Source organism: Lonchura striata, chromosome 7 (assembly GCF_046129695.1).
Source record: "Lonchura striata isolate bLonStr1 chromosome 7, bLonStr1.mat, whole genome shotgun sequence".
NCBI lineage: Eukaryota > Metazoa > Chordata > Aves > Passeriformes > Estrildidae > Lonchura > Lonchura striata.
The window spans coordinates 26,725,537-26,797,625 of NC_134609.1; the positions used below are offsets into that span (position 1 = coordinate 26,725,537).

General features: G+C 38.2%; 1 protein-coding gene across 3 annotated transcripts; it reads right to left on the minus strand.

Annotated features, from left to right (window-relative positions):
* Positions 1 to 18,677: 18,677 nt before the first annotated feature.
* Positions 18,678 to 37,246, minus strand: FAM204A (family with sequence similarity 204 member A). Of its 3 annotated transcripts, none has more exons than XM_021529260.3 (8): positions 37,209 to 37,246; positions 36,248 to 36,558; positions 35,195 to 35,285; positions 34,606 to 34,639; positions 33,925 to 34,027; positions 32,160 to 32,249; positions 21,509 to 21,615; positions 18,678 to 21,165 (listed from the first exon to the last, which is right to left on the minus strand). In XM_021529260.3, the coding sequence occupies exons 2-8, from the start codon at positions 36,479 to 36,481 to the stop codon at positions 21,114 to 21,116; spliced, it is 711 nt and encodes a 236-aa protein (XP_021384935.2). In that variant the 5' UTR covers positions 36,482 to 36,558; positions 37,209 to 37,246; the 3' UTR covers positions 18,678 to 21,113. The 3 variants fall into 3 exon arrangements, with proteins under 3 accessions (XP_021384935.2, XP_021384936.2, XP_021384934.2); XM_021529261.2 differs by lacking the exon at positions 37,209 to 37,246 and adding an exon at positions 36,674 to 37,038 and having other exon boundaries at positions 33,925 to 34,024; XM_021529259.2 differs by lacking the exon at positions 37,209 to 37,246 and adding an exon at positions 36,674 to 37,036.
* Between the last annotated feature and the right edge of the window lie 34,843 nt (positions 37,247 to 72,089).

A 72,089-nucleotide genomic window follows, 5' to 3' on the forward strand; every position in this document is an offset into this window, starting at 1 on the left:
ATGCTGCTCCAGACTCACCTTTATCCAGATAAAAGTCTAGCAAAAAAAGTTTTGTAAATTTTCAGTTGTCACTGGCATTGGCTCAGCAGCACAAAAAGGCAATTTAAGCAATTTGTGATGAGTTAGACAAATTTAGGACCTGTGAAAAACATTCTGCAGATCTCTCTGCAGAAAATAATTTCTGCTTTTGGATTAGTGGAAATTCCCTCAGAAAATGACAAAACCAGCATGGGAACAATGTCTAACCAAATCCTCAGCTTTTCTTCTAAAAGTCTAATTTTAAAGATAATGTATCTTGTTTACTGGGAGTACACCCAGGACATGACACATCCCTTGAGCTGGCTAAACATTCAGCAAATTGTGGCCTCTGGGACTTAGGGAATTTTAGGTAGCAAACTAGAAACCAATACCCTGTTTCCCCCTATAATTATTGTCCATAGTTTAATCCCCACTTCCCTTCCTCTCTGCCCATGCTTTTTTCTTTTAATATTAGCAATGGCTTAAATTCTTTTTAGAAACATCTTCAAAAACAAGATTTGAGATCAACAAAATGGAAAATTCTCCTTACTTCTCAAGAAAAACAAGGAGCTTCTCCCAGAACTCAGGTTTATGCACCCACTGCAAGCAGTGGCCCATCAGTTTTCAATGGTTTTGTACTCTAAGTAAAGATTTCATTGCAGGGCCATATGAAACATTTCAGAAGAGAAGAGACACTGATGGCAATCTAACCTAGATTTCAGTCAGTCAAATGGCTGTTAGATCAGGTACCTAAGAATATGTTCCATCTTATCAGACAGAACAAATCTTTTATAAAAGCAGTCAGTAGGGAAAAAATCCCAACCCGGTTAGCAATCTTACCTGTATTCATTTAATTTTCAGCCACGGTAGCATATTTCATTAAAAGAGTACATTCGCCTCAGACTATATCAACAGGTTTGCCAATAGTATCAAGCCAGATATTGAGTATTTTGTAAATTCATCAGGCTATTGCCATGATGCCACTCAGACACATAGCATTACATATGCAAGGCTTGTGGCACCAGGCAGCTCTTTTTCCAATTAATACATGTCAGAGCAAATTGTTTGGAGGAGGGAAATAAACCAGAAATGAAGGAAAAGGAGATTTCTGCACAATTGCCCGCTGCAACATGAAAACTCACCTCATCTGCATAATATTAATGATATGAAATATGCAAACAGATGTTTCTCTCATTAAATGCTGTATGCAAATAACACTAGGAGGAGTGCTAATGTTGTTTCAGGGTTGAGAGATCATGGGGGGTAATTAAAGGTTAATCCAGTTTTCAGTTCACAGACTGTAAGACATGAGTGGTTATAAAGAAAAATTGTCACTTAACCTTCATTATCCAGAGCATATGGATTTTTCCTCTAGAATAAAAAAAACATATATGTATTTATCTGTACTCTAGTGCCAAGTATGGTGCATATCATTAGAGAAGAAGAGAAATTATTTGTTGAAATGAATATCATTAAGGAGGTGCTGGAATGGATTAATTAGGGAAAGCAGAATTCGGTCAGAAGTTCTCAGATAGCAATCTAAACCCTGCAATCTCACTAACTATATTTCAATTTCTGAGATCTTGTCAAATGTTAATAGAAAAGCATCTGAAGTACTTGTGGAACAAGTCCCCTAAAATAATTAAAAGCCCAATGTTTGAGACCCCACACAGTTTCCCCATAAGCCCTGTGAGGTGGATGGTTCCTTCAGCAGCAGGCTCACAACTCTTTCTCTCAGAGCATCTTGCTGGGCAGATTGGAAGCAGTAAACATTTTAGCACTTAGATCTGAGTTCAGCACGCCAGATGAGACATTCCCACTCGGTGCTCATAGGAGAAAATAAAGTGATAAGTGCCTGTGCTGCAGTCGAGCCCAGTTCCTCAGCAGCGAGGGAAAAGGCAGGGCCAGTGTGAACCACAGCAGCCACAGGTGGGAGGAGGTAGGAGGAAGGAAAGACATATCTTGATTTGTGCAACCCTCTCTATATAATATCTGGGTGAAAATCAATGTGGGCTTGGGATGGTGAGAGTGAGAAATCAAAGAGGAGGTGAGAGTTGGTTCTGTTCAGTCTTGGGTCCAGGGACCGTAGCATTCTCTGCTTCCAAGACTGTATGGCATGTTTGGAAATTTTGGTGTTTTACTTAAAAACTAGTCTTGCAGTCTCTAAGTCTTGCAAATAATTTCCCATAAGTATGGGACTAGAGCAAGTGTTTCTGTGTGTCTCTGCAATGTGTCTATCACTATCTGGCTGTCCCCACTGTCTCTGACACTCCTCCTCCAGTAACACCACCAGACCTTCCATCCGTGCCTCATCAGTTCTTTGGGTTCTAATTTTCCCTCCCTTCTGACCTTGTAATTTCCTTTTTGTGACCCACACGACATCAAAGAACCACAACCACACCAACCTGGCCTCAACATTTACCTTGGCTTCCTATGCTGAATAGCTCAGATTTGGCCCAAAAATTTCAAACAGCACTGAGTAGAATAAAGCCTCAACTTGAGCTAGCGTGACTCTTCTAGTTCTAGAATTTCACAACAGAATTCCATTTTAGAACACTTCATTAACTGAGGGTACCAAAAAAACCAACTATCAAATTGTATTATATGAGATAAAAATCTGCAAATTTATATATCCATGTCTGCATTCATGTGACATCCTGAGTCATACACTGTGCTCTGTAGAAATTCCCCTTCTCAATGATTTTTCACAGCTATTTACAGCCTGCTCCCATTTGAAAAAGGTATACTACCCAAGAAGGAAAGGCCTGTGAAAATACCATTTTTTCTGAAGTTGAGCACTGCAGAAAGATTTTACTTTACGCTATTTTGCCATAAATGGCTGCAGTGAAACATAAATGTTATTTTTCTCCCCTTGAGCGCGGAAGGGCCATACTTTCCCTTGGGTAGTAAATTTCGTAAGGACATTACATTTAGCCAATTTAAGGGCAGCCCAGAGCTCATCTACAGCCCCACAGAAAAGACTTTCAAACAGCAAAAGGAAACCAGGCACGGGGGGAAAAGCCACCATCCATCCAGCCTCGCTCAGCGTGAGCTGTGGCTTCCTCCAGCTGCTGCCCCTTCCTCTGCCTGAGTGAACAGGCAGGGCTGGAGGATCACCCTGTGCTGGGCACCTCTGGCACCGTGGCTCTGTCACCCTGGGGTGTCGGGCAGGATGTGGCACAGAGAAGAGGGACCAGCAGGTGCAGGAGCCCCGCAGGGTCTGCTGCAGGCTGATAGCATTGAGTGAGCCCCTGCTCCGAGCCCTTCCTCACAAAGGTGCTCCCACACCTTCCCCACCACCCTGGAGAAACCATTCCAGCTGGAAATGTCCCAGTCCCTTATCTCCAGCCCCCATCAACGTAAGGAGCTGTCAGTCTCATCTCTGGCTTGTCACCCCCAAGGGCTGTCCCAGCTCTCTGACTCTGGGAAGATTTAAAGTTGAACCCATGAAGTCTGAGCGAGTGCTGGTAAACCTGATCCTTATTAAAGCAGATTACAAGTATCCCCTTGAAATGTCACTGTGCATTTACAGAGATGGCTGTAAAAAAAACACCCAGACATCAAATTTTTCTCTGCAAAATGTGTGTTCAGGGAAAGTGGACACAGGTAACCGTGTGAGCAAGCAGGACCTGGAAAACATGGAGGAGCAAATTTAGGATTTGGTCCAATGCTCACAAGAGCCTGAGGGAAGTCTAACAAAATTTGCATTTAAATGGCTCTATGCAACCCCTGACAACACTGTCTTACACACGTGTGTGCACGCAGGTCCTGACAAAAGGAAACACACTCCAACATCTCTGGTTACCTGCAAGGACCTGTGGCTGAAGGATGCAAGGCTCAGGATTTGGGCCTACGATAAGAGAATACATAGTTATTAAAATCTATTTATTATTAGCAGAGTTATGGACATCTAATTGCTGCAATTTGTTAAAGGAACAAAAATATCTTCCCTGGCTTCAGCCATATCCAAGGGGATTAATTTGTCACTCTTCAAAAACAACTCATTGGAGGAATGCCCTCTTTGATTCTTTACTCTCACATTAATTAGGAGCAATAAGTACACTAGATACACTCAGTGCTTAAAACATTAGTAGAAATAAATCTGTCACACATCTCAAGAGGGCAACAAAGATCTGGCTGCTTGGGGTGGGAGCGAATCCCGTTAGTGGGACAACCCATTCAGCTCCATCCCCTCCAGCACGGGCAGTGCTGCCCCATCCCACCTGCCATGGCCACCAGCTGGTGATGAGTGTCCAGAAGGGACAGGTGGGGGCTGCAGGAGGAGCAGGGCCATGAGTGGGGCCCAGCTGGTCTCTTCACCATTTTTAAGGAGCATGATATTTTCTGCACTGAACCCACAAAGCAGCATGTGCTCCCTGTCAAACCTCCCAGCCCACCTGGTGTCTTGTGCCCAGGTCCTTTGTGGTGGCTTTGCTTCTATCAGCAAATTCCGGTGTCTAGGAAGACAGGGAAATAACAAAAGGAGAATATTTTGTGCTGAAATATAAAATTGAAGTCAATTTGATCCTTATTCAACAAAGAAAAAAAAAAAAACCACACCAAAAAGGAGGTGACTGAAAATATCTACAAATTATTCTGAGAGGATTGAACCAAACCCTATCTTCTCCACAACTGATTTCCAAGATGCCTTGTCCTTTCTCACTCAAGGACCATCAGTGGGATGCTCACCTGAACAAAGCCATGCAGTGGTTCTGGGGGCTGATGTCCTGCAGTATCCCAGGCAGACTCAGCCCAGAGAGGAGGCTGGAGAAGCACAGGGATGCCAAATTCCCAGCCAGCTGTGGTGGGCTGGGCGTGCTGACACCTCAACCTTTCCTCGCAGCGCCCGGCTCGAGAGGCGGCTGCCTTCATGTCCTGCTTGTTTAAGGTAATTACTGCTTCTGTTTCCTCCCTGCTGGTTCTGCTGGAGCGGAAAAGGCTTTGGCCTTCACTTCACCATACAAAATAAAGAAAAAAAAAAAAAAATCTGGTCTATAAACAGCACTTTTTCTATACTTTCAAAGGCAGGTTGTAGGGTGAGAGTCAGGAGAATGGTCCCTATTTGGAAAGCAGGCTAATAATAATGATGAAGTTGCTGCAGGGAAATCTCTTGTCGAGCCTCCCTGAGCATTCTTTGTTCCCTTGGTAGTAAACAATTATCTTTTAAAGATGCTCTGCTGTCTCCACGACTCACCCAACTATAAGATATTAAACAACCCCAAAAAGCAGCCCAATTGTGTGCAAGGAGTGGATTTCCTTTCAGAAAGGGTGGGAATTTGCAACTCTTTAAAGACACTTAGTGTTAATTAAAACCTATGCAGCCCAAAGAGAAATATAGCACCGTTTTTCAAGGAGGGATGAAGTCAGTCTGATTAGCAAGTGTTTTGTTACCATGCTAAAATATGCTTTTTTGCATAAAATTCAGTGCTTACTACTGATGGAAAACAATTGTTTGTGCTCCATGGCAATGAAAGTTCAAGTGACTTTAAAATACCCCACAATATGCTAAAAAAAAAAAATGCACCTTGGTGTTTTCCAAGGGAATCTTAATAATAAAACTTCTTTTAAAAGTACACATTGGAGGAAAATATATAAGCAATAAGGAATATGGAAATTCTTCATTTAATATCTACCTCACAGTCAGCACTGTGTTGATTTGAAATGCTTTGCCTTTCTAACTGTTCCCCTCCTCCTAATAAGCACTGCATCCAATTTGTATGTTGTTCTGATGAAATGGTTTAAGCGAGAGAAAATGAGTAGTTTGAAAAATAAAGGAAAGTTCTACAGAAGAAATGAAGTGCTATCATTGAAATCTTTATTTATGTGAAAAGAAAGGGCTAAAACATTACCTCAGAATTCAAGATTACAACATCAGTAGGATATAAAGTAAATCCATTCTCGTAGTGAAACATCAGAAACCATAATCCTTTTTCAAAGACCTTTTGTTATTTTAATGTCTGACAAATTATGCTTTTTTAAAAGAAGAAAAACACTTAGATTTAAGAGGTTTCTTTTACTTCAGTAAAAGTAGTTTCACTATTTAAAAGTTTTAATTTTCTGTAACCAATAGCATTTACTATGCTCGCTAAGTATTAACACAAGAGTAAGGTTATTTTAGCCACAGTAGGACCAAGTACAAAGTTGCCACCAAAGATTTTTGCATCAAGTTGTTATGGCAACTTAGTGTTCTAAAAAGTATTAAGTTTGAGCAAAAAGGTTTTGTTTTTTTTAATTTGGTTGCTTTTCCTTCAGGTTTTGAATTTGTTAAGTGTTATAAAACTGTTACATCATTATCATTCAAATGACAGGAGCTCTCAGAACATATTTAAATCTTGTTTATGTCGCAGGACATTCCAGGATGATGTCCAAGCACCCCCAGCCCTGCCTTTGGGGGGAAACCCTTGACCTCAGTATGAGCACAGGAGTCATTCCACAGCGATCCTAGCACCAAGAACCAAGGATAAGAAGAAAAAAAAACTGCATTATTTGTCTCCAATGCACTACAGGAGAGACAGTGTGGAAGAAGGTGCCCTTCCCTCGTGCATCCAGCACCTCTCTTTCATGTGTTCATGTTTAAAGGCATAAACAATAAGTTCCTCGTGGTATTCTGCACTCTTGACATCACATGAAGAACTGGAAGAGTGAAATAAGCTCCTGAGGGCTCTGCAAGCAAAGAACAGGTTTTGACTGGTGCAGACATGGCAGGAAATTGCAGTAAGGAGCCTGTTTCAGGCCCTGTGCCACAGGTAGGGAAGAGACAGAATTATGGGCTTAAAACCCCGTAATGACCAAGGGCTCAGGATCACAGGTTTTCTCTCGCAGACATTCCTCTTGGAATGACCCCAGGGCTGCAAGTCCCAGCTCAGACCCTCAGTTCCCAAATCTCAGCCTGCCAGTTTGGGCAGAAGAGCACTGGGGTTCTCCCAGATCAGTAGGAACAGTCATGGCAATGTGCAGAGTGGGCAGGGCTGCTTGGCCTGGGCAGCCTCATGGGTGTATGGGCAAAAGCTTCTGCTGGCTTCCTCTCAGACTGGGTTTAATTCTGTCCCTCATTAAATTAATGATTTTTTTCACATTGACAAATTTTCTGAATTTTTAAAATGAAGCTGGAAACTATGGTGAGGTTGTGTCATTTTAATTAGAACTTTGATTTATTGTTTTTCCTCACAAGGCCTCTCAATTCTTTCCTCTCCTAGCTTCCCTACTCATATCTTTTTAAAGAGAAAGATGGGTAAGACTAAAGTGGAGAAATTGAAAAGAAAACCAAAATTTTCAAAAATAAAAACCTGATATTCATGTGATCATAACAGATTTAGAGGACATCAAAATGAATTTATTTCTTAAATCTGAAATTACTTTGACACTTAAAACAATGTTTTCCTTCTTTTCCCAGGAGGACATTAATCTAGTAAATACCTACATGGCAAAAAAGCCAAGAAGCTTTCCTTGCCAAATTCTGCCAAATCTCACATGAACTTGGGCAAATTATTTAATTTTCCAGTTTCTCAGTGCACTGCTTGTGCAGTGAGAACAATACCAATTCCTTTTTCTCATCCCTTTGTCTTGCTTATTGAGATAGTCACTACTCCAGGGAGTACACAATCTCTAATTATGAGCAAACAGCACAATAGTACCCTGATCTCTAGGACCTACCGCAATACAAAGGACTAATAATCATCACAAGTCTTCTGTTCTGATGCATGGTCTGCAAGAGTTATGAATACTAACATATGCTGGAAAGTTTTGTCAAATTTTATGTCTTTGAAAGAAAATAAAAGCCTATTATTCCCATTGGTGCCATTTATACAGGCTTCTACTTTCCAGGAAGATTCTGCCTCTCCATGTCTTCCTTCTCCCTTTCAATACAGAAATAAAAATCTCACTAAATAAAATAAAGATTATGAATGGCCAGTCTTTTCCTTCCTACCAGTTATTGTCACCCAGGAACATGCAGCAAAGGATGTCTACATTATCATTCAGTTTCACAGGGATCTGCCAGCTGCTGCCCATATGCTGAATCCTAAAAGGAATTATCCATGTTCTGTGCTGTCTGTACATGGCTGATTCCCTGTTTATGTATTTTTACTTGATTATGGCATATTATAAATCCGGCTAACTTAACTTTTATGGTTATAATCCAAATGCTCTGGTTGTTGAGGGTGGTTTTTTTTTTATTCAAATGAAATTCCACCACCACTGTGGAAAGTTTATGTGGCAATAAATGGGATGAAAACAGTCAGATTTCATATAAATGCATCAAACACAAACCAAAAAGTCTGTGGGGTTTCATTTACAATGGCAGCCCTTCTTTAGAGCTTGCCTTTTAATGATGTGATATTGTTTAATAGCAGAGAGAATTTCCCATCAGCTTCTGTGGCCCTGTCCAGAAGCTCTGTCCCCAGAGTGACTCTTTTTGCCATCCCAGCCACTGCAGGGCCAGGAGTATATTCCTGCACCCCCATCACCACCCTTGATGAGAGGGGACTGTGGGGCAGGGAAGGATGAAGGGAATTATTCAGTCAGAGGAAATATTTGACCTGGGAACTGAGCTCCAGTTGCTCAGCCCTGGAGCAGGAGCCAAACCACAGGCTATTGTTTGCTATTGAAGCCTGTGGACATCTCCAGATATTTGAGGTCAGATTTTGTGAGTGATCTCTCACACTCAAAATGATACAACACTGTCCAACACCGAGGCAGGCTTTTATACGCCCAGGCCATGGTAAATCTTTACCACAAAAGCATTCTAAAAGGCTTTTTTGCTTAGGAGACTGATTTGTCAGAGTGCAAGAACATATCCCTTGGGGATGCAAATTGTTTCCTCAGGACTCAAACATTCCCACGTGGTAGAATGAAGTAGCAGGATCCAGTGAAAGGAGCTCTCACTCCTCATTTAATTTACTACCTAATACTCAGCAGCCCCAGATTTATAAGACACTACAGAACTGTCTACATGTTTCCCCTTGTGGCAGATAGCAGATAACTGTTAATAGACTCGCTCAGAAAGTTTATTTAAAGGAAGAACTTAACTGTATTATTTTTCATGGAGGTGTGAACATTGCTTAAGGAGCTTAAGTCTCCATGTATAAGTATTATCAGATAGGTTCATGAGGATGCTAATGTGCATTAACATGAAACTCCAAAACCAGCTTTCACTGGTGTACATAGATAGGGCCATTTTGTAAATAATGCCCTTTCTGATACTGCAGAGTTCTGGGATTGCTGGATGAATTATTATTTCCAAATATAATAATATTAATCCATACTGCACACCTTCTCTAGCCTCTTTCTGCAGCTCCTGTTAAATCAACAACAAAACCATTCATGCAGAATCCAGTCTCCTCCACAGCTGCTCCTGGCATCTGCCTGGATAAGATTTTGTCTGCCCTTGTACACAGGACCATGCAGATGTTGTAGGGAAGCCAAGGTGCTGGAGGGGCTCCACACCACTTCTCATTTTCACTTGTCAGATGTACCCACATATCTTCCAATCCTGCCTGCTCCTAATTTAAATCCTTCACCACAGCAGTCAGTAGCTCGCCGAGTGGGGCTGGGCTCTGGTTCCCAAACAGTGACAGAGATGCCTGACCCCTCTCCATGCAATCGAGCACCTTTAGAACCTTTGGCCTTCAGTGAGAGGGGAAGGCACACACAGCACATTGCTCAGCACTTTCCAGGATTTAACCTGCTCTGCACATGCTGTGTGGTGATGAAAACATGATTAAGGGAGAGTATATTACATTATGTCCAGCTTTAGAGAAATATTTTAATGGAATAAAGAAAGAGCCATACATTTTCTTTTTTTTTTTTTTTTTTTTTTTTAGTTTAGATGTAAGGTTCACCTCGTGGTATTTACAATCTAAAGCTCTCCAATATTGGGTTAGCTAATAGGATCCAGACAATGAAGCTGACTACAGGGAAAAGCAAGAGACTGTTTTAGTTTCACCAGCCAAAGAGAAGAAAAGACCCAGCTTGATAAATGGTGAGAAGCATATTAGATGTTAAAAAATATTTCATTTTTAATAATCCTAGGTGTTACTGACAACCTAGGTAAAAAGCAAAGTTCATTTCTTCAAAATATATTTAATCTGACAGTATCCCTTTAATTAAGTAGCAATTTAGATTTTCTTCTCCTCCACATACAAAGCTTTAATGAAACATGAAAGCCACAAAAGAAATTTGTGTGTGTTTCATGGTGAGGCATGAGAAACGATTTTGTGTTTAAATTCACAGGCAGTAGCTATACAAATAACATTTAATATTTGTCGGAAGTATTATCTGCCTTTTCCCCTCACAGCATTACATTACTAAGGTAATAAGTACATGAGAATACACGATTTCCTGGCTACTGTATTGAATATGCACCTTTAAACAAAGTTAGACTTGGGAATTTACCCATATCTTGAAATGCTAATCTAACACTAATTAAAAGGCCAGTGACGAGGCTTTGATGGATTCCAGTTCCTGGGATATGACAGATGAATTCCGATGGCAGGCACGACTGCAGCAGAATGACAATGACAAAGGAGGGGACAGCACATTCCTGCACTGGCACAGGAGGAGGCACTGCTGGAGCTTGCCATGGCTCGTGTGGGTGCTGCCATCCTCTCAAGGTGTGCCCAGCCACAGCCTTTGTTTCTCATTTCACAGCTGCTTCCAGGCTATGCTGAAGCAAAAATTTGGCTGCTTCTGCACCCCACCCAGCCTCCCTCTAATACATGCAGCTCCCTGCTGCTCCCTGTGCAGGGCTGGGCTCTGCAGGGAGGACAACAGCCTCCCTGGGGAGGAAAAACCAAATGGGAGCATTGCCTTTCTCCCACGAAAATAGCTCCTTTCATAGACTTCTTCAACCACAAACTCCACTGTTAAAGAAGCATAAGGAGATCAGACAAATATTTCTAAATGAAGTCTATGTCCAATGTCTCCTGCAAATAACTGTCTTGTTGATCTTCCTGTCTTAGAATTAGAAGAAAATTAAAACCCTGGTTGTAATACAATTTGGCAGTATGGCCTATGAGCTCCCAAGTGCATGCCTCTTTTGAACTGAGTGCAGCCCTCTTCAGAGGTACTTACTGCATGATGATATCCAAAAATTGCCTTTACATTCTTTCTTCCCACACAAGCAAAGCCAAAATTTGATTCATGCTAATTAAGAAGTTTGGTTAAAAAAAAATAAAAGGCCATATTTTTTGATGCAGTCTTCTTAGATGTCATTTTAGAATGATTTGGAAGTGGGATTTCCATTAACTTTTATTTGCGTCCCTGTGTAAAGCAGACTCAATCCTTTCTTCTTGCACAGATTTTTGTCTAAATCATGGCAGAATTCACCATGTGTCCCCCTTACAGAGGACCTGAAGGGCTCAACCATGGGGAAAGCAGTTTGAGATTATACAAATAAGCTGAAAACAGGCACTTTGCTCAGACCAGGCAGGAGGTCCTTCCTCACCTGGGCTCTCTCTATAGGTACCATTGAATTTTGAGCTTCCCATCCATACTGGAATCTGGAGGATGCCCTTCCCACAGCTAAGGAAATATCCCAGCCCCTGAGGCACCAGGTACCCCAGGGTTGACTGGTTGTCCCCAAAAGTGTGGAGTTGGTTTGTGTAAATAATTAAATTTCCAGTGGATCTGGAATGCCTGTACTCAGGGCTTAATGCAGGAGTTCATTCACAGCCTCCCTGAGAGGCAGTGTCAGAGCTGGGCTTTTGCACTCACCCTCTGGCAAAACCATGGACTGCAGCTGAGCCTGGAAAAGATCAGCAGCATTTTACCAGTGGGCTCTGGGATGGCTCTGTGTGCCTCAAAACCTGGCTCAGAGCACTTTCTCCAGGGTCTCACAGTGAAATGGTGCCAGTGCTGGATGCTGAACTGGGCTCTTCTGAGGAATGTCTACCCAGATTTTTTCAAATACGGCTTAAGGACTCTCAGGAGGTTTAATGGAGTGGACACAGCAGCACACAAATAGAGCTGCACAGACTTGGGAGTGGAGCTGGCTTCTTGCTTGCCAGCTTGGGCAGGATGGTCTTGGTCTGGTCTGCAAAAGACTGGAAAAATATCCAGAGTCCCAATCCATACCTTACAAACAAGATCAGACTGCCATTTCAAAGGGGTAGGGAAGATAGTTTTTTTTCCAAATTGTTCTTTTTTTTCCTTGTGAGGGAGGATCTTATTATGAGCACAACTGAATTTCTATGAGGTAAATTCTCCCTGTTACAAGTTCTGCTTGATCTCACTATCACAAACTGTATACACACCTCTAACATGTTCCTTGACTGCCACTTCTATGTTCCCCTGCTCTTCAATCAGAGATAAATAAATGAAAGGCAGCATGATGCCTCTTATCTAAAAAGATTCAGGTAGAGCAAGTATCATAGCACAATCAGGGCGCTTGAAAATTGTATTTTCCTGGAAAGGACTTTTACTTGCCTTCTTGGATCATACACAGAGGAAGTCCAAGGTCTAGAGGGAGAAAATAACTCTTAGTAACCAAATGTTTGAACATTCATACAGGATTAATTACTTGTTTTTTTTTTTTTTTCTTTAATTTTAAATGACTGTACTGCTAGAAAAAGTGAGAAGTAAAGACTCTGATCTATGCCAAGCACTTAGTGCATGCAAATACTCTGCAAGTTTTTCCTATCTTGAAGAATTTCAGCATAAACTACAAAGGCAAAGTGGACTGAACTGATCCCTAGAGAAAACATGTGCAACTCCACTTACATAAAAAGACTGCTTTGCTTCAATAGATCTGTGCCCATTTATCCTCAGGACCAATTCACACATTTTTTTCTATTATTAGATGGACATACTATTTTTAATGGAGTCTATGTGATCTAAGCACTTCTACTTAATTTTTTCTAGAAGTAAGATTCTGTGCTTAGAGGATGAATTGCATTGCTGAGCAGTGCTGGAAGGATCAATTGAGGTGCATTAACATTTGCAGTGCCATTATGCTCCATCTGAAATACTGGGCTCTGTAAGAAATTTCAAACAAAGCATCTGCTCAGTCTTGGTAAAGCAAATCTTTTGTCTGTGGCATATCCCACCAGCAAATTAGTGCAACATGGATTAAACAGCTCTTGAAATGTCATCAGAATGGATGAATTTCACAACAAATAACAAAAGAATTGTGCATGTCTATTAATTATTCCCCAAAACATATTACAATAAAAATTTGCATCCTTGCTGTCATGATGACTCATAAGGTTCTAGTTAACATTTACTTAGACAATAATTAAGCCAATTGAAAGACTCAATACAAGACCTAGGCAGAACGTGTTAAGAGGGTTATGAGCAGTGGAAAAGAGGTGCTCATTGCAGGGTAGATGTGAATCACAAGAGCTGCAGCCAGGTTTTCACTGTGTAAAAGTCAAATGTCAGGGTACCTGTGTTTAGTTACAATTATGTGAGATCAACTCTCTCTATCCTGTGAGTCATACTCTCCACAGCCTTGGCCAACTTTCCTATCCTGTCTGTGCTATTGTTTGGGAAGGAAAAAAAAAGGGTTTTCACCCCAATACTTGGGCCCTTGTGAGTGAATGGTCCTGACTGAGCTGTGGGCATGGCCAGGGTGACAGGGATGCACAGCACTGACTCAGGGCAATCCAACTCCAGGATTTAGTTCACATCTGTGCAAGCAGCACATGTTCTGTCTACACCAGAGGGAGCTCAGGCACGAGGTTATGCTACAGCTTTATTTTCCATATTGTATGACCACAGGGAGACATTTACAGAAATGTTCTCACTAGATTACACTGATGACCTGAAAATTTGGTATAATCCATGAACTTCCTCCTTCTAAATTAAGGGGCTCTGCTGATGAAGGTGCATGCTCTCCAGTTGACACCAAAAATGTGTCCTACAAGATCTGTCTGGGAGTTTTTCCAGCTCTTACCAGTCTCTCTACAGTGGCGACAGTGGTGAATGGTAAGGTTCAGGTAGCAGTCATCTGGTTATCAAATGTGACAGTAACAAAAGGGATGTGTCAGCTGTGATAAGCTCTCATTGAACAACAAAAAAACATTTCTAGGAAGCTCTTTTTTTTTTGTTATGGAAGCAGCAGTTGTGTTGAATTTGACAGAGATCACACACTGAAGTGTGATCCTTGGGCAAGGTGTTTAATACTGCCCTGTACCTAAATAATACAAGTTATGCACCCTCAACTTGTAGAAACCAAGCTTTTTTTCTTTTTTATTTTTTCTTTTTTTTTTTTTAAACAAACTCTCACTATTGACATCAGTGGAGATGGAAGAGTTTCCACAAGACATTTGCCTTTATCTCTGGTCCTCCAGCCTTTTCTGATCTCAGTTACTCCCACTCCTTCCCTTGCTTCCATATACCTTTTCCTTGCATCAAAGAAATAGCCTGGACATCCCACAAGGGTCCTTTCTCCAGGAGCCATTCCCCTTCAGCTTCCTCAAGACTGTGAGAAAGCAAATATTCAAGAAACTTCAGAGCTAAGGAACTGAGATTTTTTGATGGAGCCCCTTAAATCCACTGGGAATCTCATTTTGAGGCTTTGTAAACACCTGCTAGAACTCTAACAACATGCAGCGCTGGGACCACTGAAAATTAATGCAGGAGAAGAGCTCAGGCACCTGCAGGCAGTTAAAACACAAGAGAGCTCTTTCTATACAGGCTGTGTCAGCATTTGAGTGCCAGATTGTTCAGCAGCACCAAGTACAACACTGCCTGCTTAATTTTCTCCACCTAACAGTTGCATTCAGATTTTAAAGATTTACACACCCTCCTTACAGTCAGCACTGAAATAGATAATATCCACTCCCCATAGCAAATGCAGGCCCATGTCTCCAGTTCTTTGTTTTCATACAAATTTTGTCACCCTTATTTGTTCCAGTTTGACAAGTTTTGGAGTAAAGGCTCTCCTTGATTGAGGGCAGCAGAATATGATCCCCAGAGATTATTCTGTGGCTAAATTATGCCACTTCCATCATAAAAGAATCTGGAAGTATATTCCTAGAGCTAAGGCTTTTTGATTGAATCAGAAAATTAATTACATCAGATAATTCTACGCTTCAAATCCATAATTATATTTAACAACAACAATGTCCAGCATTATCATCAGCTGTCCAAAACAATGAAGGTGACTTCAGGGGGAATGCTGTGAGATTAAAACTGAGCACAGGGCCCTCAGAGTACAGTATGACCTGAGATAATACCAGTATAAGACATTTTTCCCTCCCTGTTCCACAGGAATCTCATCCTTTTGCTCTCACTCCTCAATCCATTCTCTACCACTCCCCCAGTAAGCTCTGTGCAATTATTTGTGGATGCACATTCTAAACGAGATCACTGAAAAAGGACTGCTTTAAAAAAAGACACTTTAGGAAGAAGAGGTTGGAAAGGAAGCAACAACTGCTCAAACACACCTGACAGCTAACCTTGAGGCCTGACCCCGGGGCAGGCAGAGCACACCAACCTGTGAGAGGTGACACTGATCTTTAAAAAGCTGCTAAAAGTATGGCATGAAACAGCAGCCCCACAGAGCTGGGAAAAACATGCTGTTGCTTAACAAAGTGCACTCAAATCCCTTCCCTGAGCTGATCTTTAAAAATTAAAGTGACCTAAAGCTAAGCATATTTTAAAGTGTTGTTTGTTAAACAAAAAAAACCCAAACAAACACAGCAAGAGAAGCAAAGGCAGTAATTCTTAAGTAAGAGCATTCTGTGATGTATTTCTGCAAGAAAGGCCCCTGGCATTGCTGTGCTGAGAGTAGAGGACATTTTATAAACGTATTTCTAAAAAGAGAAAGTATTCAAATTGGAAATGCCCGTTTGGCTGACTCTCCCCCTTTGCAGCTTGTGTACTCCTCCAGCAGATAACAGAGAGGACAGCTCTTGCTAGCAGGCTGCTTTCACATTCTCTTCGTTAACTTGCAAAAACTAAAAGCTCCATCCTCCATTGTTTGATGGTAATTAGAGGCTGAATCATGCGATACGTCAACTTTCTGATGTTCTTTGCATGTTTACACTTTATAGCAGCACATTACACCTAGTTTTACTCAGGGCTTTCTTACAATCCTGTGCTATTACAGTGCAGTTTGAGGAGCTGGTCACATACTTCAAATATAATTGTGGAAAATACATTTTTGTAAGTTCCACAGAAGAGGAATCAATGCTAAAACAATCTCAGTGATCCTTGGGTATGCTGCGAATCTTCTCAATTCACAAAAGAATGCAATGATTTTTCATCACAGTTGCAGATGATTAGACAGAATCAGAGTAATAAGTGAAGATGCAGATTCTTTTTCTTTTTGAGCAGTACTGGTAAATTCAGGCACTACTAGTTTGGAATTAATACTGGTCTGTACCAGTAGAGGCCAACTGGTATTTTAGCATTAAAGATCTGACAAGGTTAGCAACCACCTGTCCACAGAGAAATCCTTAAAATACCATAAACACTACCCAGCTAAGAGAGTCCACAGGCAGCATTACACTTTGCTTGACATCTGAACTTGCTGTTTGGGTTACATGAATGTATTGTTCACTTCAGAGAGGCTGTGAAAAACAGGATGAACAAAACTCCCTCTATGGCTACCAGAAAGCAGTCAGTTCTCATTTGGGTAAAAACCCTTATTTCTGTATCTAGCTTTTCTCTTGTATCTTTTTTCCTCAGTTACAGCAAAAGCTGCCAAAGGCTGACTCATTAGGACACGTAACATGGAAATACAAATGCTCATTTCAATCTGTGGTCACTTCATGCCAGCCTGAAGTAATTTCCATCTGTGAGTCAGGCAGCCAGCACACCTGGGAAACTCCAAGAGAAATGAACATATTATTTAAGTCAGGATGATGATTCAATATCAGAGAACAAGCATGGCAAGCACAATCACATGTAAAATAGGTAGAACTCCTTTTATAAAGCTGGCTGTTTTTATGTCTTCGGTGTCTGTTTAGCTCCTATGACTTTTTCAGGACAAAATGTTTTATTCCAGGTCCAATTACAAGTAAAGAAATAGAAGCCTCTCAACTCTGTGACAATCCCACAGAAACTGGGAAGACAAGATTTGATGGTGAAATAAACACAGCTGGAGACAGATCAAAGCAATGCAGGCATTTTTCAACACGAAAGATGACAACTTTTCTCAAATGAAATTTGGGCTTTTACTTACTCTTGCGACGCTCAGAACATCTGCATTCAGTATTGCAGCTCTTTTACTCTCTCGGTAGGAGAGATGGTAATGAGGTGCCCAATTCCCAATGACTTTCAAAGAGGATTAGGCACCTGCCACAAAATTGTTCAAGACTGGTTTTTCTGTGTTATTCTCAGCTTTGACAAAACAGCAAACCAGGAGATTCCTTCCACTTGCCACTTTGCTGCCAGCCAGGAGTTTGCCCTCACATGAATTGCTCAACCTTTGTACCTCTCTTTTTAGCCACCCCATTTGTGAAGTAAAAATCCCACCCTATTATTAATAAATTTAATACTTTTTAAGATGCTTTGAGCTTGCACTAAAGGTACACTACAGGCACATCTGTACCTAAATTACCAACGCTCAAAAATAACAGGAAAAATACTTGTTGGTGGATTAGCTACATATGATCAATGCCAAATAAAAATCTATTCTGGTTTTGCTAAGGTCATTTAGTGCTGTGCAATTCTCATGAGGTAAATATTTTTGAAAGTGGGGAATGCTTTGAGATTAAGCAATACATTACAGTTTTTGATCAAATGCCAGAAGCCATAGGTGAATAGGAAACAGACATCAGTAATTACAGTTCGTACTTCAGCTATTTCAAAACCCCTTGCTTCAATGAGCAAGTATTAACTGGACAGACACTCCTTCACAAATTAGAGGCTGCAAAGACTTATTACACACCACATTTATCTTTGAAACTTGTCCAACAGAATTAAACTAAAAAAAATAATGATACAGATTATGGTTGCAGGCAAAAAACTATTAAAACTCTAACAACTATATATATGTTTTTATCTGTCAAACTGTCCCTGCAGCCACTCTTTGGTTAAGGAGCTCAGGAATGCAGCATTAAGAAACACAAGTAATTGTATTAGTATGCTGTTGTCAAACTTCAAACTGACTGTATTTTATCACAGGAGCTGATAAAAGAATTTCTTGTGTAGGCCTTAAAACACAACAGTACTGCAAGCATATGAGATGGGAGCAGAAAGGAAGACATGGCACCCTGAGAAGTGGTCAAGGAGCACCAACAGTGCTCAGTGACATGGTGCAGAGCCACCCAACCCGACACGGTCAGGGCTGCTGAAAACCCCAAAGCAAAGGCCTCAGCCTGGCACAGCAGCTGGGTGACAAGCCCAGCTCAGAGGCCAGACTGACAAAGCCTGGCCCACAACACAGCGAGGCTGGAGCAGGCCAGGATGCTCCAGAGACAGCCCTGCTCAAACAACGATTTCTCACACAGAAATTGTGAGAGCACAGTCTACTTTCCAGGTACTTGGTTTACTCCAAACAGCCACACTTGGGAAGCTACACAATTTTTCCCCTCAAAATACTTAAGGCTATTCAGGATATCCAAGAGAGTACCATGACTGATGTTGGGTAAAACTGTGGTAGAGGAAAAAAACTGGGGTAAAAGCAGTGCATGCATTTATGTTTTTCAGGACTTCTCAGAGGGAGGAAGCATTTTGGGAGGGCTGCTTTTGAACTGTTGCCCAACTCAAGATAGCATCAAATGAACTTTTAATAAATATCTGGCATCACAACAGATTGGTACTGATACTTATAATTTAAGTACATTTCTCTAGATCAGTAATTTCAGTTAAACAAGGAGATAGTGCAAACTTTTCATCTGCTAAAAGAATTATTATTACATCTCAAATTTAGATCAGTGTAAGAAGTTGTATATTTAAGCTGATTAAAAAACTTTCAGTTAACTAAAACAAGCATTTGGATTGGTTTAACACTGTTAAACAGGAAACATTAAGTCTCAGAATACACTTCTACTTGCTTGGACAAAATTTACATCACAGATCAAAACAACTCAAAAAAAAAAGAGGTGCCAGCACAATGCAAGACATTTAAAAACAGACCAGCAATTTAGGAAGATTATTAAAGATACAGTTCTCTATTAATCTATTTCTTATGTATTTATATTAACTCTATAAAGCTGTATTAAGCCTTTGTATTTTCCCTGTTAAGAGATTTTGGAATGTGGAAATCAACTAATATTTTAAGCAAACATTTTAGGTGGATAAAAAGGTTTGAAATGTGGTCATTTTTAAATTAATCACACAAGTGACCCGATGCAAATATTCTGCATACTACCTAAACAGTTCCATTTTGAATGGCCTAACATAAAACTAATTGATTTAATCTAAAATATTACAGGTAGCTGGGCAATAGCTGTTTTTTGAGGGCTTGGGTTTCTGTTAAAGCGCATTTTCAAAAAAAAGAACACTGATCCTTGAAATTAGATCACGATCTTGATTTGACAAATACTGTTAATCTTAAGAGCAATTACTGCAAAAGAGAAAATAGCTTATTTAATAAATGATACTTTAAAAAGTTTAATGGAATGCTGCTGGTGTGTTTGGCATTAATTATCATTCTATTTTTCAGTACATAACAAAGGTCAACTGTATCTAACCCATCTTTCAGATCCTTAAGAAAACCCCCAGCAATTATGGACCGATTGCCTGTAACTTCTGGACAGGAACATTTGGAATGGAAAGATCCTGATGTAGGGTCATGGTGTAACCTGTGTGTATACACGTGCAAACATGCAATTCACCTTTACAATCACTTCACTAGAGATAGCACTTGCTTCCTTCCACACAAAAGTTTGCAAAGCAAAGTAGTTTGTAAACCATAGTGTGAGATTTATGATGTTATATTGCAGAAACCAAATCAGCCCCTAATTTACAATCCTGGCAATTGTATTCAACTCTGTCATCATAACTAATTACAGCTAACTGCAGATTACCATATTGCAAACTCTCATCTGTGCGAAAGAAATACGATTTAAAAAAAAAGAATCAAATATCCTAAGGGCTAATGAACAAAAATGCACTATTCCATCTTGGACTGCAAACCTGAACTCTTCGAATTGCTGCCGTAAAACTTCAAATTGCTATTTGTTGGCAAGTTGTTTTAGCCCCAAGTACTTACACAGTAAATCACCATTACACTAATACCATACCTTTGGCCTGAAACATATTAATCTTGGTTAACAATAACTGACATTTACATTACCAATTCAATTCAGGCATTGTGGTAACTAAACATATATGCAAGAGCTTCAGGGAAGAAAGTTATTAGTTTTGAATGTGTACTTACTTTTCACTGAGAATAATTTTGAAGAAATATTATCATCAATTCTTGTTATAATCTTATAACATAAACATTCAAATCATAATTGATCTGTAAAACATTTGACTTGGAGTAAAATCTACATTTGTATCTTGGGTGCAGTTAACTTTACAACGTAACAGTTCAGATATTTTTCCAAGATATGTATTTATATATTTTTTATCTGGGACTTTTAAAACCTGTGTTATTAGGAAGGAAAGAAAACTGGCAATCTGAAATATTATGAAGAACCAGGATATGACCAATAGTACTAGATCCTTCCATGACTTTTAGGCTTTTTTTTTGTGTGTGTGTTTATATTTATTAAGGCTATAAATATCCTTGGTTTCAAAAAGATAAGTTGGGTTTGCTCTTTATTTAGTGTCTTCCCCCAATTTACAAGCAGAAAACACTGCATTAAGTCTATGTAGCATCAGAAGCAACACACCCCTCTCTCCTTATGCCCACACATTATAATTGCAGTACAGCACAAAACACATTTGGACCAAAGATTTTATTTCGACTTCAGAGAATTCTCTACCAGACTCCAAATTCAACCTGAAATGCATTATCTTTAGGTTTCATATCCAGGAGGAAAATTTAACACAGTACTGACGTTCAGATTGTATTTTTTCTGTATTATTTATAAGACAGTGACAAAGCAAGGTAGTGCAGTTTAAAAGCATTAGGATAAATACCAGGCATTTGATGTGTTTTGTTTTGGGGGGGTTTATGTTTAGATTTAATAAATTGTCCACCAAAATTCTTCAAGTAACAACAGGTATTTGACTCCTGAGGAAAATAGGATGGGCTACATGTATCCCATGTTGCTTTTTGTTTCCCATCTTTTCTTGGCTTCAAATCTGAAATGGAACACAAAACTCACATTAGGAATGATGCGGCTATGTGTTTCAGGTATTTAATCATATTATTCTTAACAACTATAAAAATAACTTATTTTTAATACTGTTATAAAGACATGAAGACAAATATAGCCATACAACCACCACTTTCTTTCTGATAAAGCCTCTGTACTTAAGTCTGATACACTCCTAAAAAGCCCACCAAAACCCAGCAAGGTTAAACTAAACAAATAAGATTAGCACAAGCCTATTTCAACTAAAAAAACATTTAACTGAGATTGTATTGTACCCACTTAGTGCCAATGAAACCACAAATGTTTAATTCCATACTCAAATGACTTACCCCCAAGCAAGCTTCTTTTTCTTTTGAGCTTCTTGGGCAGCCTCTGCTTCTTGCTTGGCTTTTACAAAGTTGCGGCAAGCGGCAGCTTTGGCAATTTTCACACCAAGCTAAGACATGAAAAGGAACAAAGGAAAACTGATTAGATGCAAATGGCTCATATGAAATTTAAGCCTCACAAATTACTTGGTCTGATATTGTTTCTCAAAAGTCAATAGATACTAAAATATCTTTCAAATATTAGGCTGATGATGGACTATTAGACTGGACAAACGTCTCTTGAGGGAAACAAAAAAGTGTAGGACCCTGGGGCAAGCAATCCTTTTCACTAAATCCTTCATTTTTAAAACCAAAAGCAAGAGTAACAGCTCACTGGATCCTTTTGTTTGTTTTATATAGACAAACATATCCAAATACACAGTCTCCATTTTTCGTACCAGTCTGTGACTTCAGCTATGCTAACACAATAGAATCAGGTCCAAAATCCACCCAAAAGTACATTTTTCTACAGGAAGAGCTGCTACCATTACACATTTTTCAGTTTAATCAGTCTGTCCAACAATAAAAGATGCAGTATCCTTCGTGTTTATCTCCACATTGTAAGATTTTAGATAGCAAGGGTGCAATATGCCAGCTTTCCATGTAGGTGAGTACCACTTCCATAAACTGATGCAAACTGTGAGAATTAAATTCACTTTAGCGAATGTCAAGTGCAGGAGTGAAAGGCAGGGAAGAGTAAAGCAAAAAAGATGGAAGAAGATACAGTGAACTATGAGCAGTTTATTTCCCTTATCAGCATTTGTAACTTGTAGCTGCATTTCATGGTTGCTGCCTTAACTTGACATGATGAGTTGTTAAAGAATTTGTTCTCCGAAGTTCTGCTGTTCTCCAAGACAAACATGCAACTCATTTACCTCAAATTGCTACAAACTGATGTGGGCAAACGGGTTTTCTTACAATTCACACCAAAACCTCTTGAAATTAGCAAACAGTTTCTGAGTGCATATTCTAAGTGCCCCCCAAAATGGCATGGGAGCATCAAAGAACAGGAGACACAAGGGAAAGAATACTCTTTAACACCTTGGCTGAAGTTCCACTATTAATGCTAATATAAATGAATAATGTACACCATCTATACAGACAAATATTTATTCTGGGAAATGCTTTATGCAGGTAAGATGAGAAAGAACTCAAGAACACATCTGCACGTGTAGATGCACTGACACATTTTCCACAATTATCCCATCAAACACACAATAGGTAGGTGATCATTTTGTTAACAAAGCAAAAAAAAAACCTAAAAAACCCAAACCAGCATGACTACAAGACATTCTACCTTATGGTCTTCTCAGACTTCAAGAATGAAGAAAGCAGCCTTTAAGGAAAGGCAGCAAGCACAACTCAGCTTGTGCTTTGTTTGAGGCTCTAAATGCTGGCAGCACAAGCAGTTAGGAGCTGAGCCTAACAGTTTAACAAAATACTGTGACCAGCTACTTCAAAACTTTTATATTATCTATGTAATTTTCCCCTGAGCATTAACATTTTTTATTAACAGTAATTCATCTGAACTGCTAAATTTCAGGTCAAAGACTAAAACATAACATTCTTTTATTTGCATTGTCACTTAATATTTAAGGGCAGCTATTAACCTTAATATAATTGCAATAAAAATGCTTAAGAAAACTCACCTAAAATACTCAAAAAATGTTTACTTTTAAATTGAAACAGTAGTAATTATTAATTTAAACAACAGAGCAAACCAATGGCTGAAGTCAGTCAGCAGAACCATGCCTTTATTAGAGGTATTTTACCTCCTAACACACTTGAAAATTAACTTTTGTGTGATGAATAACAGAATCTCCTTAAAATATATTCTAGTGGTTTATTGAGCACTTGCACACACACAAATATACACAGGTGTGCTCTAAACAAGTGCTGCAGAAAAACCTTTTCATCTGCATTTTTTTGGAAGACAGAATGAGTTCTTCCATCTTTGAAAAGTGCAGAAAAAAATGGGATAATAAGATCCTCTGCAGTGTATGTGCAAGCAAAAGCAGAAGCATTTTGCAGCATTGTTACAGTTTCTAGGCTACATAGAGTCAAATTTTCAAGATATGAAAACAAATGTTGCATATAAACACACACAAACATTTTAGTCAGATTAAATGTCTTCTGCTCCCACCCAAACCCAGACATGCATCTTCAGTCCCTGCTCGCTCCCAGAAGAAATCCATAAAAGCTTGGTCAAGGGATTTTACATTAAAAAATAAAAAAAACATACTAACATTTCAGGTCATCAGATAACTCAATAAAATACAATCTTAAAAGAAGTAAGAAAGCATGAATAAAAATATATACAACAATTTCTTGTGTAGTCAAAGTATCAGCATTTTCCATATAGAACATCCAATATTTTGCTGCATTTTAATTAAGGTGTCTAAACATTATCACAAAGAACTGCAAATTGGTCAGAGCACGCAGTAAGGAAAATTAAGCTCTAAAGGCTTTTTATCACCATATTTCAGGAACCAAGGGTGTAAAATGTTCTAATTTGGGATATATTAAAAGCCATAAAAGGTCTTTCAAAAAGATTAATGGTACTTTGCTTGGATTTAAGATAAGGGCTTTAGCTGGTTGGAAAAGCAGGGCCCTGGCTAGACCCTTGAGGCATTCATCTTTACAGCCACTTGGAAGATTTGTAAAAGCGTCTGCATAACCTCAAGCAAACGCACTGCGACATTTTTTTTTTAAATTCCTTTCAATTTTACAGGTTTAAAGTGTGTAAATCATACTGGGTAGTAAAGCTGATATAATGGTTCATCCTTGTAACACTATATATATTTGTATTTTGTGACAAACTTGAAAAACAACTTAGTTTCGACAGGGCAAAGCCCTTTCCATTTTGAAGTTGACCAATAATCATGTCAAATATCTTACTCTAGATGTTTAATGTAGCATAAATGAAAATTTCATACTCATCTGAAATTGTTACCTTGTAACAAATATCTGAAGCTTTGCTTCTTTTTGAACACTTTCAAGGCATTTATTTAAAAATACCAATTATCATACTTTAACTTTTTATGGAATAACAGGTCTCTACGAAAAATATTTATGCCATTCTCTTTTGTTCTTTAATTAAATGAAAACAGATGTTTTCTGAAGTAAAGCGGAACCATTACTGGAGTACTTAAAGTGTTAAGGTCTTTAATTTTTATATCAGTTTGGTCTACAATTCCTGATTGTCTTTACTCAAGCTCAACATTAATGTCAAGCAAGTTACCTAGGAGACGAAAGAGATCAAAGAGACAAAAAACCCTCAAATGTCTGATTAATCAAGCCTGCAAACAGCTTATTTCTTTTAGCCTGCATGCAAGTATGAAAATGAGATTCTGGGAGCCGTACATTGTGCAGATTTGTTCATTCTTATCAGAACAAAGCCAGCGGCAGCTTATTTCATGGATCATTGGCACTGTCATCAGTGCTACACAGAACGGGTGACAGCTCCTCATTTTGAGGCTTGAACAAAATTAGCAAAAAGTCGGCACAAATTAGCCTCTCATCTTTTTAGTAATATGACATTATTCATTTACTTTTTATCCAATTTTTAATTTTTTCCTTGTCAGCTATCCCTTTCTAGTGTTTCTTGCATAGCATCATAAAACACTTTTAAAACAAGCAAAGAAATGGCTGAAGTTGAAATAGAATGTAAAGTTCAGGCAGAAGAGTAAACATTTTCATTAAGTTGCAACTGAATCTACTGTAACTTCCAGAAAACTTCCCTGCAAATCAGGACATTTAACATTAAATATCACAAAGCAAAGACTTGTCTTTAAGATAGGACTGTAAAACGTAAATGCTGAACAATACGAGACAACGGAATCAAGAACTGCTCCAGAAATACTGAGGTATGAAATACCAAATATTAAACCTACAAAAGCTCCCACAAAACATCTATATTCAAACAGGTCCTGAAATATCCTATGATCATAGCAGAGAAGCCAAACAGCCTTTTAATATAGTGTTACAGTTTCTCATCAAATATGAATCTAGTTATTTCAGGCTTGCCTCTAGCAATGATTTTCTCCTTTTATGTTATGGAATGTTATCCATTGCTGACGTATATAAAATATATAAAGCAAACAAGAATACCGAGTGGATTTTGCAGTGAAAATTGTCCCCTTTCAATGATGTGCTCAACTTCCCCTTTAAAATACTTTGTAATACCTTTGTTGTATTTTTATGCTGTGTATTACAACATCACATTATATTTGGATGACACAGTAATGGAAAAAGGACAGAAAACTGTTCTAATATTAAGCTCTTTGCTAGACTTCAACATTTAAATGCAAGTAACTTCCTCCATTCACGAGAAAACACAGCATTAAAAAATTAACCATAAGCTGTTAGATGCTTTACAGAGCCCCCTTATAACAAAGGCAGTTTTAAAAAAAGAACTGTAGTACTGTTTTCAGCAATTTCTTTATCTCTGTTCTTCTAAGTAAGAAAGCTTATTAACAAGCTTTGAACTTAAAATCACATTTACAATAATGTGCCATCAACAGTTTTATAAGCTAATTAGAAAAAAAGATTAATTAATGACTGGCTGCTAATAAAATGGCAATCATGAAGAAAGAAACCAAGGGTGCTAAGCTTCAACTACCACCAATTAAGAGCTAATTACAAACAAATTATATATGTGTTTTGCTGTGGGCTTTAATTTACTAAAATGGTTTTAATTAAAAGAGAAAACATGCTGATTAATTGAACTGCAGAAAAAATCTACAGTATAAACTGTGCTTTGTCTGTCTCTTTAATTAGACTTGTAACATCTGAAATCTTTTTTTAAGGTTTGTTAAGGAAAAGATATACATAATTAAGGGAGCATAAGAATGTAATTCTAGGTGATAACCCTGCCATATTCCAAAGGTTAGAAGAAAACCACCTCAATGAAGAGGAGTATTTGGAAACACCTTCACTAAGGTAAGAAAGGAAATCCTTCACAGATAAAAAAACCTTTTTTTTTTTTTTTTTTTGGCGGGGGGGTGGGGAGGGGCAGTTCTTCCACAACAAGAGTTCCAAGTTAATTTGTGCTTGGTTACACTCCATATAAAATTGCACCACTTCAGGTACCTAAAAACACTGTGAGAAATTGTGAACATTGCACCGAACTTAGAAATTTCATTTTACCAACAGAATAACATCAAGTACTAACTCCTGTCCACCTCTGACAGTAAGGTCATCAAAATCAACCATTTCCTACCTGGATTCTCACATGGAAACCAGTTTCCAGAATTGTTTTCAGCAGTTATAACCAACAAACTTCCTTGTGTACTTCCATTTCTAATTCATATGAGTAGAGGTTACTTGCAGACAGGAGATACTAATTTGATCATGAGAAAATGGTCAAAACTGATGCATCAAATTTTAAAGACGACAGCAGGACTGATCTTGCTGTAACAAGAGGATGATATTCCAGTGAATAGCCAATTAATTTCACCAATTACAATGTAGATATTTCATTTAAATTTGATTAAATACCAGTGTCCATATAAATTGCAGCTTTTTAAATCTTTCCCCAAAATGCCAGAAGACACTAAGCCAGGTGCTTAGGAAATGCTGTCAAAAAGTCTGAGGTATTTAGAGACTGACAAGTGCTACAGCAATTTGGCACATTAAATTACAAAATATTTTAAAACTTACTTTTGACAGGTAAGTCTAATATGGTCAATTGTGTTCAAGTTACAGTCCTCAGGCTAATGTGTTCTTAGACAATGTGGCACCTGCCTACCAGGCAGTTCACACAAAAAACACCAATAAGTGCAAAGTTTGGGCTTTAGTCAGATTATTTCTCATAGTATTAAAGCCGTAAGAAATCTGTATTCTGCATTTTGAGACACCAAACCATGATTTGATCACAGAAGTACTATAAAAAAACCTCTTTCTCAAGGAGGAATTTAAGGAGCGAAAGTGGAGAATCTTTTAAGATTTTTTTTGGTTTAGCTATGAAAATAATTTTTACAAGTACCACTCCAAATTGCAACTTATTTATAGCAGAGTGAAATTACCAGACATCTGCACATACCATCCTTACTCAAAGGGATAAACACATCCAGCTATGCACAGTCACAGTGCTTTAATTTATCAACATTTATTTTTCAAAAAAAATCTAGGTGGATTCCCACTAACACAGTAGGAACAATTTAATTACATCTCAAGATAGAATTCCAGAAAAATCTTACAAAGCACTAAGAAGTTGACATAATTCCAAGTGTCTCTTCCTAGCTCCATATGCTAAGTATCTGCTACTATTACATCCCAGCTATCCTACCCTAAGGCATCACCAAAAAATTATGTCATTTCCAGATAAGTGTTCACATGAACTTTATTCTCTTAATAACTTTCATTCTAAAAGGCTCAGATTTTTTGGGGTAACTCCCACATTAACATTTCTACTGGCATCTCTCAAGTTAAATAAATCATCCTTAAATGCAATGTTCAAACAACAGCTTTAGGTATGCCAGACTACATCTGAAAAGCACAGCTATAAAACATGAAGGACTCTGCCCATGCTGGAAGCCCTGGAATGTGATAACAAAGACAGCTACTGGATTACAGTAATAAACACTAACTGTGCATATTGTACCATGCACACTGCAATGAATTGCTCATTTTTTAAATACTAATAGTACTGTACTGCAGGTATTAAAGAAATAATTCAGTAGTCTAACTGTTCTGGAAGCTCTACGGTGAATTAAGGAATATGACCCACCTAAATTATTTTGCTGCTCAACACATTTATCAAAGCAGTGTTGATCTTGGACACTGTAATTGCATCACAGCACTGAGGTGCCCCAGCCAGAAGCTGCAGGAACAGTTACTGAAGGCCTAAATTATTCTCCACACCATAATGCAGAGATGCCCATATTTTTTTCAGGAAAAAAGTTCATTTGTGTATAAATTAATGAAATCAAGAACTTAAATTGATCACCAGACCTCTCAGGGAAGCAGAATACCCCACAAGAGAATGTGGGGATGGCCAAAGATGCCACAGGGAGAGATCTACCCTGCTGACTGACAGCAGGAGACAAGGGGTAACACTTGGCAGCGAGGTTTGCCCAGAGATTAGACAAAATATTCAGCAGTGTAATACCTACAGTTCATTTTCATAACAGAAATGCAACTGCCAAAAAAAAAAGGGTGAACACACCAGCCAGTCTCAAAAGCTACATATGAATCCACCCATGCAGCCACCAGTAAATACAGGCTTATGCAGGAGACATTCAAGTTCTAATTCTCACTCCAAAATCTTGAATGGTCCTGGAGTGAGAAGCTTTGTTTTAAAATCAGCATTTGTGTGTATTTGTCAAAGCAAAGGAAACAACAAATAATATATTGCCCAAAGCCTCATTTAATGCAGTGCAGTAGCATTTTCCTTAAAGAACCTGCAACAAGTTTCCTTAAAGAACCTGAAGACCCAAAACCTTAAAGCAGTATCATTTAGGTTTTTAGAATGCAAAATTCCATGATGCACTGACAGCTGCTAGATTATGCATATTGCCTAAGTCATCAGTGATTTTAAATGAATCTGATTTTAAAAAACCTTTCCTCACTGTATCACAACGACAGGATATTGACAGCATCATTTTGACATTCCTTTGCTTTTCAGGACATATTTCTACTGTATATACTCATCATCTGTTTATTTTTGGCTTCATTTTTCTAAATACTGAAGCTGCCCTATCAGTTTCACAGGCTTATAAATGTTATACATCAAAAATTAGTTTCACTTATTAAGGCAGGAAACGGCTGTAAGAACTCTGGGATCTGTGCCTCAAAGCAAAAGCTTTATCAGCAGGTTCCAGTCACTGCTTCTTGCAAAAGAAAATGGTGCCGATTAAAACCCCATACACCTGATTTCAAAAAGAACACCTACCCACTGAACATTTCTCACATGGCTGCAAGGGGGGCTGCACCCCAAACACCAGACAGCTGTTTCTCACACACTCCCTGTCCCCAGCCCTGTAACACCGCTCAAGAAAAATGAAAACTATACATAAAGAGATGAAGTTGAGATAAAAGAACAATAATTCATCCATTTATTACTCCAGACTTCAGAAGTGGTGCACTTCAATACAGCCACAGTGCAGTTCCATGCCTGACTTGCTCACAGAGCTGTGTTGCATTTGGAAGTTAGAGGTTTACAAATAGCCATATTATTTAAAAACTAACTCACTTCTTAGAGGCATTGTATAATAAAATCAACACTTCTGTAAACTGCTAAGAGAAAAAAAGTAGCAATTGAATGAATACAACATGAAAGCAGTATTTTATTAAGTGTACTTGTATACAAAACAATGACTGTTCAACCAGCCTCTTCCATAATCAAATTCTCAAATTTTTATAGCTCTTCACTGAAACAGTCACTGTTAGAAAAATTTCCTTAGGAAAAAAAGTATTTTAAAAGATCCATTAAAAAAAAAAGCTTCTGAAAATCACAAAGAAAAATGAACCTTGCAGTGAGCAATGGAGCACATCTCTACAAGAGCAGAGAACCCCAGTGAATTCACATGGATTCTGCCTCAACAGAACTCCTCATGAGAGATCAAGCCAGTCATTTGAGTTTCCCTTCTTTCAACGTATTATTTGTTCAGATAAACCCACTTAACCAAAACCAAGTCAAGGTTGTGAATACTAATAATGTTTCAAGCATTTTGTTTTCAGAATTACAACATGCTAATATTTGAAAGTCAACAATTTGAAGCTAATGTTCCACAAATAATAATACACTGCTGTAGCACCTGGGATATGCTAGATGTTGTATAATCCCATGGCTACCAAAATCAGATAACAGTTTATCATAAATATTACAAAACCTTGAAACTTCTTACATTAATTTGTTTTTATAGTCAAACAATTTGCACTAGAACCTCAGTATGTTTTATTGATTATAATACTCCAACCACTTTAGAGGAGATGGGATAATGACATTTGTGAAGGAGAACAGCAAGTGTTTTTCATGTTGTACACATGAAAGGTAATAAAACAGTCAGAAGCTGGTCAGACTTAAAGGGAACATCAGGACACATCCCTACCACTGTCAATAGCTGTTATCGTTGCAGACTGAAGTTTTGTGATCACTGGTGACAAGGCAGATAAGAGTCTAGTCATAGTCTAGTCATTAAAAACTGCCCTGAGTGACTAAAGGGAGGAGTTTAATGATTTTGTAAGAACACTCACTGAGGAACAGTTACTTTTACCTAACCTCAGAGAAGCTTAAGAACTGTATTTCCCACTTCAAAAGCTGTCTGTTTTTAAAGCCATCACAATATTGTAATACATTGCATTAAACAGATTTAAATCTGCAATTTTACATTAAAGCTTAGTTGAAAACACTGTATTTAAGAAACATTTAAAATACTTGTATGAGAATGAGAAGCAGCTAAAATTTGTCTTTGCTTTCCTAATCCCTTTGAATTTTGCAAGCATATACAGTGGACAGAAAATTCCCATTACCTCTGTGAAGATGGAAGAATATGCAAGATAAAAGAATGAAAGCAAAAATTATATAATTATTTTTTAGTAAATCGAGATTTATAGTTTAAATCCTACTACTTAGATTACTTTAAAAAGATCACATTTCCACTCACTGAAATAGTACTTTTTCTTACCTGGCTTCAAAACTGTTAAACTATCTTATTATCCTAATGTTTTCCTCTGCATTTTCTCCCTCATGCAGAACTAGCAGTGGGGAAAACAGCCTTTGTGGACTTCAGCTATTTTTATTTCAGCTTCCTCCACCTATCCTATGTGCACAAATTGAACAATTGCTTAAATGAAAGTACCAGAGCTATCTGATAGATTCCTCACCAGTTTTAACTATTCACTAAGATCCATACATACAGATGTTTTTCTCCCACTTTTGTAGCAAACAGACTACAGCCTTCATGAAATTACTCGGGTACACCAACTATCAACTTGGAAAAACTGTGTTACTTTGGACTTGGTTTTAGGTATGTATTTACAGACTGAACAATTATGACAAGGAGAAAAAAATATCCAACACAATTCTAAGGCTACAGCAGTAGCACAGAGAGACAGCCATCTACTCCCACTCTTCAGAATTCTTCCAGCCTGAAGAATCTTCTCCTGACCACATGAATACACAGAAAAACAAGTATTGGCACACGGCTTGGTTTTCCATGTGTTCTCATTTGCTCTAGGCTTGCTATATCTCTACCTGTCTTGAGGCTTCCCAAGCTTATAGACAAGGTGATGCCAAAAAAAATTATGAGGCACAGGGAACTGAGAGAAAGGGAACATCCTACTCCTGTTCTCTTGGCTTGCACCATGGAAAAAAAATCAAAAGCTCAACACAGATGACCAGATATTCTTCTGAGTTGAGGAGTGAGCAGCAAGGATCTAAAGCAAGGTTACTTGGGACAGTTCATGGATGTATTTTCAAAAACACAGCTACAGCTGTCCAAGCATTGCTAGATCAGCAGGAAAGTTCTGAAATCACTGACAGGAGCCTGCTCAGGAAATGGGAAAGATGCTGCAAACAACCTTCAATGCTGTTTTACTCAGCATTTACACTTTTAGTCCAGGTGTGCAAAACTAAATGACCCCTCAGAGCTCTTGTTAACAGCCCACTTACCTCACGAATGGCTAATCTGTCACTCAGCTCCTCAGCCTTGGCAATGTCACCTTCAGCCACACACTTCTCTATGCTCAGTTCAAGGCCAGACTAGAGAAAAAAAAAAGGTAAATGCCTTCAGAAGAAAAAGAACATATTTAAAAGGAGTACCTCCTTTCTAAAAATATTTCTTTCATTAAATTCTTTAAGACACTGCATAAACCTGTAATTTGTGTGTACCACAAATCACTCTGTCTGTGTATTGTAATGGACAGTATAATTAAGAATTCACTGAGAGGCCGCCTGAGCACAAATCATTGCATTAGTTCCACCTTATGTGCAAGATAATACTATAGGTTAAAAAAATTACACGGGCTAGTTTATGCCTGTCACAATAAAATTTCATCTGAAGATCTGGCTTATCTCTTTCATCCCTGGAGCTTTCTAAACAAAATGTGAAATATATGTGTCAGGTAACATGAAGAATGGCAATTACCACTGTATCGTTACAGTTCTAAGATCTTATCTTTACCCAAAAAAACAGAGTTCTGGCACATAGCCACTCCACTGTGTTAATAAATTAAAAATTCTAGCAGCCCTATGGAAAACAATGAAAATGTTCAGGATTTAAGGGTTGTTTTCTTATTTTCAGATGTTAACAATGTGTTTAATGGCAACACTTACAAATAACATAATAAAAAGCCATTTCCTGGAAACTATGGTTGTAAATTTTTGGTGGAGTATAGAAGGGTAGCACTGACTTCAGAAATGCACAAAAAACCTCACTCTCATAAAAAAGATAATTTACAGCCTCACTGATTTTAAACATTAGTGAACTAAAGAAAACACATTTGACAGTTCCATAACATATACTTTTTTAAAATATAAAAATGAAAATGCTAATGGAATTCTTGAAAAACAGTGATCTGCAAACACAGCACTTTAATTATTTCAGTTGGTAGTTGAAAAAAAAAAAGCACAATTGGAAGTTGCAGTGATGGCAAATTCCGTTAATATGAAAACAGTGAGATGTGTCTTCCACTAGTGATAATATCCCTGAAATTACAATGAAACCATCTGCATTTTAACAGTTTGGGCCTCATTCCAGATCCATCTTTAATGACAACTAAATAGCCACCAAAAATAAGAAGCAAACAAATCTTCATGATATGCATGTAGAAACTTACGTTAAGAAAATGAAAAATACAAAGATTATCATAAAGGAAGCTAACTGAACATTTCATGTACTAGAACTTACAGGGAACTTTATAAGAAGTATTATAGAACCAACAGCACTACCACAAACTCACAATGTAGTGAGAGTCTTAACTTATCCATCGTGTCTGACAATTAGTTCAGATATGACTAGTTACACAGTAATATTTATGAACAAATTGTGTTATAAATCCAGTCAAAATGTATGCTAGGTTTGCACCTTTAATTTTTGCAACCACTGCTGTCAACTGAAATATTCATGTGACACATTTTAAAGTAAAAACATGATGAAGTAAAATGAAAGAAAAAGTCACACAATTCATATGAAGTGTTCTGTCTCTCATAACAGGAAAAAACTAAACCAGACAGGAAACAACCCTGGATACTGTCTTAAAAGAAAGCACAGCAAACATTCCAGAACATTTATTTTAAAAGTCCACAAAATTATCCTTCCTCAGAGTGATTGTATCTTTTACTCTCAAATAGCCTCAGTTTCATTCCTATCTCAATTAAGGACAAGTTCTTTAACTGCCAAACACAAGCTGGCACTGCCCTTTGTAATAACAGTCACCTTTTGTGGAGCCCTGCTGTTCACAGGTGATTCAAATCTATCGTTGATTCCAAAGTATTGTGTAAGTTCTTTCCATTTCTCTTCATTTTCCAACTGCTGACTACTAAAAACAAACAAACAAACAAACAAACAAGTCAGCACCATAACCACTTCCCTTTCCACAATTTGTAATATCCTTTTCAAAGCTAAAATAAACTCTTCCATTTGGCAGACATGGTCTTTTCATCCATTCCGTTTTTAAATGAAGTGAAATTAACTATTCCTCCCCCTTTGTGTACACCTAATTTCACAATCTCGAAAGCAAGCTGATAAATCATAGAAACATTTAAGTTGACAAAGCTCTTTAAGATTGAGTCTAACCATAAATCCAACACTGCCAAGAAAGAAAGAGAGAAGGAGAAGGCTGAACAGGAGCTTGTATGAAGGAAGTAGGAAGAACATTAAGTCTATTAAAAGTTACATTAAATGATACATTTATGCTGATTTTTAAAATCAAGCAATAACACTCCATCAAGCAATCACTAGTACAAATCCAGCCTGCCCAACAGAGACACTGAACAAATTTAGAAGATATTTTATGCAATGCTCAAAGCTAGGCTTTGGCTATGGATGTGGTCAGGCTTATTTTAAGTTTTGCCTGATACTAAGAGATCTCAGGTAATCCCATTCACCTGGTTATACCTTTTAGCCACTTCATCAGTCTTTCTCTGTTTTGCTAAGGGAAAAAAAAAAGAAAAAAAATCCAACATTACACAGTGATACCCCACAGCATCCAATGAAATTAAGAGCTTTAACTTATCACATTTCCTTTATTTTCTCTGAAAAACCAACACACGGGGATTTCTACCCAGTGATCATGTGGATTTAAACCACTCAGCTGTAAGAAACTCCTGCAATATCTGTGAAGTTTTAACCAGAATGTGCAAAAGCAATTTTTGTAGAACTACTGAAACACGCTTAACCATTATACATCAGTATTAACTGAGGAAGTTCTACCTCCTTTTTAAGAGGACAAATATATTACTTGCATTCTATGTAGCAAGCTCACTACAACCTTGCAAGTGATGCATACAAGTGGAAAAATAAAATCCTAGAATACAATTCTTTAAAAAATGAATACAATTCTAGAATACAATTCTCCATTTAAAAAAAAAAAAAAAAACACAAGAAAAAAACCCTCAAAAACCAAAAACATCAAACCCACAAAACATCATGTATTGATACTTCTTCATTGGAAAAAAATAAATTCTGGTTATCATTAAAAAACGACCTTTTCGGCGGTGCTTTCTTTTTCGGCACCTGTTTTCCTCTTTCACTTGCATTTTCATTTCACGGTGTTTCTTCTGAAGCTCCACAAACTTCTACAAGATCATGAAAAAGCAAGTCAGTATTTTCAATTTTCCCCCCATTTTTAAGAAATTGCAGAGAGAAATGTATAATTACCCACAGTGCCTTGTGTTATCTATTACATCCCAGTCTATAAATTGAGACCATGGGGCTCTGATGGTGTTAAACTGGAACTGGTGCTCATCTTTCATCACCTCTCTCTGACTTTCTGTTCTCCCTACATCCCAGGACTGTTCAGATCTGACAGTTCTCTCATAGGATGTGACACAGAACACACTTTTGCTTGTTGTGCACTCCTGAGCTATAATATGTATTTTTATTGCCTAGCTGGTAGTTTGCAATCCACAGATTATTGACAGTATGGTCCTTGCACAGCAGGCTACCTACAAGGACTGAAGGATGAAAGAAGGCAATTATTTTTTGCCAATTCTTATTTTGAATCCAAAGCCTTAAACACATTGGTTTTTTTCAGGGATTTTTGTTTTCCCCAGCCTTTAAATACAACTGCAAAATCAGGAGGTTATAAGGAACTCTTGAGTCTGAATGCTTGCAATTAACCCCTACAGCAAACAGCAGGGCACACCTGCCAGGTGTGCAGCACACCCACAGAGACTGAAACACAGAGCTGTGCATCCTTACCCATGCAGAAAGCAGCTACCAAGCAGCTCAGAGCCCACGAACCACGGAAAACACAACTTTTATGCAAATGTATGGGAATAACAACTCTTTGCTGTGCTTTCAATCACCACCAAACTACCATCTCATTACTTCCTTCCTAAATTCCTGTTTACCTCACTTGGAACAATCTAAGGTTTGTATACTCAGATCATATTCTATCAAATTTCAGATGTGTCTATTGACTAGTCAACCCTGAATTACTTAAATCTAAAAATCATATTGAGATTTCTCAATCTCACCAAATGGCTATTTGATTGCACTGCATTATGCTCATCTGCAGACCTGTAATGATACATACATTCCAGATATTCACAGAAACTCCCGGAGGGCACGTTTGAGATTCACTTTCTTCATCTGTCACTGGTAGAAGAGGTTCACTGCTGGCATTACTTTCCTGTCCAGTCCCCTGAACTCTTTCAGTATCTTCTTTTGTGTCTTGCTTTGAACAGGAATCAGGTGATTCGTCTCCATCATCAGAACTTAGATCAACATCACTTTCATTCAGTCCTGGAGGTAACAGCCCACTCCACATCTTCCAGTTTACATAAGTCCAAACTATTTCGAGTCACTGCAAAGACACCGGGTTACCCATCCCAGCACAAAAACAACCTGCAGAAGGGAGAAACAGAACCAGCAAAACGCGTCATCAGAAATATTTTTGTTTTTCCTGCATATATACCATTACATGTTTTACACAAGACATTATAAAGCTGCTAATACTTACTATTTTAGAAAGAAGAAAACTTGATTACAGATGCTGAGACTGCTGGCTCTTTCTTCCCCCACTTCTCGTCCTTTAAAGTTGTGGCCCTGTGCGTTTGCTTACAGCTCCTTTCAGCTGGGGGACGACACTGCAGCAAACGCCTCCCGTGCCTCCACAGGGGCAAGCTCCCGGGACAGCACAGCCACGGGCCGCGGCAGGGGAGAGCCGGGCAGGGGAGGCGGCAGGCCGGGAAGCGAGGGGGGGAAGCTCCGGAGACAGCGAAGCGAAGAGAAACGCGGCTCAACGTCGGCCTCGGGGAAGGCAGCCGGCGCTCGCCGTCCCGCCGGTGCCCGCAGGGCCGGCGGCGCTGCCGGAGCCCCGCGGAGCCCCTCACGCCGCCGCCCGGCCCCGCGGAGCCCCGCGGAGCCCCTCACGCCGCCGCCCGGCCCCGCGGAGCCCCGCGGAGCCCCTCACGCCGCCGCCCGGCCCCGCGGAGCCCCGCGGAGCCCCTCACGCTGCCGCCCGCTCCGCACCCGCCGCCCGCGGCCGTGTTTACCTGGCCGCCATCTTGGCACGGCCGGAACACCCCGCGCGCGGCCGGGGCGGGGCGGCGCAGCCAATCAGCGGGCGCGCCGGCCGCCGCGGCGCCGGGGCGGGGCGGGGCGGCCATGGCGGCGGCGCCGTGAGGGGGGAGCGGCGGGGCGGAAGGGATGGCGAGTGCTAAAGTGCACTTGTCTGAGTCTCAGAACCATTTAGCGAGTGCTAAAGTGGACTTGTCAGAGTCTCAGAACCATTTCGGTTGATAAAGGTCTCTAAGAGAACCGAGTCCAACTTACGAGCCAACGCCGCTGTGTCCCCCACACCATGACACCGGGTGCTACATGCAGTCTTCCCTGGAGTCACCTCCAGGCCCAGTGGCTCCATCGCCTCCCTGGGCAGCCCATTGCAATGTTTAGTCACCCTTTTAGTGAAAAAATTACTCCTAATGTCCAGCTTTAATCTCAGTTGATGCAACAGAAGGCCATTTCCTCTCATCAAATCTCTTACTCCCTGGGAGTATCTTATTCCCAGAGCCTGATCTCACTCTGGCTCCAACCTCCTGTCAGGGAGTCTTGGAGAGCAATAATGTCCCCCTTGAGCCTCTTTATCCAGACTGTGAAAAACGCTAATCACTTGGTTTTTATAATTTTAAAAGTTTAATAATAATAAAATGGTTATAAAAATAGTAATATAATTAGAGTAATAAAGTTTAGAGTTAGGATAATCATAAGATAATAAAAAGCAAAGAATTATGGATGTTTGGATGCTTTTGGATACTAAGTAACAAAAAGCATACTTCGTGAACAAAGGAATAAACTTAAAAACAATAGCTTGTTGTATATTTATATATCTCATACATGATGCATAAATTCTTTGCAAATTAAGAACTTTTCTGGGTTTTGTTAACTTCTTAATCTTGTTGGTTCTACAAAGATGGAGAGAAGGTGGAAGAAAGTCTTTTCTGATAAGGAAGCTGTAACTTTTTATGGGACCTCTTCGCTGACATCTTTGTGTGAAGAGTTTCTTGATTATTTCATCTTTTTGCTTGAGCTTGTAACAAATCCTATATCGCAGATTTTCTATTTTAACATTATGTTGTAACCTAAAACTACATTTAACACACTACGTAAGAGAATCAATATAGCATAACTTTCTAACATTACACATATAATATTCATTGTAACATTTGTGAAAAGCCAATCATAAAATATGCATTTTTCACAAGACTAAACACCCCCAACTCCCTCAGCTGCTCCTCATCAGACTTGAGCTTCTTTCAGAAGAAGGACAAGCCTCAAGTTGTATAGCAATCCTTGCTGTCATAAAGGAATGTGGCATCTCTTCCAACAGTAAGCCTTGTAGTTAAGCCACACCAAAATGTTTATGCTGGGACAGAATGGGTGAGGGTCATACTCTTCAAGAATTGAAAAATCCTTCCAAAGTTCTCAGTAGTGCCTTGGATTAATGTGGTAAAGAGAAAACCACAAAAGTGCAAAGTCTGCACAGAGCAAAGGAATTGTTTTTCTCTAAGTTTCTGCTACACATTGTCCTTTCAGCTCTCATGGGTGAGGCAGACAACCTAACCATTTAAGAGCAGCCTGAATATGATTCACCAAGAACATCTTGCATAGAAGGAGCAACAGGAAGGGAGGCACAAGGAGAAGATGAAGACAAGGCTGACATCACTGAAATGTGTCTGAAAGACAGGAGGTTTCCCATCTTCAAAATAATTTGTGAGAAGATGTACTTTTCACCGACATTTTGACAGGTTGAAAACTGTATCTCAATATGATAATGTGACTTTTGAGAAAGGAATTGCTGGCCCCAAACCACAACATAACCCAGCTGTGGAAATGAGAAAAGGACAAGGGTTATGAAGGTGGATAGTTGGGAATATGGCTATGAGTAGGGATTTCTTGGTTGATCCCAGCTTCTGGGATTGGCTGTGCATGGAAGGAACACTAAATGCCTTTCTCAGGGACATAAATCAGATCTTCAGATTGTTTTCCTTTTATGCCATAATTTTACATCCTCAGATTCCTTTCTAAAATCAATTAATTCCGTAAGTAATCACTTTTTCATGAACTACATGTAAATTTCACACTCAGCTTGCTAACTAGATTTTCCTCTCATCTGGGAAATCAATTTTTAAGAGAGTTATTTTATTTACATTGAATAATTGGTTGTATTTGGTACACAGATAACTGGTAATTAATAACATTATTGATACTGGATATTCATTGCCATTTGTTCTAGTGAGTTGTTAGACCATTAGGCTGCATGATATTTTCTTAATGTGACCCAATTTGAACACACTCAACAAATTAAAAGGTGTGTGACATCTTTATGACCTGCAAATTTATATATTTGGTAGGGATACATTTTCAGAAAGGCAAATTTAATTTCATTACACAATTTGTATCCAAACATCGTGTTCCTTTTTTAGTATCTACAACCAATTTGTAGCAAGAATGGCACTGGTGGTGCACACAAATGAAGTACTTGAATATCCACATTAACTGCATTTTATAATTACAAATTAAATGTAATTGTCATTTTAAAAGCCACATTTTCAGGGTAATCTTCAGTCCTCCTACAAAAAAAATTCTGACTTCTCAGAAGTTCTTCCATAGGAAAAATGGTGGCAAGAGCTCCTGCTGGACTTTCATCTGTCCAGAAGTATTTGTATTCACAAAGTAAGTGCTTGATGAAACTACAAAAGAGTTTGCTTCCTACTTATCAGAATTTGCAACTTACTGCTGGGTTTTTATGTTGAAATAATGTGTAAAGTCTTTTTATCTGCAGAAGAAAACAGAAGGCAGCACAACCTTTTGACGAACCCTGATGTCCCTACATCAAATTTATGAGGGCTGCTATTGTGGCGAACACTTGATTTGGTGTCAGATTTTTCTGATGGCAATTTTCTGTTCCCCATTGAGCAAATATTCAAATAATCTGATTTATTTCCTTTTGGTCAACTGATCTAATTTCCTTTCTCACTTGAATTCCTGTCCTGGAGGCTTGCCAAACAATGACTCTCATGAATGAAATGAGTCATGCCTTTGAGATTCCTGTGGAACATCAAACTGGCACAACACAGTAATTACAGCTTAGATATTTCTGATGCTGTTATTAAAAACGACTTGAACTTTAGAAGGAAGGACTACTGCAATTAAATGTAACTTCAAGTTTAATTTGAATCTTCCAGGATCTCTATGGTTTGTCAGGTTGTAGGCAATTTTCTCTTTATCTGTCTTTATCTCTTCCTTTACCTGCTGTGGGATATTTACAGACACTGCCACGAGTCCCAGTTCTGGTAGTGTACTTTGTCAGATGTACTTTGGGTTCTTTTTGAAACTCTCTTAATGAGTACCAGTCACAGAAGAGGTGAGAGTTGTCAGATCCCAGAAAAGCTGAAGGCTGTGTGTGTGTCAGGTCACCATGGCAGGTTCTCACAGTACAATTCACATTTCCAGGCCAGATATAGAACACACTGAAGTTCTGATCTAGTTCCATGGATATAGGCTTGAAAACATGTTTAGCTAATCACAAATACTCCTGTACATATTTATTTCCACAAAATATACACAATTTCCTAGTGCGGAAATTAACTACTCCAACATAAATTTTGCATTATTATCTGGTTTTTTAGCAGTAAATGAGGACAATAAGAAACTTTTTCTTAAGCAGTAAAATATGTCACATTCTATCCTTTTGAAATGGTGTTTTCAAACTGTGTCAAAATGATCAAGAACTGGATTCTTCTTTAAACATAATAGGAAGGTCTTATTGTATTAGCAGATTACAGTCATTGTGTTAGTATACTATCTACCTTGTATTCATTTTTGCTAACATAATGAGAATTTTTTCTAGCATGGTTATATTTTAATACAATAAAATAGTGTTGGAAAGGAAAATTAGTATGATTTTAAAGAGATATGTAAAGACAATAAAATAGCCTCTGAGTTTTCTTTCCTAAACTTTTAATTTGATGCTAACTTAAAATATACTTTTTATCAATCCTTGGAATAATTATAGTCAAATGAACATTTAAAGTCAGTTAAAAGGTTTACAGATGGCTTTTTTCCACATACTCTGCTATATAAGATCTAAGCAAGTCTGCCTAGATGTTTCTAAATTTTCTTATTTTAGAGAGGTACATAACTGATCAATGTAGCATCAAGCACTCAGCTTTAATGAGAATATTTTCCTGGCACCATTTACAATGCCCTTGTTCCTCTGAGGTTTGCATTTTGATGAAAATTCTGACTATAGAATCAGAAAGACATGTCTGGTTTTAAGCATCAGCAGCCCACGAACAATTTGCTTTCTCTGCTCTTTAAAAATGACATTTCTAAAGCACTAACACACAGTGGGTATTCAGGGAGGAAGTAAGACCTGTATAAAGTTCCAGACTGAAGCTTGGAAGATCTGCAGTCGGGTCCCATTTTTGCCACAGGATTCCTGTGAGGAGTGAAAAACGTATTTTCAACTTTTATGCCTCACAGGTGCAAGAGTTCTCATCACCCTTGTCTATTGTGAGCATAAACTGTGAAGGTTTTGAGCCATTTGGACTCCGGGGCACCAACAGACATTGGATTTCTGAGGGTCAAGCCAAGGAACAAATAACAATAGCACAAATTAGTCTTGCAGTGTAGGTCTGACAAAAAGTGCAACAGCTTCAAGGTGCTGATGATCTGGGTTCTTTGGAATAAGTTTTTTGCAGAAGGCAAAAGCATCTGTGAGCAGTTGGAGATGTACCCATACCAACCCTGCCCTGGCTCGACTGGATCCCAGCAGGGCAGGCAGGAGGGTGTGAAATTCCCTTCTGTTTTGCCACAGCCTTTGTTCATCCCTTTGGGGTTCCCTTGGGGTGTGGGGACTCTTGTGTTTTCTGACCTGACCCCTCTGCTGCTGCATTTGTAATTTTGAGTGTGGGATATGTTTTATGAAACCTGAAGTATGTAATTCACTACAATGTGAGGGTTTTCACCTAGTATTGGACAAATTTCATTGATCCAAATATATCAATCCCTATTTTGTTGTAATGAATACAAAGTCTTTGTGCTGGGCTGGGATCTTGGATACATTTCTCTAGAATAGAAAAGAAACACCTTTCTGCCATATCACCAAATGGAGTAGCACCTGAATTTTTTTTTTACACAAAAAGAGTCATAAAGCAGTTTTCTTAACCTCTCAAAGAATTTTGCTTTGTGTATTAATGGATGTTGTTTAGAAGTACAATAGGGAGTCTTGCAGCTCATGTGGCACTCAGATATGGAGCTAGGCCATGGTACTTAACCTCTCCTTGGTTTCGTTTGTGAAACAAACAACACTATTTTAACTATTTTTCAAGGATATTAGATAAAATTAATTAGTTTAGTATTTGTACTGTAATAAAGATCTATATAATTGGAAAGTCTTATAAGAATCTCAATCGTTTTATTTTTGTGTTGATTGAACTTTGAAGGCCTAGTTTGTTACTTTGTACTGTATTTGAAGTGTGCTATTGTTTCATTTTTATAAACAACAGCTGATTTTTCAAGCTCCTGTGACAAACCTGTTTAGTCTCTGTGTATGCCAATGCCCTCTACTGGTTTGAAACACAATCGCTCAACAGAGGGTATTGCTGTTCTCCTTTATTGAGAAAACTGTAATATTGAAATTATTTTCCTTTTGAGCGCAGTAAAATTTTGGTTGTGCAGCCAGGCTTTCTGTGAAGTACAAGAAGCTGCACCATGGACAAGCTGACACTTGAGTGACCCTTGTGCTACACGTGTGATTCTGTGCCAGCTTTTTTGTGGCCTTCTGTGGTTTTGTTTCACTGGATTTGCTGTTCTTGCTTTCAAAGCTCATAGGCAGCAATCCTGAGAGGGAAGAAGCCACACACCTGAGACGTGCTCGGTGCAGAGCGCTGTGTAGATGTTCCCTCAACACAATGGCCACCACTCTGAGGAGCCTCTCTGCTCTTCAGCCCGGTCCAGGGCCTTCCAAAAGTGCAGGGTGGTTGTGTTCACAGGCTGAGATACAAACAACCCTTGAGGCACAGGAGCTGCAGAGGTAATGAAGTGCCTTGAGGAAAAAGTCTTAACTATCAAGGGATGGATCCACTCCCCCCTGCCACAAGCCAGGGGTCACGTGGCTGGGAATGTGTATCCACAGATAGTGCTACCTTCAGAGAACTCTACTTACAGGTAAGTAACTCTTCTTTAAAGGAGGTATCTTTGTGTGGCAGACTGTTTATGGGAGCAATTTGAATTGAACTTTAAATGAAAAAGGCATATCTCTGTAAGTGGTAATAATTTTAGTCATCTCGCTGTGGCTAGGGGTTGTGGAATTCATTAGCACAGATTAACATATAAAGTGGGTGAGATATCTAATAGCAAACGTAGAGGTTTAGGGACCTTAATTCATCACTGAATGAACAGCGTGTACAGTATTAGGGACTATGAAATTTTTAATTTACACAAAGTGTCCAAGAATATAGGGAATAAATTTAAACCCAAAACAGATAATGGAGCTGTGCCCTGCCTAGCTGGCAAGTTGAATTGTTTTTACACTGAGTGAAGAAAGCTAATTATCCCAAGCACAAGGAGACTGCTAAAAATAATAAGATTATAAAGAATAATTTGCTGATATAATTACAACAAAATTGGGTACACACAATCGTCAGATACATGTATTGCTTGACCTGGGCGAGAAAGTGAAATAAATCCTTCCTCTATAGCCTTCGTAAATTTGTTTTTATCATCTCCAAGTGGTGTTTGCACAGGCAGCACAATTTGCATGTGTAATGTGGCTGTACAAATTGACAACAAGTAAATTATTCAAGGAAATAGGCTGGTCGTGGGTCTGAACTATCTCGCAAAGCCTATTCATTTTGAAGAATCACTGAGACGTGAAGCTCATACATCAACCATTTTCTGACAATCCTCAGACTTATTGTCTCCTAAAATGTCATTATGGCTATTATTTATGAAGCTAATTCATTTATTAATATATATTTAACTCTGACTTGTCATGCACCTTAGCAGGCATTCTGTGCACTGCATATTTTTGAATAGATGAAAGAGTTTTGCATGCTTTAATGATTACTGTAAGCTGCTATAGATTTATAGAATGCAGCTTTATTATCTACTTGCATTAATACCTTTTTGTAACTTTTTTTTCCCTTAAGGCCATCAAATATAAATGGCAAATGACAAATCCAAAAGATTGTATAAAAAAAGAGATTTTCTCAGAGTTTGTTGAATTTTAGAATAAAATGATGTAGCTAACTGTTAAGGCCTAACTAGCTTCTAAGAATTTATAATAATTATGTTGATTTTTTGTGTATTTTGGTGAAAAATACAGAATAAATTCTATAAATTTAGATGCTTACTGTATTTTTCTCTTTGAGGACAAGTGGCCATCTTTTGATTATGCCAACAGAGGGAGTAGAGTTTGAAAGGGGAAAAATGTAGCAGATGGAAAATAGATCTGTTCTGCTATAGTATACATATAATATAGATAATTTCCCTCATATAGAGCACTCCTTAGGAATTGAACAGCACTGAAAATATGGATTATGAGGTTGCCTATGGTTCTTGGATGTTTTCATCTTGATTCACTTATCTTAAGGGCATATTAAAAGACATAGAGATCACAGTAACCCTTTCCTGACATCTACACAATGTCAAGAAACTAAAAACTGCAATGTGCTATGAGAAACATAATTGAAGGAGTTCTAAATTTTATTACACACACAGAATTCAGATTAAACTTGTAATTATAACAAACTGGCTAATTTAAATGTATAGCTCTTATGACTGTATGGTCCATTCAACTATTTTTAAGGGGCCTATGAGCACAGTTGGAGGTTACTGGCCTGATTTGGAAGTTATGAGTTCCTGCTTGTGGGGCTGGTATCACACACAGATTTAATAGGTCACTTGGTCCTGCTCCCTCAATGTTTGTTCCCATCTGTAAGATGAGGATCAGAAGTTTGCCTTGTTTCCTGATGACACAAAGGAATAACACATGGGGTAAATGCACTCTCTGGGTAGAACTGTTCTTTAGTATTAAAATTAGGAATTGTCATACATTTCACCTGCTCCCAGGATGTTCCAGGTAGTAAAAGCCATGGGATTATGTTACACCATGGGATGGACAGTCTATGGCCAAGGAGGAATTTCGTACTCTATAATTAGCTTTCCATCTTACAGAGCTGGGCTCTTCATGGCCAGAGGTATTTCACCTTAAACAGAACAGATGGAAGTTTTCAATGTCAAGACATGGAGTCTTTGCATAACAAAGGATTACCAAGCCTTTACATGGCATGAAGGTCTTTTAAAGCTAATTTTGTAGTGGGAAATACTATAGCTCTTCATACTAGAAAACTTATTGCTTTGCATTCTTCAGCTTTAGAATGTGAATAAGAACACAAAAAGTTATATAGGAGCAAACTTAAGTGACCGAAATAAGGGCACTGTGAAAATCCAACTCAATCCAGACAAGGGCAAAGAAAGTCATGTGGTTCTGAGTATGTGTGGTGAATAAATAAGTCTTTTTCATGTCTGGATGTCAGTAAGAATAATAACTTTCAGTGCTTTGGAAATAGAAACTTATGTTTTCTAAAGTATTCTGGTACTTGCAGTTTCAGGTGCCTGCCTTGAGACATCTTAGAAAGTAAACCCAGACTTGTAGAATACTGTTTTTAAATGGAGCCTTGTCAGGTGATATAAATTTGCTTGTGGTAACTCCAAATGGTTTTAAATTGAAAAAAAACCCCAAAAAACACATATATCTAAGTCTTTGGAGCTTAGATCTATTTTGCCACTTCAAAAACTCCCAGTATAAATATTGGTTGGTCTTCCAGTCAGATATCAATCATTCAGTAATCAATGCCTTTATAGTTTTTGATCTTGATGGCCAGTTTCACTAAGAGAAGAGAGTCACAAGCTCTTGTTGACTGCAGCCAGTTAGAGACTGAAATTAATGCTACCACTGAACCAGTGTAGAGGGCTGATTTCTAGCGTATTTTCTATTTATATTTAATAAGAATATTTAAATAATCTCAGAGCAGCATGTTAAAGAAGAAAATTAATTGTTCCCTTGTTTTATCACAACATTAGAGACTTCCCACTTACATTTTTTGCAAATAAAAAGATAAATAAATAAAGAAAAGATTGAATTGTTTAAAATGAGCTTTTATTTTTTTCATCCCACAAGAGGTTACAGATTTCTGCAAAGACCTGGTATGGCACATCAAACTCTAGTTCATGCCATTGCTGTTTATGGTAGTGGAGATATTTTTTTTCTTTTCAGGAGATCGAAATTCCACCTGCTACATAAGATATTCATTCATCTTTATTCAGTAACCTGTAAAATTCAGAGTGTTGAGAAGGAGCAAATCTGCTTGATAGTTCTGGACAAAATTTTTTCAGCTGTGATTTTCTGAGTGGCTCAGCTGTAGAGCCTCAGAATGATGTGCAAAGAAAGTGCCCCATCAGACTGCCTGTGCAGCTCTTGCTGCTGCTCCTGATGACACTAATCCATATTCCACTTCTAAGTTGGCTGCTTCTCAGGGAAGCGCTGCTGCTTCAACATCTTTTACTGCTGATCCTGTTTTACATTTTTGGAACAACCGAGGAATTCTCGGATCCTCTTTTATAACCAGGGGAAGTAAACACCATTTATTGTTTCATAAAACACAATTTGTGAAGCACAAAATCATTGGGTATTCTAGATGCAATGCCTTGTGCTGTGTTGCAGTGTATCCTGTGATAGTCCTTGTTGGTTACCAGCATGTCAGGCTGTATGGACAGCCCGAGTGACCAGTTTGAGATTCTTCCAAAATGTCAGGTCTCTGTAGCTGCAATAATCAACTTATTTTACTGTGGGCAGTGTGTCAGGAGCGTGCCAGCTGATACCCTGGGGACTGCCTGGAGCTGCCTGCTGCTAATCCCTTCAAAGGGGACACGTCCAGAAAGGACGTGCAGTGAGCAGCATCCAGATGCTACACTTGCAACTACCCAACCTATCCCTACCCCAAAACTGCTTTCCTTTTAATTATACCAAAAGGTATTTTGGGGGAAAAAATAAAAGTTTGAACTCTTATATTAAAGAAAGAAAACAATAAAGGAAAACATAAACCAGGCTTTTCCATTGTGTATTATCCTTCCTTCTGATGCAGTCACCCAATCAAACATCATTATTCATTGTGCAGCTAAAGGATGCTAACCATCAAGATACCTTGGGAATGCAATAAAATCAGCAGGGTTGTAAACCCCAGGGCTTAATCCTGATCAAATTCCAAGTTCAATGATTATATTTTCCCCCTAGACTGATAGCCAATTCTTCACTTTAGTTTCAAACATTTACACAGTATTGCCAAGTGCTGACAGCCTCAGAAATAGCAGTTGCATATCAATAGTGGACGTTGACATCCCATATTGTTAATTTTATTTGCAAAGCACTCTGTGATTCTTTGGGATAGAAGAGTCACTGCAAAAGGTGAGGTAATTGGTGTGTATATTTTGGGGGGATAAATGGGTCCTGAACACACATTATTAAGTGAGTGCTGTTTATTATTTTTTTAGTACCTTAAATGGTCTTTGATTATAAATAAATATTTCAGGAAGAATTATTTGTTTACATAAAGAAAGGAATTAATAGTTGTAAATCAACATGCATTTTGGAAAATGTTTCTTCTTAATTCTACATAAAACAGATCATCATAATTTAGCACATTTAATCATATGTTTATTGTGTCTCATCATTTTTCAAGAGTAATTTTCCAAAAGCTTTAGGCTTGGAATGTTGTTAAAAAATGGAATGTGATGCTTACAATAATTGGAATCCTATTCTTTTCTCAGTAAGTGTTGTCTTGCCTACTTGCAGTTTACACAGAGCTGGATTCCAAGAGAAAGATGTAGTTTAAGCAATGAAAACATCATTTGTAGCATCTCTTATCTTTTAACAGCCCATCATTTATGTTGTAAGAACCCAGGATATTTTCTTCATCCTTTTATTTCTTCAAAACTGCATAGTATTGCTCTGCTTCTTCTTTTTCTTTTTTAATTTTTTTTAATCAATGTTGAGTATTTTAAGTTCTAAATTTAGTCTTCATGCTCTAAATTCTTCATATATTGACTTTCATCTATTTCAAAGTGTCAGAAAGCTACAGCACATATTTTCTATATATTGAACTTTATGGAAACAACAGAAGTCTATCTGATGTGGATTTGTGAGTAGTTTGGGGATTTTTTTAAGGTTTGCACTTGCCTTACTGCCACTGTTTTATTATGGATAGACACCAGTAAGATTGACTCCTCTAGACTGTCTTTTTGTGTAGAAATCAAATCCAAGCTGGTTTGTATCAGGCCCTTGATGAAATTCAGAAATACTAAATCAGGCTGGCTTGACCATTTAGGTTTCCAAATTGAACCCAATTATTTTAATCAATAGTCCCAAAGAATGAATGCCTCTTTTGAAGTGCAGGTACCACTTGGCAATAAAATATTGTTTCTTAAGAGTACTTTGAATTTCTTTATGAAGTGACTGCTGCGTTTTGCAGATGGTTGGATGAGCAGTGAGATCTGTGCAGCTGTGTGTGGTTGGCAGACAGGTGTGTAATTTTTTCATTTGTGAGTTAACCATCAGCAAGGAAGAGATTTTAGCAGCAATGGGAAAGGGAGGAGTTTAGTGCAAGGTTAACTTTGCTGTTCACACTTCTACGGAGCCAGTATCAAATTCTGGTTTGTATTGGAAAGCTTAATTGCCTCCCCTGTGGTGCTTTCATGCATTCCAAATTGCCAACTTCTTAACAGTGAAGAGTTCTTAAAATAGTGTTTATGAGAATGTAGAGCAATACAGTGTGTCTTGGAGGTATCTGAAACATGCAGTACATGAGTCATGAAGTGGAAAGGGAGAGTGAGCTCCTATAAAAGTTGTTTACATTGTGTTGGGTAGTGACAAGTTGATGTATAATCATGGAACAATCTGACTTTCTTCAAAGCATAAATGGATTTTTACCCAAAGAAATTACTTTTTAAAAATTACCTTTACGGTCTTTATATTTTTCCAATTTGACACTCTGATTAGGGAAACACCTCAAAAGCACAAATTGCCTGAAGTTTTGCCATTTCTTATTTAGCAACAAGGTAAGTGCCAAAGAAGTACTATGCATCAGATATTTCAAATATTCTCTTCAAACTTATAAAAAAATTATGTTCAGAGATGGTTGTTAAACTCAATCTGCCCCATCCATTATTACTGCAGGACTGTGCTATTTGGTATACTAATCTCAATAATATGTATGTATGTATGTATTTTCTTAAACTTCCAGAGTCATGATTCTAAGCATTTGAAGCATAGATCCTATAGGATTACCTAAATCTGACATTTATCTGGGTAAAAGCTAACATATAAAGCGTCATAGCTAATCACATGTTTTTTATACTTTCCCTTGGAAAAGAAAGAGTTCTGGAAGTGACACACTAACAAATAATACATAATCTGTACACGTGAAGTAATCTTTACTGCTTTGTTACTTAAAAATGCTACATGCACCCCTCACAAATGCAGCTTGTTATCTTTGTAGTTGAGAATCATGATATTTATTGTAAGTAGCACAATAAGTAAATCATCACTGAAAATTGGGATTGGGAGAAATTAGTTGATTTGGATTCCAAGGCATGCTGTCATTTTTTTTTTAGTCATGTAGCTTAAAGTACAAATCAGTGGAAAAACACTGTTCTTAGTTATACCCATATGGAAAAAAAAATATTTAATCATGAGATTACATGAGAGATCAAAACACCAGAAGTCTTATTTTGCACACTTACATAAAATCTGAGGTCTGGAAGGAACTTTTTAAGTTCATCTATTCTATCTTACACAATCCAAAGAAAGCTTAATTATGTCATCTTTATCTTAATCTACCTCACTGATCTTAATAGTCAAAAGCTTTCCCTAAATACTTAACTGATGGACTGACAGTTCTCCCCTCTAACCAAACCTGACCCATTCTTTAGCTTTCCTGTTCACAAGACAAAATCCAAACACAAGTGTGTTGAGAAATATGTTTGCTTCTTGTACTTACTGTAAGACGTTGTGAAATGCCCCATGCAAATTTTGACTTAAAAAAATAAAACCATAAACAGAGATAATAAAAATCAATGTCTGTTACTTCCCCTATTTCTGTGCAAGGTACATGAGACTATGGAATAATAAATGGAACATTGTGTCAGACACAATCCAGTATGTATTCTAGTCAGGTATTGTTCAAGTGTGGCAAGACAATCTAGCTTCCTAAAAAAGTGTTAAAATTAACCCTACTTTACTTGTGCCCAAAGAAGCCAAATTAAATGTGCTATTAGTGTGTAGCTATCATAAAAATAAATTAGCCAGTCTGCATTTTCAGGTTAATCTTCAATTTCATAATTGAATCAGTAATTACTATAAGTTAATATAATTAGGTGCTAACACTTAATTTAGAATTATTTATTCAGGAATCTTCACTATTGTAACTTTTTTTTATAGCTCTAAATGATTCTGAGTAATGGACTGCATCAAATAAACTTAAGCAGAAACTGAATGGACATTACTTGGAATCTTGAATTCAGCTTCTCTGAACTACTTTTTATCACTAAGGTTTTGCAGGAACAGAAGTAGAAACAGTGGTTTTGGCAGTCCTTCTAATTCTACCCATGGTTGAAGTGCCACCTAGGCATTTTCAAAGGATTGAGCCACATTGTATTGGAGGCAGCCTTGCTATGTGAAGGAGTTGTTGATGACTATTCCAAGAGGACACTTTAACCTATCTCAGAAAAAGTGATTTACAAACCCTGACCAGTATCTGGTGATTGCACATATGCTCCTACCTTTAGCCTCATATCCAAACATGGATTCATAATGTATATATTTCACAAAAAATAAGTCTTTATATCATACTATATAGGTGCTATGACTAATCAATCTGAATACTCAGTGATGCAATATAACGATAATCTCAAAGATCAGTGAGATTTTCTCTGGTTTTCTTTTATTTGGATTAAATTAATCCCTGCCAGTAATGTAGTGATGATACATCAATTAAACTGTGTGGCTTCATGTTTGTTGTCTGTGCTTGAGTGAAGGTTCACTTTTTTCTGTACCATTTGGTTTGAACAAGATGCATTTATTTTATGTACTTCAATTTGCTTGAGTTTGTCTCACCCTTCTTTTTGCCTGCTGCAAAGACTGGTGACTCATTCCAGTGTTGGCCAAAATATGAATCAATGTGTATCATCAATGTGTATCATCAATGTGTATCACTTGTGAGGTCTGTCAGGGAAGTTTGGGCTGGAGTGTGAGCATGAGTCTGGAGCTGCCATGACAATAGATTAAGATAATATGTCCAACTCTGGTATGTAATACTCAGTATGCAAAATTAAAGCAATATGGAATAATCAACATTTTACCTGAGTCCCGACTATAAATCAGCTCAATTGCATAGAAGGAAATACGAAAATGCAGAAGGCAACTTGTGTGTTACATCCAAATCTTGCATTGCTGATTCAGTGTATTCCAAGATGTGTCTTGGTGACTAGTTCACATTGGTTTCATTTGCTGGTTCAACAGGGAAAAAAAAGCATTTTTCACAATGGTGTGAAAGTGTTAAACTGACTCCCAGTGTTAGTTGTGCTCTTAGATGGCTGTTTCCCAATTTATAAAGTAACAATGAAGGGCAGTAGGTTCAACAGAACTTCAGAATTACTTTGATAAATTTGTCAGAGAGAAGAAATATTAAAATATGTGTACTGTCTGTTTGCCTTTTTTCTTGAAATATAAATTAATTATGACTATATAAAAACCTTTTACCATAGCTAATTAATCAGAATCTCCTAATAAACTATGTGTCGACAGCACTGTCTGTCTAATTAACTTTTTCACTTCAGAATTGTGCAGTTGAATAATGAAGAAAACATTACCTGATGAATTCTTTTATTTTATGATGATATCTCTAGAGACAGAAAAGACAGAGCAGCTTAAATGCCATCTTAAATTACATCTTGGCCTTGGCAAGCTTTCAGCTGGTTTTGATTTGCATGGAAACCATTTTTGTAAGACTCTTATTCTCTGAAAAACAGAACTTAAAGCTATAACTAGAATAAATTATCTATAGCTATTTAGAGCTCTATTAAATCTAGATGCTAGGCACCCTTTTCACATGCAGAATGCAATAGAACAGCTTTTAATACCCTGTCAACCTGTTCTGTGAAAAGTCGATTGGGCAGGGAAGGTTTGATTTGGCTGGTTTTATTAAAATATCTTTCCTCTCCTTACACCATCATGAACCACTCAGCCTAATTTAAACCAGGCAAATTCACCAATCTGTCTTGCATGTCTGTAGAAACAGCTTTTATTTTTTAAAGTGATGACATCTACCCGTAACTGTTGGCATGCAAGCTCAAGACACAGTTATTCATACGCTGCTGATAGGGAATTGTTCTTTCCATGATATACCAATACAGAGAGCACGTTCATGGATTAACTGCATCCATGCCTCCCTCCTTTGATTGCATCATCCTCTCTGCAGCCAGCTGACTTATCCCCAGGACACAGGGGAAGGGTCAAATCAAATCCCCTTAGACTCTTGTTAGTCAACCTTTTAGAGGTTGTTATGCTTTCATAATTTAGAATATGTCCACCTGCAGTACCACTGTGGAATGTCTCGTCACACCACACAGGAGTTTGTAAGAAGACCTCTTAGTACAGTAAAATTATGATCCAATCAAATCTTAATAATTATTTACATCAGAGTTTAATTTGATTTGTCTGAATTCAGTGCTTATTTACTGTGGTGAAGACCAGCTAAACCAAGGAAACTTCTTTAGGTGTGTACTCATGAAAAAAAGGAAAAGTGATAAACATCTTAAAAGCAAATGCTCATAATATTTTCAATAAATACTTCAAAAACTTAAAAAGAGAGTTTTTCTCTTTTTCATCTGCTGTGCTTCCTGGAAATATTGATCTAGATCATGTTGTCAAATGTGCTTTAAAAATAAGAATATCTTGTCTAAGCTTTGAATGTCCATCTGCCAAATCTTTTCTCTGTGGATCCTTACAAAGTTATTGGGAAAAGTTGCAATAATACAAAGAAAGTTTTTTCTTGTGGTGCACAGAGGAAAAATAACCCTGAGACACGACTAATTCTAGCTCTGAAATACTGACACTCAAGGATATGTTCAGATGTGAAAAACTATTGCAACTTAGTAGAGATAATAATATACTTTTTATGCATCCCAATATAGGCAATCTGAAAATGTGCACCTAAGTTCAGATTTAGAGCATGTTAGAGAGTCAGCCAGTCTGACCTCCATGGTTAATGAATTCCATGAGGAGCGAGCAAACACTAAAAATGCCCTGTAGCTCAATGTCTTCAGCCAAAAAGAACTAATCCAATTGACTGAGACCAAAGAAAACGACTGGGGATGTATGGTTCCAGAATGTCTCTGAGGTATTCAAACCCAAGTCAATTTAAGGACTTGTAAGTTAATAACTAGGACTTTACACATAATCCTGTACTTTACAGGTAGCCAGAGAAGGTTTTTTACAACCAGGGTAATGTGATTTTCATGCATGGTGTCAGTCAAAATTTCAGAGCTGATTTCCAGACTAACTGAAGTTTCTTCATCAGTGCAATAGTGAGGCCAAATGCTGTCATGGAATTGCATTATTGAGTTCTAGAGTGGGCACAGCCATGCAAACCTGCATCAGCAAGGGCAGATACCATGGGGGTTTCTCTGTGTTTTAAAACAGAAATAAATAAAACTGTCTCAATATGAATACTAGAATTTGCAACAGTCTCAATTATTGCCTGCTGTTATGTCATTAAGTCTCACCAATCAAATATGTTAAACCAATGCCTTTTGAACCTTGAATCTTAAAAGTTGGGGGTCTATATATAGCACAAACTAGACACATTTTTAGTACATAACTGTTAGCTGTAGCAGACATGCATTGAGGGAGAGGATGGGAAATGGTTTTCTGACAGAAAAAATGTCTGTGATAAAGGGTTGCTTTTTCCTCTTCATGTTCAAAAAAGTTAAACTGTTCTTTCCAGACACTTGATTCCTGCTTTAGAATTGACTGAGCGAAGGATATCGTTTTCATCTTCAGTGGTTGTTGTTGTAATGATGAGCTGTTTGTAGCTTAACAGATGATAAATAGATACACAGACATTTAAGCACAGAGCCACCTGAGTTCATCTTTAAACTTGCCTCAGCAGATGAAACTTGCTTTTCAATAGCTCTCCTCAGATATATTGCTGAAAGTTAAGATACGAGAATCAATCATTAGGGATGAAAGCGCTGGGTATTTATCGGAGAGGGGGTTATTAAAAGAAGATCAGCAATGGTTTTACCAAGAATAAATCCTGTCAGACAGAATATGACCGAGTTCTTTGAAGGAATGACAAAAGAAATAAATGATGGGAACGTGGTGGACATAATTTATGTAGACTTCAGTCAGGGGTGTAGCCAGCAATTTGAAGTTTGTACACATCCTGGCTGATCCCTCACCCCCTGCCTGCAGTATCCCCATAATCTCACACAGCAGACAGGCCATTGCGTATGATCACTAATGCAGCAGGCACACAGAGATGTAGATTTGTATCAAAGCTGTGCTTTCAGAGCCCAGGAAAAAAAAAAAAAAGCTGGCCTCGGGAAAAAACAGATTGTATTTTGCACGTGCTGCCTAAACTGACAGTTTTAGAAAACATCTTTAGTAAGACAAAATCAGAAACACAGGTATCAGCATTAAAAAGAGAGAATGGCCTAGGTCAGTTAGAAATGTATTTTCGTCAGACATGTAATAATATTTATTCTGATGTTTTTCCTCTCTCTTTTGCAGACTAAAAATCAAATCTTGATTTGGAGAATTTATCATTTTTTCTGAGTTTTTATGAGTTTAATAACTCTCCCCTCTAATTCCTGTTTCCAACAGCAGGTCCACAACACAGTTCCCTGTTTCCAAAGGTCTCCTCCACTATGATTACATCATCCTATGTAAAATGCAAATGTTTTCACCGTGTTTTGCAAGTATTGTTAATCCAACGAGTCAGAAAATCTGACAGTTTTTGTTCTGCCTTCCCTGAAAAGCTGAGTGGGAATTACACAGAATTTCAGCCCTCATCCCTGTGCTATATTTTAAAGCAGTTTCAACATCACATCCATAGGTGGGAATCTATATGGTGGTTACTTTCTTGTAGCATTTTCTGAATGCATTGAAAAGACTCTACTCTTCTTCTAGTTATATAATCTGTGATGTATTACTGGATGTTATTACCTTCAGTAGTGTCATGCTCCTAACTCATATTATTTCTATCCTCCTGCATGTAATTAACTAGACATCATTCTTCCATATTTACCTACATCTTAAAATTGCACTTTGTCTTACATTTTCTCACAATTCCTCTGGCTTACTTAGTCTTTTAATTACTATTTCTTCATAATAATAATGTTTCAGCTAAGCTTGAAATAAATCTGTGGCTTTGGAGAGCTACACACGTACAATTTGAATTAGATTTCAGATCTGAACTTTACAGGTGAACTACACTGGGTTACTGAGACCTGAAAATTTGCATCTGTGTTTCAATTTATAGTTCACCTTAATTTCTGAATAATGTTTATATGAGGCACTTACTGCTTCTTTACAGAATTATCTGGAACTGAAGCAAAGGAGGATGTATTTGTTTGAAGCTAGATATGGATCTTGAAAATGTAAACCAGGTACTGCTTCCTAATCTTGGGCTACAAAGATTCTGCCAATGTGGAATAACATTGAATGTAGTATGGAGTACACCAGGTGGTTTTGGTAACACAGTTTGCTGAAGGTCAGAAATTTGGCCTTCAGGTGCCCAAACCTGTGAGTTTTTGACCACAAAGGACCTGCATTCTTGAACTTTTTGGAACCTGATTTGAACCTAGCACGAGAAGTACGTTCCTGCAAGATGTTGTTTCAACCTGCTTTGCCTTTAGCTTTTGTCTAGATCTTCAATCCCTGTAAAAAATTGTTTTCACTCCTGTGTATTTTGATATAAGAAAGATTGGAACAACATAAGGAAAGTCTGTCATAAAAATCACTGCTTTTTCTTTTTGTTAGCATCACATCTGTTTGTTTCCTCCCATTGCTACTAATGCTTGCCACTAGACAGCCAGGGAGATTTGTTCAAGTAAGCATGTAATCACGTCCTCTAAGAAGTGGTGAACCAGATTACCACAAGGCGTGCAAATGTTTGACAGATTATTACTAGCTGTGTGCTTGCTCACAGGAGTCAGGCCAAGCTCTTCCCTACCCTGTGCTGTGTGTTTTAAATACTGGCTGAATTTGGGTCTGATTGTACAGGCAGTGCATTGATACGTGGTGGTCTCACCAGCTGAACTCAAGCATCCAATGTCCTGAATGTCTGCCTGGAATGGCAGCAGCTGAGAGTTTGTTGTTCATCCTTCCGCCAGTGCTATCCTTCAGGGTGTCATTGGCAAAGTAGAGCATGCTTCTCAACCTCAAACACTGTGAGTCTTGTGGGAAAAAAAAAAATAATAATCAAGCAGTGTGATATGTGAAATTCTCATTGAATTAATGGGCTTCTTTGATTTTTTGCCCAAGAGAATACAAAAATAAAAAAAAAAAAATTTAAGCCAAAAAAATCTGGTGTCTCCTGGGTAAAATGTGAGTGTTGAGAAGTATGACATAAGCATTAGTAGCCTTTGTGCCTCTTGATAGCTCTGCTGAATCTCCCAAGACTCTAAAAGTTGATTTGTCAGCTTAACATTAGCTTCAGCCTTAGCTGCAGCAGTAGCTGTTGTTTCACCTTTATCAGCAGAAATGGTACAGCTACTGGAGGGACTGATGTGGTAAATCTTTCTGTGACACCATTTTGTTTGTGCCACTATCTCTAATTGGTTTGCTCGTGCACTCTGCATCCCTAGCTAGATAGGCTGAAAGCTTCATCACACTTTAATTAGAAAAGAGCTATTTTAAAGTTACAGAGTTGACTAATTTTATTCATCAAATCTCTAAGGGTCACATTTTCAAACTGGACCACTAAAAATGCCATTGGTGATGTTTTGCAGAGGCTGACTCCACAATACTGCATTATAAGCATCATAATTTGACACATTCACATAAATTAATGTAGGTCTGCAGCTACAAGCAAAACACAGTGGGTTTTGTGTAAAAAATATAAACTGATAGCTTCCATCTATTTGACCAAGTCTGGATGCCCAGTATTGAGTGGTTGGATATAAAGTCACTTTGGCATGACTCCCTCTTTCTTATTTCTTCTATTTCCTAGTCACATTAAATGAAATTAATATATCAGTTTGCAAAATAAGGCAAAAAAAATACTAGAAGTACATGTGGCCTCAGGAGGATCCGGAGGATTTCTAGAACAACCTTAGAATGGCTGATGGAAAGTTCAAAGCTGATGGCACTGAATTTCTGAATGTCCACATCCTCATCTGTGAGCCAGGGTGTGGGAGGGAGAGAGAAGCAAAGATCAGGGTGATCACCTGAGGTGAACCACACACCCTGTGCAGGGAAATCTTGCATTGTCCTGCAGTGGCTTGTGGCACTACAGAACAGTCACTGCTATCTCTCACCTGCAAATCCCTCCCTGGCTTCATTGTAGTCAGAAACATTTCTTATTACAGCAGAGTCCAGCTGTTCATTGTTCTGAAGATTTTATATCTTCAGATGGTCTCCAGGACAGCCTTTATGTGAGAAGGGATTTCAGTTTGGCCAAGAATATTGGGATTTTTATTGTGCTGGGTCCTGATGTAGGGGTCTCTGATGCAGCCTGTTCCTTCTGTGTTTAGCTGATTTTTTTCTGCCAAATAAAATCCATTTCTGTTATACAAACTGGTACCATTGCAGAGGGATCTCTGGCTTGGTGTTCCAGATAGGTGGCAGGTCATAAACAGCCACATCGCAAATGAAAACCACACCTTGCTTATGTAAGTATGCTGAATGTTTTCTTCATGGTGCATTTTTCTTCTATCAGGTAGATAACATAGTAGATATTATCATGTACATATATATATATATATATATATATATATATAATAAAGCTAAACTGGATAGTTTATAATCCAGTTTTAAAGATAAAGCCAGTCAACCCAGGGCTGGTGGAAGGTGGTGGTAGTAGGAAGCCACTGCTGACATGCTGAAAACAGTGAGAGTTCTGTGACCTACCTGCAACAAGAGGAGGCAGCTCTTTATTAGTTCTTTTGTGTTTGTGTAGAACTGCTAAATCAAATTGCCCTTTGATTTCTAAAGCCTTCAATTTGTTTGTTGCTCTGGTACAAAGAAATTTCTTAAGCAACAGTTAAGATAATCTCTTTTCCTTATTATGGTTTTAGATGTTATCTCAGTATCTTTCTTCATGTACAATGATAGAGAGAGTGGAGCAAGAAATCTATCCTCACTTGATAATCATCAGAGAGGGATTCACCTTGATTAAATGCAGTTATGTTACATCATACTTTTCATTTCTCACTGTAAGGCTTTGTGTTAACAGAATATGGAGCTTCATGACATTATTCAAGCAATTTGGATGGTACTGCTTTTTGTTTCTTTGTTTGCTTAGTTGTTGTGAGGATCTGCCTGCTTTTCCTCTAAAACCCCTAATATCTACCTGTATTTTTTTCCTCTATTATTTCCCTGTCCCTAATTTTCCCAAATACGAAGCCCATGAGAAAGTATTTTGCAAATACAGCTGAAGGTGCATTTTTGCTGTGCCCTCTTATGCTAAAATATTTGTTATATGGACAGAAAAAAGATCTGCAGTTCACAGTAAGGTGGAGTTTGTGTACACTTGGCATTCTGCATTTCAAACAGTGATTCTGATGCTATGTGCTGAAACAGTGAAATTTTGTGACAAGATTTCATCTCTTACTCTCATTTCAAATGTGAAATGCAGGTGCATATGTGCTTTTCTTCTAGTTTCCTTTCTTTCATACTGTTCTACCTATTTATGGTGGGCAGCAAAATGAAAATTGGATGGTCATTGCAGGGTCATTGGAAACACTGCCACGCTCACATGGCTTTGCACCTTCTTGCCATCCAGCCAACTGCAAACCAATTTGATTTTTAGATCTCAGTTTGTTGATGTGGGTGGGGAACTGACTGAAAACAGAAATATCTACTATGCTTAAGTTTTGGTGTATCTTGGTTTATTATGTCACACTGATTTTTTGGTTTAATACAAATAATATAATATAAATAATCTAAAACTGTTAAAATGTTTCATTTTAGTTTGTTACACCAAACAGGTGTTTTCTATGGTGTAGTTTGAACTGTTTTTCTTCACAATACACTGCAGTGACTCATGGGAAGCATAACTCAGATGTTTTCAATAATCAGTTTCAGTTTCATTACAAAACAAAAATAAACCCCAAACCTCCTCCCATTATTCAAAGGGAGTTCCTGCCTGACAGATATATTCAGATTTAATAAGAAAATCATAACGTTTTGATTCTTCTGACAAAAGCACTATTTTTTGTGGAAACAGTATTTTGTAAAAAAATTCTTACCAGCTGTAGTGAGATACTTTTATGATTACAGACTTGCAGAGGGAGGAAAACATGAATGGCAGTTGTTTCTCCTAGGGTATTTCCAGTGTCCTCTACATCTATATTCTGCTTTGTCTTTAGGTTCTCATTTTCTTCTGAGTTTTGGGTCCTTCCTTTTTGTTTTTTCAGGACGTTTTATGCAATGAGAAGGTTGGGCTGCCAGGAAAGTCAGACTGGAGAGCACCAATATGTCATTCAGACAGCTCCATTATAAACATGTGGTTATTTCATGTCTAAAAGGTGAGGAAAATGGTTCCATTTGGGACCTACTTGGAAGAGGCAACAAGTCTGTGACAGGACATTTCTGTCTGCCAAAAAGACAGCTGTAGTGAAGGCTTGGACGGTGCTCAAAGGAAAATCAAAACCAAAGCAGGATTACACAGACCTTCCCAGCCTCTGAAATGGGTTTGATCTATACATCACAAAATGCAGGTTTCTCTGTTTCTTCTGTGAAGATTACGTGACAACTTCCTTAGTGATTCTGGAACCGAAGTAGTGTTGGGCCATGGCAATATACTGCTTAAAACTCAATTATTTGAGAAAAAAAAATCTGAATTAATCAATAAACAGAAGGCCTCAGATGGACCTCTTATTTGTTCTGTGAATGTAGGACTTTTATTTCACTCACTGAGATCTACTTATGGCAGGTAATTAAAGTGTCTTTAAATGGTTAGAAGAAAGTTGTGTTCAATTTGCTGGGGTTGAGGGCTGACTAGATTAGCTTGAAGCTCACACTGTTTATATTTTTGTGGACAGTAAAGACAGATTACAAATTAGCTTACTTTATTTTACCAGCTTCTTAGAACCAAGGTATTGATGTAGAGGAACAGGCAGCCAAATTTTCATTTATAGCTGATATAAAAGTGTGTCTTTCAGTAATCAGTCCTGTGCATTTCATGTTGGATGTCTTGGGGTCTACCTCCAGCATGTTCTAATGTCCTCAAATTAAATGCCAAAGTAATCAAAGGTAGTAAAGCCATTTAGAAACCTAAACATCTTAGAAAATCTGGAGTCTTAGATGAGAATCTCTATAAATGCAGCTGCCAAACATTATCCTAAGAGGAAAGGAAGTTTGCATTCTGAGGTGCATGTGCTTCCAGGAATAAGTGTCACCAGAGCCACTGCAGCATCAGCACCTGGGGCTGCTGGCTGCTCCCATTTCCAGCACAGCAATGGTCCAGGGCTCCATCAGCTGAGCCATAACAGCTGTATGGCAACACACAGGGCGCTGCTGAACTGCTTCTCTCAAGGTACATTAACACGTTTCCAATATTACTGACAGAAGGATAAAAAATGATTTTTGAATATTTTACTATGGTTTGTGGTGTTTTGGTCATGTACACCTGGTACGATATTAAACTTGCAGGTGTGTGTGTGTATATATACACATACATGCACAGATATTTACCTTGCATTAAATACTTGAGACATGCCTGACATAGAAATTGTGGCAATGTATAGCAAACAAACACTGAAATTTCTGAAGATTAAATTGAGTAGATTATAACAAAAGTCTTTGAAAAATAGTAATGTCTTGCATTTCTTTCATACACCTTTGCTATCCTGGGTTATACTCATAGAGTGGGATTTAAGCCTCCACCCTTGTATTGCTAAACAATATTTTCTGTTTTCCCTTTCAACTCCAGACTTCCTTACACACCCTGGAGAAATAGTATATATGAAACAAATTAAGAATATGGGGGAAAAAGCTATCTTAAAAAAATTTCTTGCTAATTAAATTTAGTCTTCTGTATCAGAGTCAGACCAAGAGCCTATTGAATATCAACAACACATCTTGAAGTGGTTCTAATTTCCACTGAAATAATCATCTGGATCTGTAGAAACACTTTGGCCAAGTGTTGTTCCTGTGGTTTCCTATATTGGAACGTTCCCTCCTTGCCCTCCTCTCTGCCATGCAGGGTAGCACCTTCTATTCCAATGGCAGCAACATGATCAGAAAGCAATCCATATTGTGGGTGACATGTGAAACACAGCTCTACATAATGCATTTGGATAACCATTGATTTCTGAGTTTTGCAGATAATTCTTCACTAAAATTCTGTAACTGGAAAAAAAAAAAATTCTTCTTCCGCATGACAGAAAAAAGACAAGTATTTTTTTTAGCAGAAAGAGAATTTTTATCAGGATCTGATTTTTGTATTTTGTAAATACAACTGCATCTGCTTAAGAAAAAATATTAGCAATTTTTATCCATAATCAAAATGCTAAAAAATTATTTTTTTCTCATCCTGTCTTTTACCTTTCTTTGAAGTCACAATATTAAACCTCCTTAAAAATATTTATGTGTATTTAGTTAACAAAAGCTCCTGTAAGTTGAATCCATGCTGGCAAAAGGTTCAGGTAAGCTCTCTATATAAGCTTACAGACAATTGTGTAAATCTTCAGCCATTAAAGAGAAAGGAGAAAAAAGCCATCCTCATTACACTACTGTCATTTACTCTTCATCTCCTGTCCTCTTTAGCAGCATTAAGATGGGATGTAAATTTGCCAGTTAATGCTGTTAGAAAATGGATGGTTCAAGAAGGGCAGGAATTAGAGATCAGTATTAGGTGCAGATAAGCTCCTTTTCCTCCGCAGTGGCGGCTGTTTAACATTCATGGGAAAATCATCATCAAACAGCGTTATCACAGCTCTGTTGATGGCTGAGGAACTTCATCACTATGATAATTTTTTTTTTTATAGCTGTGAGCCAAAAAGCTCCCTTTTATTTCTGCTGTCTATAACTGCGATAGAAGCTTGTTTGTATGGGTAGGGTATTGCAAACTCTTAGCTCTTCAGCCAGGTTTGATTTCTTTCCACCATCGCTCCCCCACTCAACCCCTTGTGTATGTTGCACTAAACAGTAATGCTGATAAAAAAAAAAAAAAACTAAATAAAAGTGCTCAAACAATCCTTCAAAGAAGAACTGATATTTTTATGAGCAGTAATTCAAAGTTCGACAAGTGATGCCATCCTGTAAGGAAACTGTCATCCATTTTGTGGTAAGGGTGGAGGTTACAAAGCAAACATCCAGGGATGAAGTGGACATCTGATGCCATGTAAACTTGACCACGAAGTGCTTCAAGGATCACAACATGGCTAAGAGCTACTTTGTTTTGCTTTTTTCATCATCAGGTGAAAAGGTTCACAGCCTGTTACATCTTTTTATTCCCTCTAACCCAAGAAAGGGACTGTACTTAACTGTATTTTCTTGAATTTCTTTTAACTTAAAGTTATGAGAGTTCATATGCAGGCATTTTGTCTCAACATGTAATGTCCAATTTTAAACTCACTGAATTTCTGTAAGGACTTACCTCTAAATGGAATTTCTACCCCATGCTCAGCCATCTTTGAACGTATCTGAGATGTAGATCATGGTTCTCTGCCTCATACTCATGAGGAGGGAAGATGGTACACACTTCCAGACTGTATGCATTCTTCCAGGGGAGATAAGGTGCTATTCAAGGAAATTTTTTAATTTATTAAGGTTCTCAGCTAGTGCTTCTTTGCAGTTTTGACCTCATTTTTTGCAGTTTATCTGCTCTAAATTACATTCCTCATTTTGAATATAGGTGGAAAACACTGTGCTAAACAACAATTTTGTAGCCTCCACAGCACCTCCTGATAATTTTGATATTTCCACTTTGAATTCAGTATTGATTTAATTACATAGGTAATTTACTTTTGACACAAGCTCATTCTTTGTCTTTTCCTGAGCAGGGAATTCCAATCATGACATGTTGTGCTGAATTATGTTTGGAGTTTAGAGATAAGGACTTTTGTCTACTCGAGCTCCGCTTCGGCCACCAAACTCATTCCCCATAGGAAGAGGGAGACCTAAAGGTGAAAGGCCAATGCTTTATAATTTAAACATTACCATATAAAAGGAAGTTTAAAGTACTTTTTGTGTGGTTAGGGGAATAGTAGAGTTATTCTGAGTGAAATTTGAAGGAACTGTTGCCTAAAGAAGGGACCAAGACATCCAAAGGTCCCAGTTGCCTCCATGGTGACCCTTTGGCTCTGGAAAAGGCTTCCAGGCTCCTCCTCAGCATGACTGGCATCATTGGGAATGGTGCCAGGAGAGCCTTCCTGGGCTGCTGCCCTGCTCTCCCCAGTGCTGTCACCAAGCTGCTGCCAGAGCAGGGGTTTGAGGAGACCAAACTCTTCCTTTGCTGAGCTTCAAGTCAAGGGAGCTCTCAGCCATGGCCAGAAAGGGCTCCCAGCTATTATTATAATCCTGCATGAAATCATTGGCATCAGTGATCCAATCATTCTTCATGGCAAAACAAGGATGTTCTTAAATAAAAAGGCATTCTAGTCCATATTGCTGTTGAGTGAGAAGCTCCCAGCTCCTGTGAGGTAGCTGAGACAGCTCTACTCTTGTTCTGTAACAACCTCAGAGTTGAAGATGGGTTAATTTTTCTTCAGACAGAAAGTGTGTTTCTTCTTCTGAGTTTCTGAAAGAAATAGTCAGAGTATAACCAAGATTTTTTTCAGGAACCATCAAATGCTTCTGAAAAAGTGGAGGACTTGTGATATTTGGATTTGTTTGTTTCAGTAGGGTAGTAATAAGCATTATAATAATTAATAATAATTATAATAGAAACATTCCATATGCTTCTCCTCCTTAGTTTCTGTTCTTCTAAGCCCATTTCGTTTCATCAGCAAATACTGTAGAAGAAATGATTTTTTAAATTTTTGGACTCGTGAACTAGATGAGATTTTGTATTGCAGTAGCTGTACAATTTCTTCTCTGTGTTCAAAGGGGAGGAAGTTTGTGTTTCCATAACATTGACCTTAAGATACTGTAGTACTGTTACAATGACATTTGAATATTTTTCTTGCCTTTTCCAAATTGCATGAAGCCTCTGAAACGTGCAAACATATTGGGGTGTTTCTGTATTGCTCCAAGTTGGCTTCATGACCCATTTAAATATCCTGGGCTATATTCACTTTTTCCTAGGACAGCATTAGTTTCCTGTATGGCTCATTTTAAAATAACTTGACTTAAACAGAAAAAAAAAAAAAAAAGAAAAAAAAGAATGCCTTGGGTTCACAAGAACAAAAGACAATGATTGTAATTTGCCTCTGCCCTTTAGCAAAGCAATCAGCAATTTTCTAGTATTTTACAGTCATCAATCTAGCTATCTGTTCATCTTGTAATACCCTTACTTTTTCTTGGAAATATTCAAATTTATTAACCTTTTAGTAACTGGCAATCACTAAAATGCTGTATTGTATTAATGAAGAGGAAACTTGTCTGTGCAAATATTTGTGTGCTTATTTATTGGTTGACTCCTTTTTTATAGGCAAAAATTGTCCAAATATTGGCAGCTGCTACCTTAACTTCCACCTGGGCAGGGTGGTAGGAAGGCACATTATTCTCATTACGAAGGATCTTTCACAGCAGTGTAAGGAGGCACAAGGCAGTTGGTGTTGGCTCATTGGATCCCATTGGAATGTGGAAAACATGGGAGGATCTTTGGTTGAGGCAAGGCTGAATGCTACTCATGTACTGATTTTGCCTTGATTATTTAAGGATTCTTTCTCAGGAAATAATAGAGGCCATATTTATCTGTATTCATATAAATGGACTCGGTGTAACATTGGTTAAAAAAGGCTTTTCTTTTAAGTTACAATTCATCATTCAATGTTTTCTGAAGTATCATGCAAAGATGTCTGATCAGACTCTGCATGACAGCAAAGCAGCTCCATCAGCACAGTGCCCAGCTGGCTGAGGAGCCCTGGGCAAGCTCAGGACTGCAAGGTTGTACAGTCATAACCAACAGTCTCACCCTTGATGATTGGGGAAATGCAGCACTTCTGGTGGGAAAAAGAAGGTGCTTTGAACCTCAGCTGTTTGCTCCCACATACTGCAAAAACTCACTGACTGCTCTTGGTTGTGTCTTGAAAACTTGCAGTGCAAATTCAAAAGTGATCCAGAAAGATTGCTTTGAATAATGCTGAGCTCTTAGTTATAGAAATTATAAAACTAGGTAGAGGACAAAACTTGGGTTTGGATTGTTAGACAAAAGAATAATATTTCCATCCACTCTTGGATGGAAACAGCAGGGCTCTTTTGAATAAGAACATTCTAAGTACTGATCACAAATGGCAACAACTCATCTGCATTCCAGAAAGGTGAACCTAATCAAATTACCTTCAAGTTTGATCCTAAATCTTTCATTGATTATTTTCATATTCTCTGCCCAGGGAATCTGCTCAGATACTTTTCTGGGCAGCAGTTTCTAGGCTTAAGCTCACCTGAGCTGGCATTGCCCAGTGTTGGTATTTAGGGATTCTACAGTGTCCAGAACTGTGAGTCTCTTCTTGCTCCAGTTCTTTTCCAGGCATAGACTCACCTCCCTCAGTCACAATTCTTTATCAGAGGAGTTTACATTTATTAATCTCTGTGGCTAGAATTCATGCTGCAGCCTGTGGACTTGTGTGTGTGTCTGTTCATGCCTCACTTATGCACTAGAGCTGGAAAGATGCAAACAAGAATTGCACAGCACTGCTGAGCTTTGTGCTCTGCTGCCTCTGGCCACCTCAGCCACGGTATTCTGCAGGGGCAGGGACCACTTGTCATCTCCTCTCAGTGGCTTCTGTATATTCCAGGACAACCAGAAACTAAGCAAATTTTGGACATTTATCTGTAACATTTAATAATTTGCTATGCATATCCACTCATTCCTTTGTTATATTATCAATATTCTGCAGTGCTACTGGTTTTAATAAGAAGCCTTTTCACTGGTTTTCTTTGTTCTAGTCATCTAATCTCCTAATGGAAGTTTCTAATTAAATTTCTACAGCCATTTTCAAACTGTGTTTTGAATAACAAAGTCTTGCAAATGCTCAAAGTGTATCTCTTCCCCTGGCTTGGATGTTCTACCTTCCAAATAGCTGTGGAGAAGTGATGCAGGTCACTGTGGAGAAATTCTGCTGAGAACCTCTCTCAGCTGAATGAGAGGGATGAAAATGATACATTTCCTATACAGGAAATAATGCAGAAAGTCTAAGAAAAGTCTTCTAGAGTCTCACTCACAGTTTTAATGAACTTTGAACTGATGAGGAAGAAACACCAGGTATTAATGAAGCAACAAGTACTTTCCTGGTAGACCTGGTGCTTCACAGAAGCTGAGAAACCAGGATCACCAGTGAAATGTATTACTTCTCTATCCACAACCCTCTCATTGGGGTTTGAACTTTATGCACTGGGTGCAGCTAAGAGTTGAATTACTGTCATTCATATCTCATCAGCATTCTTCAGCTACTTCTGCAGCAGAAAGCAGAAAAGTGAAAAGAAAAAGAAATGTCAGAATCAGGTCATAAATATGGTGATTATGATAAATATGAAAGACTATGTTTGTCTAATTGATCCTTCTCTTATTAATCCCAGGAAAGTTTGCCACTGGCATGTGCTGCCATTTCCAGCTGGGTCAGCAGAAGTAGTCAGAGAAATTATTTTGGCAAAAGCTATTTCTTGGTGTCCACATCTACACGTGGTTCTGCACACAGAGATTTCTGCATGCAGACCTGCTCATCCTCTGCTGTGCAGCTCCAAGTTCCTTCACTGCACACTTGATGTGAAATCTTCAGCCAAAGCAGTCTCTTTCTCCCCTTTCTCTAAAGCACTGGTACATTCCTGCTTCTCCTGCCCACCTGCAGAGGATATTGTTTTGGCCAGAAAAAGATGGGCCCAGGTGGTAACATAATGCACATTGCATCTAGATTTAACACCTGTTGCACAAAGGGCTTATGAGTTTTAATCAGTTTTATGCAAGTTTCTGGCACTCTGTTTTTCTACTTTTTTATTTTAATCCTGTTTAATATACAGAGAGCAGCAATATATTTATTTAGAGGTGGTTTAAATTTGTTATCAGGGGGCTGCTCACAGATGGTCTGTGTCTAAGAAGTGTTTATTTCCTCTTGAAAAAGCATATATGCATAAATTAAAAGGTCTGTAAATTTTACAGATTTATAAATTCAGCTTTTTTATGTTATAATAATACCCAAGTTGTCTGTGGTCAGTCTTACCTGACAGTCATAAAGCATGGATTCCATGCACAGTTGACTTTAGGGACTAGATAGGTTTGATTCAGAACACTTCTGCCTCTCCCCTGTCTATCTCATTTACAGACTGGTTTCAGAGTCTCTGCTCCTGGTGCTTTATTGGAAGCACAGGACAATTTTTAGGTTGAAATTAGATCTTACCTGAAATGAGGAAAGGCCTTTGAAATTCCCTATATGAACAGTGCTCAGTACTCAGAAATGTCAATGTTTCAGCTTCCTCAACATTCAACACAGAGACTTCTGTCCAGCATGACACCCTAGCACCTGTGTTTTTAATTTTGTTGTTTAATAATATATTTCACTCCTTAACAGGAAGTTTTGTGATCTAATTGAAAAATAACTTATAGAAAAACTATTCAGATAAATTCATTAATCTGATGGTCTTTTAAATTCCATTTAGTTCCATTGACAATACTCTCAACCATCACCTGAAAAAAAACCCACCCTGTTTATTCTAAACATTTTTTCTGAGCTTGGAAATTTTATTCCCATTCTAGGAGAAAACTTTGAAACTGCAACGTTCTTTTAAAAGTGAAAACAGACAGACAAGCTGTCAGTTTTCCAATATGTTTGTGAATAAATTCCCTTACCTTTTTCCCCAAATAAAAGACTGGTTATCTCCATGGAGGAGACTCCAGTACAGAAACCCAAATGCCTTATCAGAGATGTAGATTTCAGGACAGACAGTACATTGCCTGTAAACTTGCAGCTCAGATGACAGATGGAAACCTGATAAAGTGAGTGTGCTGATCACTGCACAGAGATTAGACTCTAATTTGCATCTTGTCTTCCAATAACATTTGCTCTGTTTTTGACTTCAAATGTACCTGAGCTTTAAACACAGACATTTGGGGCCTGAGCTTATTTAAACTTTATTTTTTCGAGTGGAGTATTTCTGTTTAGCTGGATTTTAGTTCTGCATCTAACAAAATACAAACACTTCAAAGAACACGTCAGCATTTCTGTCGGCATTTCTGCTCCCTCAAAATCCACCATGGGGGTTTTGTCTGGCCCTGCACCCTGGCAGGGTGCTCCTAAGTTTTTGTGCTTAACAAAGTGTCTCAAGTATCTCTTTGAGAATTCCACTCTAAAGTGTATTTCTGAGAAATATCTCCTCTTCCCCAAGGTGCTGGGGCATTTTCCAGCTGGATAAGCCTGTTTATAGATAGGAGGGAGCTCAGGGTCCTTCTTGAGGGCCACAGCCCCCAGGCACTGTGGAGGTAGGTTGACATTAGCTAGCCTGCACAAATATTTGCTTGCATCTTTGCCATTTTCAAACTCTGTCTCTCCTGTTTACTCTTCTCTGTCCCTGCCTATCACGTTTCTTTCCTGGCTGTTGCCACTAGCATGTAATCTTTCTGTTCTGTGCCCTAAACTGAAGCACATTTTTCAGTCATTATCTGAAAGACTCTTTATTAATAGGCATAAATAACAGTGCAGGTGCCTAATGCACATAAATCCAGTGCCAGTACTCTTCCTTATGAGGTGCCCAAAGGCTTTTCCTGCTGGGCATTGCAAGGCCAGTGAGCAGCTGAGCTCAAGTTAAAAACTTCATTTCATCCATTCAGTATGTGAAGATTTGTAGGAGCGGGAGAGAGGAGGTTGAGGGAGGTACAGCAATGAAAAGCTGGATCTCCTTCCTTTCCCATTGCACTGGAGTACTGTGAAATTCCACAGGGTAGGAGATGTTCATGTCATTTAGCCTGTGTGAATGGCAGTGGGTGTTTGTGGCGTTGTACATGTCAACAGAATATGGCTTGAAATTCTAAAAAGTTGCAAGTAGGATGTGCTCTTTAAACAGGCTTCTGTAAATTTGAGAAAGATCGTGACAGGCAGTTTGAATATATTCCCACTCCTTTTGAACAGTAAAATGTTTAATTTCAAGCAGTTCTGCTTGTGAGTTGAAGACTGTGGGACAAAGACCTTGTCCCTCCAGGGAGGACACCACAGAAAACTGGATTCAGGTAACTGATCACGGAATCACGGGATTGTCAGGGCTGGAAGAAACTTTCAAGATCCTCTAGTCCATCTATAAGCCAAGTACCATGATAATCACCCCTAAACCATATCCCCCAAAATTCTAAAATCTTCCTTTGGATCTTAGCATCCCTTTCTAACTATGCCTTTCAAAGAAGGTGCAAAAAAAAATAGCTCAATGGGGAGACAGTTTTACCACCCTTATCTTGGGGTTCTGGATAGTCCAGTATCTGCTGAGCCATTGAATACTTTCCCATGCACTGTGGGGAAAGAAAGTTTTGATGCTCATGCAGCTCTCCAGCCCTACACACAGCTCAAACCTTTAGCTTTTTCTTTTTTTTTTTTTTTTTTTTTTAAGTAGCAATTAATGAGAATCGTGATCTAAAAATTAAAATGGTAATGAGCTTTTAGCATAATGAAAAGAGCTTGTACAGGCAAGAAAAAGCATTTGTGGGTCTCTGAGTCACATTACTCCCCAAATACAAAAGCAGATGTTAGCCTTGGCTGGAATGAGGCATATTGACTTGTTTTATTTTGCACAAAAATCCTCATGTCACACACAGAGAGGATTCTCTCATTTGGGCTGAGAAGTCATTATACTCATTTTGGACTGATTATATTTTCCTATGTTTGCACATCCTTATTTTCGTTCCATCAAATCATAGACTGGTTTAGGTTGGAAGAGACCTTAAAAGATCATCCAGTTCCTACCCCCTGTCACAAGCAGGGACATTTCCACTGGAAGGTGGAAGGTACATTTCAAAATGTACCAGTACCAAGTGATGTACAGTCAATGATTTAGGAGTCAAATAAATAGCTGAGACAGTTTAAATCTGTAGAAAATGTCATTGTTACATGCCACAAATTACACCTGGAGTAATTCGGGTGAGATTCAACAAAATTGCTCCAAATTAAAAATAAGGACATTATCTTTCTCAGTGAGTGCAAACAAAAGAAATACAATTTTGAGGAGAGAATGAAACTGATTTTTGATGAGTAGCTTGGTTGCTTTTGTTTTTGGATGAATATGTGACATTTTGCAAGTCTTACAAATATCCAAGTGTAACAATGAAGCTTCTCTGTACAAAGATGCCTAAGAACCTACAAGAGTTTGGAAGAACATACAAAAACATGAAAGTTTTAGGCTTGACCTGATAAACAACTAATTAATATTGTAGCAAGAGTTTGCTTCTCACTGTTGGCTGAATTGATGAGTTGAATAGATGTCCAGGTTTTTTTCATCTGAATTGAGAGTATATTTCATTTGTGGGGGGAAAGAGAAAAAAAAAGCATCATTCAGAAGAAGAGACTTTGTTTTTGAAATAATTTTCTTTCTTTTAACATTTACAGAACATTCATCTATTTGAAGTCTGGCTCCCAAATATAACAGGTTTTATCTCAGAGGCATGAAAAAATGTGGTAAATTAAAAAAAAAAAAAAAAAAAAACAAGCCACATAAAGACTGAACAAGCAAAACAAAATGTATTTTAAACTGCTTCCAAGTGTTTTGAGTTGTTTAGGCAGAGGCGGTACCTACATTTGGGGTCTAATGGAGTGTCAAGGATATTTCCTGGATATCTTTTCTTTTTCTCTGATTTTGTTTTATGAGCATAATTTGAACCTACCTCATTAAACAAACATATATTCTCACAAACATTCCTTTTGCATTTCATGGCAGTAGCTTATCATCCTTCATATTTTTTGGCTCGCTACTCTATTGACTTCTTAAAAAGTTGGGAAAGTTTGAAAAATAAGAAGTCTTGCTCTCACCAAACAACTTTAAGAAAATCAGTGTGAATTTTCAAAAGTGTTGATATAAAGAAAACATCCAATTTGCATGCTGTGTCTAAGGGATTTGTGAGATTAATTTCCTTGTTTAGCTTTGAAAATCCTGCCTTGAAGACTCAATCTCCCAGTTCAGTATGGAGAAGGGGAAGGTCACAGATTGCCACGTCCAGGACACAGATGTACCTGTGTCACCAGGGCAGTCCCTGCAGTGGCTGTTGGAGCAGATCTTGATGAAAACCCTGTTCCTGAAGCCCCTTAGCAGCCAGCTGGGAGATTTAACAGTTTAAATTTTGCTACTAAACCCTTGACTGAGACTCATACTAATAAATATGGGGCTTTATCCTCCTTATCTAACACAATTGTGGATGTGCTTATGAATATCTCATTTTCTACAGGTTGGACACAACTCTCCTACCAACCCCTACATGCAAGCTAGGTTTGTAACTTTTATATTTTTTGGT

Excerpts from the sequence above, each read along its gene's own strand:
- FAM204A (XM_021529260.3), bottom strand. The coding sequence starts at position 36,481 with ATGTGGAGTGGGCTGTTACCTCCAGGACTGAATGAAAGTGATGTTGAT. Across the intron at positions 35,286-36,247 it reads TTTCTGTGAATATCTGGAAT|AAGTTTGTGGAGCTTCAGAA; the intron begins GTATGTATCATT and ends ATGATCTTGTAG. Across the intron at positions 34,640-35,194 it reads AAGAAAGCACCGCCGAAAAG|CAAAACAGAGAAAGACTGAT; the intron begins GTCGTTTTTTAA and ends TTTTTCCCTTAG.